Source organism: Felis catus, chromosome B3 (assembly GCF_018350175.1).
Source record: "Felis catus isolate Fca126 chromosome B3, F.catus_Fca126_mat1.0, whole genome shotgun sequence".
NCBI lineage: Eukaryota > Metazoa > Chordata > Mammalia > Carnivora > Felidae > Felis > Felis catus.
The window spans coordinates 148,044,263-148,116,351 of record NC_058373.1 but is presented as its reverse complement, the minus strand read 5'-3'; the positions used below and the strand labels follow the sequence as shown (position 1 = coordinate 148,116,351).

Genomic DNA, 72,089 nt, shown 5'->3' with positions numbered 1-72,089 from the left:
TGATGGCAGGGAAATGAGAACACCTTATTGTCCCTCCTGCATTGTGGATATTAACTCCTTTTCAATATTTTTTATTGTAATGTCTACCCTCCCATAGACTGCCTTCTAGCTCTGCAAATATTTGCTTGCCCCTTTTCTAGTATGGTGTAGTCCCCCTTGCCTGCTTTGTTCTCTGTGACTTTGCTTTTATATCGACTCAATCATTCTCAAGTGAATGTCATCACGTTTATCGTTCATGTTTTCTTTGAAGGCATTTAGGTTCAAGTGTTCTTCTTAATCCTTCATCCATTTTGAGATTTTTTTGTGTCGACGTATATGTATGAAGCAAGATTATGGCCAAATGTTATTATTTTGCATGTATATATCAGTACTATTTTTTAATTTTTACTTTGTTTTTGAGGGAGAGACACAGATCATGAGTAGGGAGACACAGACACAGAGGCAGAAACAGAATCTAGGCCCTGAACTGTCAGCAGGAGCCTGATGTGAGGCTCGAACCCACCAACCGTGAGATCATGACCTGAGTGGAAGTGGGATGCTTAACTTACCGAGCCACACAGGTGCCCCTAGTCAACACCATGTTTAAGAGACACTATCCTCCCCCCACTGTGCATTGTTGGAAATCTCGTGGAGGATTTGCTCACTGCATCTGCAAACATCTACTTCTGGGTTCCGTAATGAGCTCCACTGGCCTAAATGTCTCATTTGATGCCAGCAGCACACTGTTGTGGATAATGTACCTCTGCAATATCTTTAGAAAGAGAGAAGTGTGAAGTATCCAGGTTCTTTCGACGTCATGATTGTTTTGTTGCTTCCATGTGTTGTGTGCTTTCATATGAATTGTATATTTTTCAGGTTTCTTAAAAAACTCATTGGCATTTTTATTGACATAACAAGATAAACATAAAAATAACATAAAAAGATAAAGCAGACAGAAAATAGAGGCTATCACAAATACAGAAAACAAATCAATTACATAAAAATTTGTATTTGGAAAAGTAACTAAATTTGAAACAAATAGGTAGCCTGGGGAAATAGGGAAGACTCAAACAAATGCAATCAGAATTGAAAGAGGAGACATAACTGAACTAAAGACATGAAAAGGATCATTAAAGAAAAACTTAGGTATTTATAGGCCAGCAATTAGATCACCAAGAAGTAATTACACATTTCATGCCATAATGTAGTCCACCAAGACTGTTTCAGGGAAAAATACAAAATGAACAAAAGAAAAATTAGTAAGATTTCTCTATCTAAAACCTCACCCTCCAAGAAATCTGCATAGGAGTTTATGGCTTTATTAAAACTTCTAAGTATTTAAAGAGGAATTAATGCTAATATTTCTCAAACTATTACAAAACACTGATAAAAAACAGCACTCCCAAATGCATTTTGTGAGGACAGCATTGCTCTCACACCAAACCAAAGAAAGACACCACAAGAAGGGAAACTACAGGTCACTATCTCAAATGAACATACATGCAAAATTCCTTCACAAAATCTGAGCATACTGAATTCAACAGAACATTGAGAGGATCATACAACATAATCCCGGGTGATTCACTCCAGGGATGATGCAAGGATCCTTCAACATACACAGATGCATAAATGTGATGTCCTCCATTACCAGAGGGAATGATTGAATCAAAGCCATCATTAATTGATTCAAAAAAACATTAGACAAAATTCAACACATGTTCATCATTTAAAAAGAACCCAATTAAAAAGGAACTGAAGGAAATTACCTCCACATGATCATGGCCACTATGAAAAGCCCACACCTGACAGCATATTGAACGGTAAAATGCTGAAGGCTTTCCTGTCACATCAGGAGCCAGGCAATGATGGTCACCCCTAACATAAGCATTCCCCATGGTAATGTGAAGAATACATATGCCACCTCAAACTATGTCATCTTGTCACACTGCTTATTTGGGTGAAAGACACTTGAGAAATAGTCCAAGTACACTCAGACTCGCCATCGTCGCTTGATAGCAGGATATAAATATCCCTCCCATGTACCAAGAGGGAAGAACCATCGTTAGCACCAGAATAAGGAACACAGGGACAAGAAGGCTATGCAAACAAACCTACTTACTTGGTGACTAACATAATACCCCAAACTTAACTCTTGCCAAATCCAATGTTTTGTTGTCTGAAAATCACAAGTGCCACCTGCTTTGTCCTTTCTCTGGGTGTCATATCATTAGGAAGGCCATGCACTTACAAAATGAAATTCTCTCCTGTACATATGTCTTATGTCAATGAATCCTTACACTGGCTAAATCCCAGAAGAAAATAAGGGAAAAGCTTTCTTCTCCTAAAACTGGAAGATGTAACCAGAAAAAAATTGGGAATAAAAAAAATAAAAGACATTTAAATCAGTAAGGAGGAAGGAAAATTACTTGTTTGCAAGTGACATTGATCTCAAACATAACAAAACCCTAGAGATCCCACAAAAAATATTAGAACCAGTTTTTTGAAATGAGGAAAAGAGCAGGATGCAAAATGAACAAAGAAAATAAATAAAAATAAACCACCTTTGATTCTACACACCAGCATGAAAATACATGCAAAAAAAAAAATAACAAAATTATACAAGTGAAAATGGCACAGAATAAAGTATTTTGGGTTAAACTTCAAAAAGTATGTAAAATACTTGCAGAGTGAAAATGATCGATGTGGATGAAAGACCTGTAAAAATGCACACAGGACTGCAAATATACCTGTACTCACTGAATACAATTATTCATATTGTCACAGCACCGTCTACACAAACTAAACTACAAGTGCGTCCCTAACCCTGTTGTTCACTTTTAAAGAATCAAATCTAAGACTGGAGCTTCATATATATGTCAGAGCACATGCAAATGGGGTCCTCTCTATGGTGATAAAACCAGCCCATCCCGACTCTGCAGCTGGGAGAGGAGCCCAGCCCCGTGAGTCCCAGGTGTTCCCATTCTCTGATCAGGACAGAACAGACACCTCACCATGGAGTTTGTGCTGGGCTGGGTGTTCCTGGTTGCTCTTTTAAAAGGTAATTCATGGTGAACGAGAGACACTGAGGATGTGAGTGGATATGAGTGAGACCAGTAGATGTGTGACAGTTTCCTGACCAGATGTCTTGTGTCTGCAGGTGTCCAGTGGGACGTGCAGCTGGTGGAATCTGGAGGAGACCTGAAGCAGCCTGGAAGGTCCCTGAGACTCACCTGTGTAGCCTCTGGATTCACCTTCAGTAGCTATGGAATGAGCTGGGTTCGCCAGGCTCCAGGAAAGGGGCTGCGTGGATCGCATATATTTATGATGATGGAGACTCCATTAAGGGCCGATTCCCCATCTACAGACAACGCTAAGAACACGCTGTATCTGCAGATAAACAACCTGTGGGCCAAGAACAAGGCCACACATTACTGTGCAAGAGACAGGGTGAGAGGACCTTGCTGGGAGCCCAGACACAAACCTCCCTGCAGGAGGGGATCAGCACCACCAGGGAGCGCACACTATGCACAATTCTGCTTTGTGTTGCCAGGAGCAGGTGAAGATGGAGGTTACAGGCAGGTTTCCTCTCAGGGTCTGGGGCTTCCTGTCCACACAGCAGTTTCTCCAGGGAGCCTCTCTGGACACAGGATTCTGTGTTTACCTATTAGCTGTGTGAATTACATCATTGTTTTCCTAGGAAAACTACCCTACCATGCACAAAGACACAATTGTTTGCATTGCTTTCTCCTGTCCCTCAACATGAGTGAATTACAGATTTCCTGAGGCACAATAGCTGAACATTTACATGAGTCCCAGATGCACTCCTTGTGCAGCCAGGACCACAAGCTCCCACAGCTCCCCATTATCTTCACCCAGCCCTTGTCCCAATCGAACAACGTGACACTTCCTTCATGGCACGTTGCTACTCAGGACTTTAAATGAGCTACAGCTTTATTCAATTCCTCTAAACAAGAGATAAATCATCTCCATGTATTAGTCAGGATTCCCTCAAGCAACAGAACCCAAAGCACATTGGTTTCCATGACAAAATATGTTGAGAAGACCCATGATCTGCTGTCACAAATTGGGGAGCCAGGAAAACCAGTGGTATAATTCTCGCCTGATTCTGAGCTAGTGTCTAGTCTCAGAACCTGCAGAGCCTATGATGTAACTCTAAGAACAAGGGCAGGAGGAGACCAATGTTCCAGTTCAAACAAGCACATGGGAAGTAAAAATGAGGGAATTCTTCCTCCCTCTGCATCGGATTCTACTCAGAACTATGATGGAATGGGTGATGCCCAGGCAGAAAGAAACCATGGATGGAAATGCCAATCTCTTCTGGAAACTCATCACAGACATACACAGAAACAGTCGTGAATCTGGACACCCATGACGCAGTCAAGATGACACATAAAGTTAATCATGACAAGTCAACCTGCTGTAAATGTCGAGTTCAAAGCCTGAAGATTTAGAAGTCCATGCCATCATTGGGTTGGACCCTGGTGGGCATAGCAGTGCTTCTGTGGAGAAGGAGCCCCAAGGCCCATAGGAACTGCTGCGGTTTGAGGATCCCCTGGGTCATATCGGGTGAGACTGTTACCTTCCTGGAGTGCATCTGGGAGACACGGCATTGCCTCTCATGGGGCAGGAGAGCTGACAGGCACCATTGCACTGCCCTGGTCATTACCATAGGAGCCTCTGCTGAGAGCAGCGAACTGAATGCTCCCTTCTTGTTCTTCCTCACCATGAACTCCAAGCTCCTAGTGTTCATGCAACTGCCCTTCTGGGATAACCAGCTCCAACCACATCACTGCAAGGCACTGTCCCAGAGGATCAGTGGGGTCCCTGTCATACTGAGTTCAACAATTTGGTGTATTCAAACCCAGCTAGAGCTCCTTAGATAAAACATAAGAGTCCTGAGCTGCCAGGTGTGCCAATGGATTGGACAAAGGCAGGGTGAAGGCGGGGTTCTGAAGGAAGCCTGGGACCCATGTGTACAGATTGTTCTCTCTCTGTGAGGGCTTCCTAAACAGGGGTGGCTGGAAACTCCAACTGAAGGGACTAGAGAAGGTGCTGATGCCAATATTCCTCCCACCAATTATCATGGACAGAATTCAGTGAGCAGCACAACACCCCCCAGTAGATACTGAGCCACTGACACCAAGCCATACCCACCTTTCCTTCCTCAGGTGCTTCCTTACTAGGGAACGAGTTTCTAGAACCCAGACTACCATTGAATCCTTCCTTCCAAAGACCACCATATACCCCGACAGGCACCAAGTCTACTGACCATATAGTGAAGCATAGCTTCACCTCTAGGGAAATAGGAATTAGCCTCTTTTAATAAGGAGACCAGAGAAGCGGCAAGATGGCGGCTTAGGAGGACGCTGGGCTCACCGCGAGTCCTGCTGATCACTTAGATTCCACCTACACCTGCCTAAATAACCCAGAAAACCGCCAGAGGATTAGCAGAACAGAGTCGCTGGAGCCAAACGCAGACGAGAGGCCCATGGAAGAGGGTAGGAAGGGCGGCAAGGCGGTGCGCACTCCACAGACTGGCGGGAGGGAGCCGGGGCGGAGGGGCGGCTCGCCGGCCAAGCAGAGACCCCGAGTCTGGCTTGCAAAAGTGGAGGGGCCTGACGGACTGTGTTCCCACAACAAGCGCGACTTAGCGTCTGGGAGGTCATAAGTTAACAGCTCTGCTCGGAAAGCGGGAAGGCTGGAGGACAAAGGGAGGGAGAGCTGCTGAGCCCCCTGACAACAGAGCTCAGTTTGGTGGGGAACAAAGGCGCTCACCAGCGCCATCTCCCCCGCCCATCCCCCAGCCAAAATCCCAAAGAGAACCAGTTACTGCCAGGGAACTTGCTCCCTCCGCGCAAACACCCAACTCTGTGCTTATGCGGAGCCAAACCTCCGGCAGCGGATCTGACTCCCTCCCGCTGCCACAGGGCCCCTCCTGAAGAGGATCACCTAAGGAGAAGCGATCTAAGCCTGCCCCTCCTGCCCCTGTGCACCTTGCCTACCCACCCCAGCTAATACGCCAGATCCCCAGCATCACAAGCCTGGCAGTGTGCAAGTAGCCCAGACGGGCCACACCACCCCACAGTGAATCCCGTCCCTAGGAGAGGGGAAGAGAAGGCACACACCAGTCTGACTGTGGCCCCAGTGGTGGGCTGGGGGCAGACATCAGGTCTGACTGCGGCCCCACCCACCAATTCCAGTTATACACCACAACACAGGGGAAGTGCCCTGCAGGTCCTCACCACGCAAGGGACTATCCAAAATGACCAAACGGAAGAATTCCCCTCAGAAGAATCTCCAGGAAATAACAACAGCTAATGAACTGATCAAAAAGGATTTAAATAATATAACAGAAAGTGAATTTAGAATAATAGTCATAAAATTAATCGCTGGGCTTGAAAACAGTATACAGGACAGCAGAGAATCTCTTGCTACAGAGATCAAGGGACTAAGGAACAGTCACGAGGAGCTGAAAAACGCTTTAAAAGAAATGCATAACAAAATGGAAACCACCACAGCTCGGCTTGAAGAGGCAGAGGAGAGAATAGGTGAACTAGAAGATAAAGTTATGGAAAAAGAGGAAGCTGAGAAAAAGAGAGATAAAAAAAATCCAGGAGTATGAGGGGAAAATTAGAGAACTAAGTGATACACTAAAAAGAAATAATTTACGCATAATTGGTATCCCAGAGGAGGAAGAGAGAGGGAAAGGTGCTGAAGGGGTACTTGAAGAAATCATAGCTGAGAACTTCCCTGAACTGGGGAAGGAAAAAGGCATTGAAATCCAAGAGGCACAGAGAACTCCCTTCAGACGTAACTTGAATCGATCTTCTGCACGTCATATCATAGTGAAACTGGCAAAATACAAGGATAAAGAGAAAATTCTGAAAGCAACAAGGGGTAAACGTGCCCTCACATATAAAGGGAGACCTATAAGACTCGTGACTGATCTCTCTTTTGAAACGTGGCAGGCCAGAAAGAATTGGCACGAGATTTTCAGGGTGCTAGACAGAAAAAATATGCAGCCGAGAATCCTTTATCCAGCAACTCTGTCATTTAGAATAGAAGGAGAGATAAAGGTCTTCCCAAACAAACAAAAACTGAAGGAATTTGTCACCACTAAACCAGCCCTACAAGAGATCCTAAGGGGGACCCTGTGAGACAAAGTCCCAGAGACATCACTACAAGCATAAAACATACAGACATCACAATGACTCTAAACCCATATCTTTCTATAATAACACTGAATGTAAATGGATTAAATGCGCCAACCAAAAGACATAGGGTATCAGAATGGATAAAAAAACAAGACCCATCTATTTACTGTCTACAAGAGACTAATTTTAGACCTGAGGACACCTTTAGATTGAGAGTGAGGGGATGGAGAACTATTTATCATGCGACTGGAAGCCAAAAGAAAGCTGGAGTAGCCATACTTATATCAGACAAACTAGACTTTCAATTAAAGGCTGTAACAAGAGATGAAGAAGGACATTATATAATAGTTACAGGGTCTATCCATCAGGAAGAGCTAACAATTATAAATGTCTATGCGCCAAATACCGGAGCCCCCAAATATATAAAACAATTACTCATAAACATAAGCAACCTTATTGATAAGAATGTGGTAATTGCAGGGGACTTTAACACCCCACTTACAGAAATGGACAGATCATCTAGACACACGGTCAATAAAGAAACAAGGGCCCTGAATGAGACATTGGATCAGATGGACTTGACAGATATATTTAGAACTCTGCATCCCAAAGCAACAGAATATACTTTCTTCTTGAGTGCACATGGAACATTCTCCAAGATAGATCATATACTGGGTCACAAAACAGCCCTTCATAAGTTTACAAGAATTGAAATTATACCATGCATACTTTCAGACCACAATGCTATGAAGCTTGAAATCAACCACAGGAAAAAGTCTGGAAAACCTCCAAAGGCATGGAGGTTAAAGAACACCCTACTAACGAATGAGTGGGTCAACCAGGCAATTAGAGAAGAAATTAAAAAATATATGGAAACAAACGAAAATGAAACTACAACAATCCAAACGCTTTGGGACGCAGCGAAGGCAGTCCTGAGAGGAAAATACATTGCAATCCAGGCCTATCTCAAGAAACAAGAAAAATCCCAAATACAAAATCTAACAGCACACCTAAAGGAACTAGAAGCAGAACAGCAAAGGCAGCATAAACCCAGCAGAAGAAGAGAAATAATAAAGATCAGAGCAGAAATAAACAATATAGAATCTAAAAAAACTGTAGAGCAGATCAACGAAACCAAGAGTTGGTTTTTTGAAAAAATAAACAAAATTGACAAACGTCTAGCCAGGCTTCTCAAAAAGAAAAGGGAAATGACCCAAATAGATAAAATCATGAATGAAAATGGAATTATGACAACCAATCCCTCAGAGATACAAACAATTATCAGGGAATACTATGAAAAATTATATGCCAACAAATTGGACAACCTGGAAGAAATGGACAAATTCCTGAACACCCACACTCTTCCAAAACTCAACCAGGAGGAAATAGAAAGCTTGAACAGACCCATAACCAGCGAAGAAATTGAATCGGTTATCAGAAATCTCCCAACAAATAAGAGTCCAGGACCAGATGGCTTCCCAGGGGAGTTCTACCAGACGTTTAAAGCAGAGATAATACCTATTCTTCTCAAGCTATTCCAAGAAATAGAAAGGGAAGGAAAACTTCCAGACTCATTCTATGAAGCCAGTATTACTTTGATTCCTAAACCAGACAGAGACCCAGTAAAAAAAGAGAACTACAAGCCAATATCCCTGATGAATATGGATGCAAAAATTCTCAATAAGATACTAGCAAATCGAATTCAACGGCATATAAAAAGAATTATTCACCATGATCAAGTGGGATTCATTCCTGGGATGCAGGGCTGGTTCAACATTCGCAAATCAATCAACGTGATACATCACATTAACAAAAAAAAAGAGAAGAACCATATGATCCTGTCAATCAATGCAGAAAAGGCCTTTGACAAAATCCAGCACCCTTTCTTAATAAAAACCCTTGAGAAAGTCGGGATAGAAGGAACATACTTAAAGATCATAAAAGCCATTTATGAAAAGCCCACAGCTAACATCATCCTCAACGGGGAAAAACTGAGAGCTTTTTCCCTGAGATCAGGAACACGACAAGGATGCCCACTCTCACCGCTGCTGTTTAACATAGTGCTGGAAGTTCTAGCATCAGCAATCAGACAACAAAAGGAAATCAAAGGCATCAAAATTGGCAAAGATGAAGTCAAGCTTTCGCTTTTTGCAGATGATGTGATATTATACATGGAAAATCCGATAGACTCCACCAAAAGTCTACTAGAACTGATACAGGAATTCAGCAAAGTTGCAGGATACAAAATCAATGTACAGAAATCAGTTGCATTCTTATACACTAACAATGAAGCAACAGAAAGACAAATAAAGAAACTGATCCCATTCACAATTGCACCAAGAAGCATAAAATACCTAGGAATAAATCTAACCAAAGATGTAAAGGATCTGTATGCTGAAAACTATAGAAAGCTTATGAAGGAAATTGAAGAAGATTTAAAGAAATGGAAAGACATTCCCTGCTCATGGATTGGAAAAATAAATATTGTCAACATGTCAATACTACCCAAACCTATCTACACATTCAATGCAATCCCAATCAAAATTGCACCAGCATTCTTCTCGAAACTAGAACAAGCAATCCTAAAATTCATATGGAACCACAAAAGGCCCCGAATAGCCAAAGTAATTTTGAAGAAGACCAAAGCAGGAGGCATCACAATCCCAGACTTTAGCCTCTACTACAAAGCTGTCATCATCAAGACAGCATGGTATTGGCACAAAAACAGACACATAGACCAATGGAATAGAATAGAAACCCCAGAACTAGACCCATAAACGTATGGCCAACTCATCTTTGACAAAGCAGGAAAGAACATCCAATGGAAAAAAGACAGCCTCTTTAACAAATGGTGCTGGGAGAACTGGACAGCAACATGCAGAAGGTTGAAACTAGACCACTTTCTCACACCATTCACAAAAATAAACTCCAAATGGATAAAGGACCTAAATGTGAGACAGGAAACCATCAAAACCTTAGAGGAGAAAGCAGGAAAAGACCTCTCTGACCTCAGCCGTAGCAATCTCTTACTCGACACATCCCCAAAGGCAAGGGAATTAAAAGCAAAAGTGAATTACTGGGACCTTATGAAGATAAAAAGCTTCTGCACAGCAAAGGAAACAACCAACAAAACTAAAAGGCAACCAACGGAATGGGAAAAGATATTCGCAAATGACATATCGGACAAAGGGCTAGTATCCAAAATCTATAAAGAGCTCACCAAACTCCACACCCGAAAAACAAATAACCCAGTGAAGAAATGGGCAGAAAACATGGATAGACACTTCTCTAAAGAAGACATCCGGATGGCCAACAGGCACATGAAAAGATGTTCAGCGTCGCTCCTTATCAGGGAAATACAAATCAAAACCACACTCAGGTATCACCTCACGCCAGTCAGAGTGGCCAAAATGAACAAATCAGGAGACTATAGATGCTGGAGAGGATGTGGAGAAACGGGAACCCTCTTGCACTGTTGGTGGGAATGCAAATTGGTGCAGCCGCTCTGGAAAGCAGTGTGGAGGTTCCTCAGAAACTTAAAAATAGACCTACCCTATGACCCAGCAATAGCACTGCTAGGAATTTATCCAAGGGATACAGGAGTACTGATGCATAGGGCCACTTGTAACCCAATGTTCATAGCAGCACTCTCAACAATAGCCAAATTATGGAAAGAGCGTAAATGTCCATCAACTGATGAATGGATAAAGAAATTGTGGTTTATATACACAATGGAGTACTACGTGGCAATGAGAAAAAATGAAATATGGCCTTTTGTAGCAACGTGGATGAAACTGGAGAGTGTGATGCTAAGTGAAATAAGTCATACAGAGAAAGACAGATACCATATGGTTTCACTCTTATGTGGACCCTGAGAAATTAACAGGAACCCATGGGGGAGGGGAAGGAAAAAAAAAAACAGGTTAGAGTGGGAGAGAGCCAAAGCATAAGAGACTCTTAAAAACTGAGAACAAACTGAGGGTTGATGGGTGGTGGGAGGGAGGAGAGGGTGGGTGATGGGTATTGAGGAAGGCACCTTTTGGGATGAGCACTGGGTGTTGTATGGAAACCAATTTGTCAATAAATTTCATATTAAAAAAAAATAGAAGGCGAGATAAAAAGATTCCCATACAAACAAAAATTAAATGAGTTTGTGAGTTTGTGACTACTAAACAAGACCTGCAAGAAATTTTAAGGGGGAATCTCTGAGGGTAGAAAAGATGAAAATATATCTGTATAAATAAATACATAAATACCAAAATCAACAAAGATTAGAAAGACCAAAGAACACCACCATAAACTCCAACTCTACCAGCATCATAATAGCAATAAACTCATCTTTCAGTACTCACTCTAAACGTCAATGGACTCAATGCCCCAATCAAAACACATAGGGTAACAGAATGGAGAAGAAAACAAGATCCATCTATATGCTTTTTACAAGAGACCCACTTTAGACCTAAAGACGCCTCCAGATTGAAAATAAGGGGATGGAGAACCATCTATCATGCTAATGTTCAACAAAAGAAAGCCGGAGTAGTCATATTGATATCAGACAATCTAGACTTTAAAATAAAGACTGCATCAAGAGATGCAGAATGGCATTATATCCTTCATAATCAAAAGGTCTATCCACCAAGAAGACCTAACAATTGTAAACATTTATGCGCCAATTGTGAGAGCACCCAAATACATAAATCAATTAATCACAAACATAAAGAAACTCATCGATAAGAATACCATAATAGTAGGAGACTTCAACATTCCATTCACAACAATGAACTGATCACCTGATTAAAAATTCAACAAGAAAACAATGGCTTTCAATGACACACTGGACCAGAAGGACTTAACAAATATATTCAGAACATTTCATCCTAAAGCAACAGAATATGCACTCTTCTCCAGTGCACATGGAACTTTCTCCAGAACAGACCATATATGGGACACAAATCAGCCCTAAGTAAGTACAAAAAGATCGAGATCATACCATGCATATTTTCACACCACAATGCCATGAACTCAAAATCAACCACAAGAAAAAATCTGGAAAGGTAACAAATAATTAGAGACTGAAGAACCTACTAAAGAATGAATGGGCTAACCAAGCAGTTAAAGAAGAAATTAAAAAGTATATGGAAGTCAATGAAAATGATAACACCACAACGCAAAACTCTAGGATGCAGCAAAGGCGGTCATAAGAGGAAAGTATATAGCAATCCAGGCCTTCCTAAAGAAGGAAGAAAGATCTCAGATACACAACCTAACCTTATGACTAAAGAGCTGGAAAAGGAACAGCAAATAAAACCCAAAACCAGCAGAAAGCAGGAAATACTAAAGATTAGAGCAGAAATTAGTGCTATCGAAACCAAAACACAGTAGAACAAATCAATGAAACTAACAGCTGGTGCTTTGAAAGAATTAACAAAATTGATAAACTACTATCCAGTTTGATCAAAAAGAAAAAGGAAAGGACCCAACTAAATAAAATCAAGAATGACAGAGGAGAGATCACAACCAACACAACAGAAATAAAAACAGTAATATGAGAATGTTATGAGCAATTATATGCCAATAAAATGGGCAATCTGTAAGAAATGGACAAATTCCTAGAAACATATACACTACCAAAACTGAAACAGGAAGAAATAGAAAATTTGAACCGACCCATAACCAGTAAGGAAATCGAATTAGTAATCAAAAATCTGCCAAACGACAACAGTCCAGGACCAGATGGCTTTCTAGGGGAATTCTACCAAACATTTAAAGAAGAGTTAACACCTATTCTCCAAAAAAATAGAAATGGAAAGAAAACTTCCAAACTCTTTCTATGAAGCGAGCATTACCTCGATTCCAAAAACAGACACAGACAACACTTAAAAAGAGAACTATAGACCAATTTCCCTGATGAACATGGATGCAAAAATCCTCAACAAGATATTATCCAACCAGAAACAATAATACATTAAAAAATTCTTCACCACGACCAAGTGGGATTTATACCTGGGATGCAGGGCTGGCTCAATATCTGTAAAACAATTAATGTGATTCATCACATCGATAAAAACAGGACAGGAACCATATGATCCTCTCCATAGATGCAGAGAAAGCATTTGACAAAATAAAACATCCTTTCTTGATAAAAACCCTCAAGAAAGTAGGGATAGAAGGACCATACGTTGAGATCATAAAAGCCATCTATGAACGACCCAATGCTAATATCATCCTCAATGGGGAAAAACTGAGAGCTTTCTCCCTAAGGTCAGGAACAAGACAGGGATGTCCACTCTCACCACTGTTATTCAACATAGTATTGGAAGTCTTAGCCTCTGCACTCAGACAACACAAAGAAATAAAAGGCATCCAAACTGGCCAGGAGAAGGTCAAACTTTCACTCTTCACAGATGACATGATACTCTATATGGAAAACCCAGAAGACCCCACCAAAAAACTGCTAGAATTGATTCATGAATTCAGCAAAGTGGCAGGATATACAATCAATGCAGAGAAATGTGTTGCATTCCTATACACCAACAATGAAGCAACAGAAAGAGAAATCAAGGAATCTATGCCATTTACAGTAGCACCAAAAACCATAAAATACCCAGGAATAAATCTAACCAAAGAGGTGAAAAATCTTTACACTGAAAACTAGAGAAAGCTTATGAAAGAAACTGAAGAAGACAAAATATGGAAAAAGATTCCATGCTCCTGAATAGGAAGAACAAATATTGTTAAAATGCTGATAGTACCGAAAGCAATCTACATATTGAATGCAATCCCGATCAAAGTGACACCAGCATTCTTCACAGAGCTAGAAAAAATAATCCTAAAATTTGTCTGGAACCAGAAAAGCCGCCAAATAGCCAAAGAAATCTTGAAAAAGAAAACCAAAGCAGGAGGCATCACAATCCCAGACTTCAAGCTATACTTCAAAGCTGTAATCATCAAGACAGTATGGTACTGGCACAAGAACAGACACTCAGGGGCATCTGAGTGGATCAGGCTGTTAAGCATCCGACTTTGACTCAGGTCACCATCTGGCAGTTCGTGAGTTAGAGTCCCACATCAGGCTGTGTGCTGACAGCTCAGAGCCTGAACCCTGCTTGGAATTCTGTGTCTTCCTCTCTCTCTGACACTCCCCCGCTCATGCTCTGTCTCTGTCTCTGAAAAGTAATAAATAAATGTCAAAAAATATTTAAAAAAAACAAGAACAGACACTCAGATCAATGGAACAGTATACAAAATCCAGAAATGGACCCACAAATGTATGGCCAACTAATGTTTGACAAAGCAGGAAAGACTATCCAATGGAATAAAGACAGTGTCTTCAGCAAGTGGTGCTGGGAAAACTGGACAGTGACATGCAGAAGAATGAACAAGGACCACTTTCTTACACCATACACAAAAATAAACTCAAAATGGATGAAAGACCTCAATGTAAGTCAGGAAGCCATCAAAATCCTCAAGCAGAAAGCAGGCAAAAATATCTTTGATCTTGGCCACACCAACTTCCTAGTCAACACGTCCCTAGAGGCAAGGGGAAAAAAAGCAAAAATGAACTACTGGGACCTCATCAAAATCAAAAGTTTCTGCAGAGTGAAGGCAACAATCAGCAAAACTAAAATTCAACTGACAGAATGGGAGAAGATATTTGCAAATGACATCTCAGATAAAGTTAGTATCCAAAATCTATAAAGAATTTATCGAACTCAACACTCAAAACACAATCCAGTGATGAAATGGGCAAAAGGCATGAATAGACACTTCTCCAAAGAAGACATCCAGATGGCCAACCGACACATGAAAAAATGCTCCACATGACTCATCATCACGGAAATGCCAATCAAAACCCTAATGAGATACCACCTGACACCTGTCAGAAGGGCTAACATTAACAACTCAGGCAACAACAGACATTGGCGAGGATACAGAGAGAGGATCTCTTTTGCATTTTGGGGGGCACCCAAGCTGGTGCAGCCACTCTGGAAAACTGTATGGAGATTCCTCAAAAAACTAAAAATAGAACTCCTCTATGACCCAGCAATTGCACTACTAGGCATTTATCCACGGGACACAGGTGTTCTGTTTCAAAGGGACACATGCACCCCCATGTTTATAGCAGCACTATGAACAATAGGCAAAGTATGCAAACAGCCAAATGTCCACCGATGGATGCATGAATAAAGAAGAAGTGGTAAATATATATAATGGAGTATTACTCGGCAATCAAAAAGAGTGAAATCTTGCCATTTGCAACTATGTGGATGGAACTGGAGGGTATTATGCTAAGTGAAATGAGTCAGTCAGAGAAAGACAAAAATCATATGACTTCACTCATATGAGGACATTAAGAGACAAAACAGATGAACATAAGGCAAGGGAAACCAAAATAATATGAAAACATGGAGGGGACAGAGCATAAGAGACTCATAAATATGGAGAACAAACAGAGGGCTACTGGACGGGGGTTGTGGGAGGGGGGATGGGCTAAACTGGTAAGGGGCACTAAGGAATCTACTCCTGAAATCATTGTTGCACTGTATGCTAACTAATTTGGATGTTAATTTTTAAAACTAAAAATAAATACTAATTAATAATAAACAATTAAAATATTTTAAGAGAAAATAATGCATGATCATGCTGTTGAGGTAAATATTTCTTAAAGATTATGCCGAAGCCTCCATTAATAAAGATAAAAAATCCAAAACTGAAAAAAAAAAGAATTCTTCATATTGTCACACAGCCATCCACACAAACTAATATTGAAGTGCGTCCCCAACCCTGTCATTCACTTTTACAGAATCAAATCTAAGTCTGGAGCTTGATATATATGTCAGAGGACATGCAAATGAAGCCCTCTCTGTGCTGATAAAATCAGCCCAGCCCCAACCCTGCAGCTGGGAGACGAGCCCCAGCCCCAGGAGTCCCAGGTGTTCCCATTCTGTGATCAGCACAGAACACACAACCCTCACCATGGAGATTGTGCTGGGCTGGGTTTTCCTGGTTGCTCTTTTAAAAGGTAATTCATGGTGAACGAGGGACACTGAGTCTGTGAATGGATATGAGTGAAACAGTGGATGTGTCACAGTTTCCTGATCAAGATGTCTTGTGTCTGCAGGTGTCCAGTGTGACGAGCAGCTGGTGGAGTCTGGGGGAGACCTGGTGAAGCCTGGGGGGTCCCTGAGACTCACCTGTGTGGCCTCTGGATTCACCTTCAGTAGCTATGGAATGAGCTGGGTCCGCCAGGCTCCATGAAAGGGGCTTCAGTGGGTATCAGCAATTAGTTATAATGGAGGTAGCACAGGCTACGCAGACTCCATGAAGGGCCGATTCACCATCTCCAGAGACAACGCCAAGAACACGCTGTATCTGCAGATGAACAGCCTCAAGACCGAGGACACGGCCACATACTACTGTGCGAAAGACACAGTGAGGGGACCTCACTGGGAGCCCACACACAAACCTCCCTGCCGGAGGGGATCAGCACCAGCAGGGGGCGCAAACTATGCACAATTCTCCTTTGTGTTCCCAGGCGCAGGTGCAGATGGAGGTTACAGGCAGGTTTCCTCTAAGGGTCTTGGGCTTCCTCTCCACACAGCAGTTTCCCCAGGGAGCCTCCCTGGTTATATGCTTCTGTGTTTACCTATTAACTCTCTGGATTAGCAACTGGGTTGTCATAGGGAAACTAGACTAACATGCACAAAGACACAGTTGTTTGCACTTGCTTACTCCTGTCCTCAACAGGAGTGAATTACAGATTCCTGAGGCACAACAGCTGCACCTCTACAGGATTCCCAGATGCGCTCCCTGTGCAGCCAGGACCACAGGATCCCACAGCTCCTTATCCTCTACCAGCCCTTGTCCCAGTCAAACAACGTGACACTTTCTTCATAGCCCTTTGCTACTCAGGACTTTAAATGAGCTACAGCTTTATTCAATTACTCTAAAGGAGAGACAAACAATCTCCATGTATTAGTCAAGATTCCCCTGAAGAACAGAACCCAAAGGTCATTGGTTTCCATAACTAAATATGTTGAGAAGTCCCATGATCTACTGTCACAGCTGAAGACCCAGGAAAACCAGTGATGTAATTCTTGTCTGATTCTGACTAGTGTCTAGTCTCAGAACATGGAGAGCTGATGATGTAACTCTCAGAAAAAGGGCTGGAGGAGACCAATATTCCAGTTCAAACAAGCACATGGGAAGTAAAAATGAGGGAAATGGGGAAAATGAAGCTGGAAAGAAGAGGAAAATTAAAATATTGCATCACAAACATACACTTAGAGAAATCAGCAACTCCATAAACTGTAATAACATTCTTTTGAAAGGAGTCCCAAAAGAATAAGAGGGAGAAAAAGGCAGATACATTTTAGCTGAGTGAATATAGTGAAAATTTCCACAAGCTGGGGAAAGAAACAGACATCCACATCTAGGAGGCAAAGAGAACACCCATTAAAATAAAAAATAAAATAAAAAGCAGGCCAACACTGAGACATATCATAGGAAAATGGCAAAATATCCAGATAAAGAAAAACCATAAAGCATCAACACAAAAGAAGTTGCTAACTAACAAGGGAAGATTAAAAAAAACTATGGCAGATCTCTTACAGAAACCTTCATGCAAGGAGGGAGTGACATCATATCCTCAACATGCACATTTGAACATTATGCAGCTAAGAATACTTTCTCCATAAGGCAGTCATTCAGATACAAGGAGTGATAGAATTTCCCAGACAAATAAAACCAAAGGAGTTCAGGCCTCTAAATCAGCCCTGCGAGAAATTAAAGGGGACCCTTTGAGTGGGAAAGGAAGACTAAAAGTAACAAAGACTAGAAATAAACAGAGAAAATCTCCAGAAACAATGACTTTGGAGGTAACACTATGGCACTAAGTTTATACCTATCAATAATTACTGTGAATGTAAATGGACAAAATGCCCAATCAAAAGACATAGGATACCAGAATGGATAAAAACAAATACAAGATCATTCTACACACTGCACACGATTGACTCATTTTCAACCTAAAACACCTGGAGATTGAAAGTGAGGGGAGGGTGAACAATTTATCATACTAATGGACGTCAAAAGAAAGTTGTAGTACCACACACATATCACACTAACTAGTTTTCAAACCAAAGTTTGTTACAAGAGATCAGGAAGGCAGTATATCATCATAAAGGGGTCTATCCAACAAGAAGATCTGAAGCTTTAAATATTTATACCCCAAAAATGTAAGCATTGAAATGTATAACTCAATTACTAAGAAAGATAAAGAAACTCATTGATAATAGACAATAGCAGTAATAGAGAACGTTAACACTCCACTTACAACAATGGAAAGACAATCTAACCTGAAAATCAATAAGGAAACAATGGCTTTGAAAGACACATGGACTGAATGGACTTAACAGATATATTCACAACATTCCATTCTAAAGCACCAGAATACACATTCTTTCTGAGTGTGCATGGAACATTCTCCAGAGCAGATCACATACTATGTCACAAATCAGCCCTCTACAATTACAAAAAGACTGAGATCATTCCATGCGTATTTTCAAACCACAACACTCTGAAATTTGAAGTTGACCACAAGAAAAATTTGAGCAACACCGCCAATACATTAGGTTAAAGAACATTGTAGTAAAAGTGGAATGAGATTTTCAGGAAATTACAGAAGCAATAAAAAATAAATGTAGCAAAGGAAAATGAAAACATGCCAGTTCCAAACCATCTGGATGCAGCAAAGTTGATGGAAGAGTGAAATATATAGCAGTACAGGCCAAACTCAAGAAAGAAGAAAGGTCTCAAACACACAACCACTTTACAACTAAAGGAGCCAGAAAGAGAACAACAAAGGAACCCTAAAGCCAGCAGGAACAGGTAAACAAAAAAGACTAGAGCAGAAATAAATGATACAGAAAGAAAGTACAACAGTAGAACAGATGAATGAAACTATAAGTTGGTTTTTATAAGAATAAACAAAAATGATAAACCCATGGGCAGACTTGGCAAAAACAAAAGAGAAGGGACGAAAGTAAATATAATCAGAATTTGAGAGGAGACATCGAGACTGACACCACAGAAATACAACTATGAGAAAATAGTTTGGAGATTTATATGCCAACAAATTGGGCAATCTGGAAGAAATGGATAAATTCCCAGAATAATGTAAACTACCTAAACTGAAAAAGGAAGAAATAGAAAACGGGAACAGACTGATAATGAGCAAAGAAATTGAATCATTAATCAAAAATCTACTGACACACAAAAATCCAGGGCCAGATAGGTTCACAGGTGAATTCTACCAGATATTTAAGAAGAGTGTCAAATATTGTTTTTAAGTAGAATAGAATATTCCTGTCTTCACAAACTGTTCCAAATAATAGAAATGGAAAGAAAACTTCCAAATTCATTCTATAAGATCAGTATGATCATGGTTCCAAACCAGATTAAACCCACTAAAAATGAGACTTACAGGCCACTAGCCCTAATGAGCAAGAATGCAAAAACTGTCAAAAAAATACTTGCAGGGGCGCCTGGGTGGCTCAGTCGGGTAAGCGTCCGACTTTAGCTCAGGTCGTAATCTTGTGGTCTGTGAGTTCAAGCCCCGTGTCGGGCTCTGTGCTGACAGCTCAGAGCCTGGAGCCTGTTTCAGATTCTCTGTCTCCCTCTCTCTGACCCTCCCCCATTCATGCTCTGTCTCTCTCTGTCTCAAAAATAAAGAAACGTTAAAAAAAAAAAAGAAAGAGAATACTTGCAAATTGAATCCACCAATACATTAAAAGGATCCTTTAACGTGACCAGGTGGGATTTATTCCTTGGCTGTAAGGGTGGTTCAATAGTCACAAATAAATCAATGTAATACATACCATCAATCAGAGAAAGGATATGAATGATATGAACCTCTCAATAGATGCAAAAAAAATTGACATAGTACAGCATCCTTTCTTGATAAAACACTCAACAAGGGGTAGAGGAAACACACCTCAACATCATAAAGTCCGTACATGAAAACCCCACAGCTAATATCCTCAGTGGCGAAAAGAAACCTTTTTTTCTACTGTCAGGAACACAAGAGGGATGTCCACTCCCATCATTCTAGTTAACACAGCAGTGGAAGTCTTATCCTCAAAAACAGACAACAACAAAAAATAAACGCATTCCAGTTGGAAAAGAAGAAGTCAAACATTCCCTCTTCACAGATAACATGACACTATATATAAAAAACTCAAGACTCCACCAAAATATTGCAATAACTGATTCACAAATTCATCAAAGTCACAAGATACAGTACCAACATACTGAAATCTGCTGCATTTCTACACAGCAATAATGAAGAAACAGAAAGAAAAATTAAAAAAAAAAACTATCCATCCCATTTACAATTGCACCAAATATAATAGGATACCTAAAGAGTTAAAATATCTATACTCTGAAGACGCTAAAAACAGTGAAAGAAACTGAGGATGACACAAAGAAATGGAAACACCTTCAATGTTCATGGATTTAAGGAGCAAGGAGTGTTGAAATGTCTATGTTACACAAAGAAACGGGAGACTTAATGATTATGGATTTCATGCTATATTACAAAGCTGTACTTATCAAGACAGTAAGCTACAAGCACAAAAGAGACACATAGATCAAAAGAACAGAAGAGTAAACCCAATATGGACTCACAAAGGTATGGCCACCTCATCTTGGATGAAGTAGGAAAGACTATGTAATGGGAAAAAAAGCCTTGTCAACAAAGGGTGTTGGGATAACTGGACCAGAACATGCAGAAGAATGACACTGAACCACTTTCTTACTCCATACACAAAAATAAATCCAAATGGGTGAAAGACCTAAATGTGAGACAGGAGACCATCAAATCCTAGAGGAGAACAGGCAGCAACCTCCTGGACTTCGGACATAGCAACTTCTTACCAGACGTGTCTGGAGAGGCAAGGGAAACAACAGCAAACTTGAACTACTGGGACCTCATCAAAATAAAAACTTTCTGCACAGCTAAAGAAACAATCAACTAATCTAAAAGGCATTCTACAGAAATTAAAAAGGTATTTGCAAGCTACATATATGATAAAGGCTTACTATCCAAAATCTATAAAAAAAAAAAAAAACTTCTCAAACTCAACACCCAAAATACAAAGAATCCAGTGAAGTAATGGTCAGAAGACATGAGGAGATACTTTTCCAAACAAAGCATTCAGATGGCTAACCGACACATGAACATATGCTCAACATCACTCATCATCAGGGAATTACAAATCAAATCTACAATGAGAGATGCCCGCACACCTGTCAGAATGGCTACAATTAACAACGCAGGAAACAACAGATATTGATGAGGATGAGGAGAGAAGGGAACCCTTTTATACACTTTTTTTTTTCCTTTTATACTCTTGGTGGGAATGCAAAGTGCCTGGACCATTCCAGAAAACAGTTTAAAAACTAAAAATTAAACAACCTTACACTCCAGCAATTGCTCTACTAGGAATTCATCCAAAGCATACAAAACTTCTGATTTGAGGAAGCACATGCACCCCAATGTTTACAGCAGCATTAACTGTGACAGCCAAACTGAGGAAAGAGACCAAAGTCCACCATGTGATTAATCTGCTATATGTATAGAATGGCATATTACTCAGTCACAAAAAAGAATGAAATCTTACCATTTGCAAAGATGTTGATGCAGCTAGAGGGTATCATGTTAAGCAAAGTAAGTCAGTCAAAGATGACAAACACCATATGATTTCCTCATATGGGGAATTTAGATCTAGGGGAAGGGGAAAAAGAGCAAGAAATCATAAAAATAAACTGTAAGGTTAGAGACCAAACTGAGGGTTGCTGGAGGGCAGGTGTGTGGGGGATGGGATAATGGGTGTTGGGGATTAAGGAGGCCACGTGTTGTGATGAGTACTGGGTGTTAATGTAAGTGATGAACCAATAAATTCTACTACTGAAATTAATATTACACAATATGTTAACTAACAAATATTTAAATACAAACTTAAAAAATTTAAAAAGTGGAAAAAAGGAAGGGAGAATTGTTGTCACAAATTGTCATGAACATGGAATCTAAGGTAGTGAGTCTAACGTCTTGCATTTACTCATTATATCCCTAACTGATGGTGGACATAAATTAACATACTCATGAATTTTCACAGCAGTGCCAGGTGGGCTGGAATTCAAACCACAGCTGCCCTTCCCAACTCCACTGTGCCCACACATCATGGGCAGCTTGTCCAGACACCTGCACAAGAACCCAGGTTGGGCCTCAGCAGGGACCCATATCTGCAGAACTGGAAAGTGTGGACAGTTGACGCTTCCTGAGAAGCTCTGGGTTTCTTTCCCTGACTTGCTGTCTCAGCTCCCTTGTCTTCGTTTCCTGTCTCTTGAAGAGAACCATGCCCCCTGTTAGTGGTTCATGAAAGTGAGGGGCTAGATGTTCTATAAACATTCAATATGACAGATAACATACAAGGGGACAAAAAAAAAAAACCCATATGATGCAGCCTGTCTCGTGGCTCCTATCACCCAATGTGGTAGAGTACAAATAAACCGAAGTATTCATTTGGTCAAAAACTGCACAGCACGTTGGAAAAGTATTAAGAGATGAGAAGCCTGGAAGAATTCCACAAATGCAGATATGAGCTCCCCTTGGAAGGAAGAAGAAAAATTACAGTCCCAAACACGCAAGAGTGATATAATTTTAGGAAATGATACAAGAGCTTCAATGCATTCTATTCATGAAGTGTCTAAATTTGGCAATGCAAAAAATGGATTTTGAGGGTTTCACATAGAATTGCGAAGGAAAAATTGTGTCAAGAACTCGGTTGTGTGCACAGAGCTCAATGGCTCCTGAGACATATAGAAAGCCGGCTACCTAAAAAGGTAAATGTGTTTTTTGACCCCAGGAGCATATCTATCAAACCTGATGAGCAGTCTGGCCAAAGAGAAACAGAATGGCAACTCTTGTGAAATTTGAACTTCAATTTCAGCATGAGAACCTAATTTCCATATATTATGAAAAACCATGCCATGAAAATGATTTGCTAGAGTCTATAAATTTAAAAACAAACGACAAAACTCTAAGTCACCAGAGACCAAATAGAGAAGAAGTCAAGAGTTGAGAGAAACCAGAAAAAACAAGACTTTTAGTTACATTGTAAGTCAAGAAATCAGTGGGGTGCCTGGGTGGTTCAATCGGTTAAGTGTCTCACTTCAGCTCAGGTCTCCATATCACGATTTGAGGGTTTGAGCCCCGTTTTCAGGCCCTATGCTTACAGCTCAGAACCTGGAGCCTGCTTCAGGTTCTATGTCTCCCTCTCTCTCTGCTTTTCCCCGCTCACGTTCTGTCTCTCTCTCTCTCTCTATCAAGAATAAACACTTAAAAAAATATTAGTCATAAGCAATCAATCATCAAGAAAATGAAAACTATAGCTATGAACACAAGACCCATAAAAAGAAATGGTATCAATAGACTTTGTGAAAATCAAATACGCTTATCTGCCCACATGAATACCAATAGTAAGATAAGTTACAGAGTAAGAGACAACATTCACAAATTGCATAACCACCAAGGGACCTGCATCTTGAATATGCTAAGAACCCTCAACAGTCAATAGGAAGAAAGGAAACAAACCTCCATAAAACAAGCACAGCCTTGTGTAGTAGACATCCTATCCTTGAGGTTATAGACACATTAGGTACGGACTGGAGAAGACTCTTCACACCATCGACTGTCAGGGAAATTCAAATCAAGAACGCAATAGATGCCCTATACACACATCCCAATGGCTCCGGAATGAAAACAACACTGACAGCAACATCCAGGTGAGCATCCAGCATACGTGGGGCCTCAAACAATGCAGAAAGGATTGACAAACACCAGCTCTGGAAAACCGTTGGCTGTTGCTTATGAAATTATACATGGATGACATAAAAAGGAACCTGGAAATACCACTCCCAAGTATTTGTCCCTGAAGAATGAAATTCCATGCTCAGAAAATAAATGGTGTGTAAATATTTATAGCATCTTTCTTAGTGTTAGAAGCTCAGAATAAGGCAAAAGGCTTTCTACATATAAAGGAATAAACCAACTACGAAACTTCCATCAATGGGATGCTTTGCCAGAGAAATGGGACACTACTGATGCACACCTGAAACCAGGTGAAACTCAAAGACATGATGTGGAGGGAAGGGCGGTAGTCCCATAATTACAGAGGTGGTGTGACCTGGGACATTCACACAGCCAGACCATGGTGACACTGGTTTGGTTGGGCATTCCCTATGTCTTTCTTTCCCAAACCACATGATGACATACTCTGCTTCATTTGAGAGAACTCCTATGTTCAACCACCCTCTGATGTATGGAGTCTCCACATACTGAACCCTACAACCTCGGACTCCTCTGAATGGAGAGTTGTTGAGACCATAGTCTGATATGTGTTCTGACAGGAGCTGTTCCCTCCACTGTCCATGGCTCTGGCTCTCTCCTGCAGGTGACGGGGAGTAGGTTAGGAATCCTCCACTGAAACTATTGGTCTCCTGCACCTGACTCTCCCACAACATGAGGCCCAGACCTTCTTTCTCACCCTTAGCTGGAGATGAAGTCAGTTCTATAGGAACAGATTTACTCCTTGATTTAGAGGATTGCTCCATCTCCCCCTTACCCTGGGCAATACTCTGGGCAAAGGTCTGCAGCTGCAGGGCATGTCGGGGACAAACAGGATTCCAAACAGTTTGGAAACTGAGGGCTCTGTTTAGGGGTGGCTGGCAGCTTCACTGCCTTGTGGCTTGCTTGTCCTGGTGGCATGAGACTCCTGCCATACAAGTCAGGTCTGGGGTGATCAGGTTCCCAGCATCCCTACTGGACTGTGCCCAGGGCAGAGCTTCCTGCCTGGGAGTGGGGCTGCCAACAATGAATGAGTCACACATCTCAGTGCACCTGCTGGGGCTTGGCCTCAACAGCAAACAGCTTAGGGTCACTGACATCCTGTCCCTCTGGGAAAGATTCCTCTGAACAGGAGCTGGTCACCGGGAACCCTGTGTATTGGCTACAACACTCTGGAGGGGAGGTTGCAGCCACGCTCTGTGGCACATGCCTATAGTCCCAGTTACTTGCACTGGAGTTTCTACTTGCTGATCTGGGTGGGAAAGGAAAAGAACATACCTTAGTTCAAATATTCTAGGTATTCTTTCTGGTAGTATATTTTCTGCAATAAATGCTTCTTCATGGGATGTATGCCAACTTGGCCATTTGCAGGCACTACAAATACATTATTTGAGTTTTTCTTCAAATTCCAGTTAGTTAACATGCAATGTAATATTACTTTCAGGTGTAAAACATAGTGATTCAACATTGCAATACAGCACCCAGTGTTCGTTGTGAGCGCTCCCCTTAATCCACATCAACTACCTCCCCATCCCTCCACCCACCCTCCCCCCGGTAACCATCAGTTTTTTCCCTATAGTTAAGTACCTGTTTCGTGGTGCTTACGTGCTTCCATGGGTTAGGCCAACGACTCTTGATCTGGGCTCTTGTCTTGATCTCATCATTCCTGAGATCGAGCCCCACTTTGGTTTCTGCACTGACAGCATGACGTTTCCTTGGCATTCTCTTCCCATCTGCCTCTGCCCCACCTCCCATTCTCTCTCTAAATAAATAAGTGAACATTGAAAAAATTGCCTATTTCTTGGTTAGCCTCTTCTCTCTTATTTGTCCCTTTGCCCATTTGTTGTTTCTTAAATTCTACATATGGATGCAATCATATATTTGTCTTTCTCTGACTTATTTCAGTAAATATAATACTCTCTAGGCCCATCCCTGTCCTTACAAATAGCTAATGTCATTCCTTTTATGGCTGAGAAATATTCCAGTGTGCATGGACGGGGTTATGTAGATATACCATGTTTTCTATACCCATTCATCAATCAATGCATACTTGGGCTGGGTTGTTTCCATAGCTGGGCTGTTTGTGACATAGCTGCTATAAACATAGAGGTACAATTCCCTTCAATTAGTATTTTTGTATCCTTTGGGTAAATACCTAGTAGTGCATTTGTTCTATCGTAACATAGTTGTATTTTTAGCTTTCTAAGGACCCTCCATGCTGTTTTCCTTAGTGGCTGTGACAGTGTGCATTCCCACCAGCACCTCAAAAAGGATCCTCTTTCTCTGCATCATCACCAACACCCGTTGTTTCTTGTGCCATTGAGTTCAGGCTTTCTAACCAGTGTGAGTTGATATTTCATTGTAGTTTGGATTTATATTTCCCTGATGAGGAGTGATGTTGACCATCTTTTCATGTGTTTATTGACAATCTTTAGGTCACATTTGGAAAAATGCCTATTCATGTCTTCTGGCCATTTTTTAATAGGATTATTCAGTTCTGGAGTTGAATTTTATACCATATATAGAAAACCTGAGGGGTGCCTTGGTGGCGCAGTCGGTTAAGCGTTCGACTTCAGCCAGGTCACGATCTCGTGGTCCCGGAGTTCGAGCCCCGTGTCGGGCTCTGGGCTGATGGCTCAGAGCCTGGAGCCTGTTTCCGATTCTGTGTCTCCCTCTCTCTCTGCCCCTCCCCCGTTCATGCTCTGTCTCTCTCTGTCCCAAAAATAAAAATAAACATTGAAAAAAAAATTAAACAAAAAAGAAAAGAAAACCTGAAAGACACCGCCAAAAAAAACCCCGCTAGAACTGGTACAATAAACCTGTAAATTTGTATCATACAAAATCAACATATAGAAATGTTACATTTCTATGCACCAGTAATGAAGCAGGAGAAAGAGAAATCAAGGAATCAATCCCATTTAAAATTACACCAAAAACCATAATATACTAGAAATAAACCTAAGTAAAGAGGTAAAAGATCTGTACTCTGAAAAGTCTGGGACGATTATGGAAGAAATTGAAGAAAACACAAAGAAATGGAAAAAAACTCCATGCACATGGATTAAAAGAAAAATCATTGTGAAATGACAATACTATCCAAAGCAATCTATACATTCAATGCAAATAATTCAATTTCCTGTCAAATAATACCAGCATTTTTCACAGAGCTAGAACAAATAACTCTAAAATTATTATGGAACCACCAAAGACCCCAAATAACCAAAGATCTTGACAAAGAAAAAAACCTGGAGGCATCACAATTCTAGATATCAAACTATATTACAATGCTGTAGTCATCAAGACAGGATGATACTGGCAAAAAAAAAGCATAGATTAATGGAAAAGATTAGAAAACTCTTAAATGGACACATCACTATATGATCAACTAATCGTTGACAGAGCAGGAAAGACGATCAAATGGAAAAAGTCCTTTCAACAACTGGTGTTGGGAAAACTGGACAGCATCGTGAACTTGTAATGAACCTGGACCACTTTCTTACACTACACACAAAAATAAATACAAATTGAATGAAAGACCTAAATTTGAGACAGGAAACCATTAAAATCCTAGAGGAGAAAACAGGCACCAACCTCTTTGACCTTGGCCAGAACAAGTTCTTACTAGACATGTCCCCAGAGGCTTGGGAAACAATAGCAAAAATAAACTATTGGGATCTCATCAAGATAAAAAGCTTCTGCACAGCAAAGAACAAATCCAGAAAACTAAAAGGCAACTGACAAAATGGAGGGGAGATATTTGTATGACATCTCAGATAAAGGGTTAGTATCCAAAATCTATAAAGAACTTACCAAACTCAACACTCAAAAAACAAATAATCCAGTGAAGAAATGGGCAGAAGACATGAATACATATTTTTCCAAAGAAGACATCCAGATGGCAAAAAGACACGAATTAAGATGCTAAACAACACTCTTCATCAGTGAAATATAAATCAAAACCACAATGAGATACCAACTCACACCTATCACAATGACTAAAATTAACAATTCAGAAAACACAAAATGTCAGCAAGGATGCAGAGAAAGCGAAACCCTTTCACGCTGTTGATGGTAATGCAAACTGGCGCAGCCACTCTGGAAAACAGTGTGGAGATTCCTCAAAAAATTAAAAACGGAACTATCCTGTGATCAAGCAATTGCATTTATCCAAGGATACCAAAGGTATCCAAAGGATACCAAAGTGCTGATTCGAAGGGGCACATGCATCCCAATCTTTATGGCAGCCTTATCAACAAAAAACAAATTGTGGAACAGCCCAAATATTCATCAACACATGAATGCATAAAGAAGAGGTGGTAAACTTATACAATGCAGTATTACTTAGCCATCAAAAAGAATGACATCTTGCCAATTACAATAATGTGGATGGAACTACAGTGTATTATGCTAAATGGAACAAGTCAGTCAGAAAAAGTCAAATATCCTATGATTTCACACATTAGTGGAATAGAAGAAACACAACATACGGAAAGGAAAAATAAAATAAATCAAAACAGAGAGGGAGGAAACCAGAAGACACTCTTAAATACAGAGAACAAACTGAGGGGACGTGGGGGAGGTGGGCTAAATGGCATGTGGCCATTAAGGAGGGCACTGGGTGAAATGAGAACTGGGTGTTATATGTATGCGATGGTTCTCTAAATTCTACCCCTAAAATCAGTACTACACTGTATGTTAACAGATTGAATTTACATTAATATAATACAAGAAAATTATATATAGAGAGAGACTACCTCAAAATAGCAAGCTTCAGCACAGTGAAGGAAACAATCAACAAAACAAAAAAGCAACCTATGGAATGGAAGCAGATATCTGTAAATGACATATCCTCAGGGTTAGTTTCCAAAGCGTATAAGTTTTTTTAAATTGTTTTCAAATTATCAGTAGAGAGTGTGTCCATGCAGTTCAGCACACTGTTGTGTGAGAAGCAAAACTCATGTCTTCCACTTTTATATTGTGGTAAGATCTCACTGAACATGAGGCCCACACTCTTCACAAAATTTTAACCATACCTTACAGTATTGTTAACTACAGGGGTAATGATGTGGAGTCCCCTCTGGAACTTAATCATCTTGCATAACACAAAATCATAGCCCTTGAGATCTACTCCTCATTGACCCTCCCTGCCAGGCCCTGGAAACTGCCATTTCACTCTCCATTTCATTGTTATCAAAACCCAAATTCAGCTGCCTGTTGCTGGAAAGGTCAATGTTCAAAGTTATAGTTTTGGTGGTAAAGGAATTTGAGCTATATTCAGAAGGCCAGACACTGGGGAAAAGGCAAACTCTTGTCCAAACGCCAACTCTGAGGTTTCTCCCTGACCCAGGGCGTTTTAAAGCAGTAGAGGGTACTTAATCAAGCAAGGGAGTGCCACGGTCAATACCATCTTTTGATCATGGGCAGACTCCATGGTGCAAGCTGCCAAAGTAACCTCAACTCCCCTGCATCTCCAGCTGAAGAGGGAACCAAACTACATGGGAGGAGAGTGCCAGAGGCCAGGAAAGAACCACCATAAGGGATTAGAAGAGAAAACCCCCGGGGCTCACACATGGTCAGCAGTACTTTCTGTTCTCCCCAGCTGGCATAAGAAAATACTAAAATACAACCTTGTAGTTCACCAATCATCACTCAGAATACTGACAAATGTTTTCCTCAGTGAACTCAGAGGAACCTTCAAAGCAAACCCAAAAGGACCAAATGGCTTGCAACTAGTAGCCAAGGAGAATAAGACACATAAAACTACAAGGAGATTTTTTGCATCACCCATAAAGGTAAAATTGACAATGTTTACCTCCACATTACAAGGAAGCAAAAGCAGTGGTCTCTGTAATGAGGAAAAGGAGTCATCCAAAGAAAGTGACCCAGCAGTACCACAGGACATGGAATTGGTAGAGAAGTTCAGGGTGTTAAAACTGCATAGCCCATATGCAAGTAGCTGGAGGAAAGATTGAAGGTGTTGATTAGAGCCATGCCTCTGGGTCCAAATCCCTACCCATGTCCATGTGACCCCTCTTGACCATGGCCCACCTGCCCCTCCCACATCCACCCCAGCTTAACTGATGTGCAAGGTCACCCAATGCCACACCCTGGGACTGTTACCTAACCCCACAAGTGGCTCCCAGGTGCAGGGTGCTGGCCACCTGGCTCAGCAGTCTGTTCTGTCAGATGGCCTAGACCTGGCTTTGCTGAGGATCCTCCATTTATCCATTCTCACTGGCAGATGTCCCTGAGCAGGGGCATGAGGCTGGCAGAGAGCCAGGTCACCCTGAGGGAACCCCTGTTGCTGTTTGTGCTCTGGGCAGTGCTGGCTCCTGTGCATGGTTCTCAAGGGCATCCCTCATGGTGCTACATCTCCTCTGAGGTGGTAATTCCCAAGAAGGAGCCACACCACAGAAAGGGCATTCAGATGTCTGGCTGTCTGTCCTAAAGCCTGCGTTTTGGGGGCAAGAGACATGTTATGCACATGCAGCACAAGAAACTCTTTTGGTCCAGACTCTGCTGATGATGATTCAGGATGCTCAGGGAGCCTTGCAGGTGGACTACCCTTTCATGCCTCCAGACTGTTACTACCTTGGCGACCTGGAGAAGATTCCTCTTTCCATGGTCACAATTGACACAGGCTATGGCAGCCTAGAAGATATCATGAAGTTGGATTAACTTGCCTATGAAATGAGAGACCCCTCAGTGATTTCCAATGGTTTGAACACTTTGTTTCTCAGAGAGTCGCAACATCTGTGCAATGGGACCTACATATAACCTAGGATATAAGGAGGACAGGGCACCCCCGTTCCTCAAGGAAATGACAGTGAAGCCCCAAGGATCTCTAGTAATTTCTGTTCATCCCACCACGGAATTTTCAAAGGGCTTGCTCTCAGTTTCAAAACAATGTATAGTGTGTTAAACACGTGGAAAAGAGTGACCAATTCCTCCTAAGCCTAGTTAGCTTAATTGAGTCAATATTTCATGGTATTGATGTAAGTTATTGGTTTCATGGTCATTTATAGTGACAGACATCAAGCTCACATGGGCAATTATGTGTTGCATCAGAGTCCTTTTTTCTCTTCAATAGTAGGAGTCAAAGTATTTTTGATTTCTTAAAACACATTCACCCTTAATGTGATTTGAGATGGGCCCCATGAGGTTCATGGCAGTCCAGTTGTATACTCTATATGCCATCCACCAATGGGTTATATGCCATCATTCTGGGTTATTTAGGCAGACATTATTTACTCTTGTCTGTCATAGCAACACATCAGATTGCAAGAAATTGTGGCTTGTGCATTGACAATGATGAGTGTGCTTGCCAAAAAGGTCCAACTGCATTAGGACCCAATTAACTGGTATAATGGAAGCTTTCAGTAACTGTTCCTTCATTCATATGCAGCACATAATGAATTGTGGAACAGCCAAGTGCATGTTCAACACTGAAATGGTGCATTTAAATAAAAGCCTGACCCACTATCATTATGGAAACTACATAGTGGATCCAGGAAAGCAGTGTGACTGCGGCTCATTCAACCAGTGCTACAGCAATCTAGGCTGTATGCGTGATTGTATCTGAACCCCTGGGGGCAAATGTAATACAGGCAGACGCTATACAGACTGCGCCAACTCCGCTGCTTGGACACCCTGCAGACCAATCCAAAATATACGTGATCTTCCAGAGTCCTGCCATGGGGTGTCCTCGGCGTACCCTGATGACTTCCATATGCAAGATGGAACCGCGTACACTGAAGAGGGCGGCTGCTATCATGGAAACTGCACTGACCACACTATTCACTGCCAAGAAAGCTTTGGCAGAAATTCTGGAACAGGTGAAGATGTCTGATATAACATAAATCACAAAGGCAGCCGACATGGACACTGCAGAAGACCCCGGGGAATTCAACGCTGAACCTGTTCCCATACAGGCGTGCTGTGTGGAAGGCTGCAGTGTAGGAATGTCACACATCTCCCTCAGCTGCAAGATCATGTTGGATTCCATCTGTCTGAGATCCTGGGTTCTGATATTTGGGGCTGGATTCACATCGTAGCACAGGAACAACCCAGATTGGTCATGTGAGAACTGGTACTTCCTGTGCTTCTGGTAAGTTCTGTCAGGATACCTACTGCACTGGCAGTGGGGCTCAGCTGAATTATGACTGTATCCCAGAGAAATGCAGTCACAGAGGGATGTGCAACCATAACAGGAACTGCCACTGCCACATAGGCTGGGATCCTCCATGATGCACGGACAAGGCACTGGTGGGAGCACAGACTGTGGACCCCTCCAAGAAGAATTCAGTGAGCAAAGTCATGAATCCATGGTATATCTCAGAGTGTTTTTTGGTCACATTTATGTCATAAGCGCTGCATGCCTCTTTGGTGTTGCCATAAATATCAGAAGTATAAACACAGAGAAAGTTAAGGAAGAGATTTTTGGAGAAGACAATCCATAATTCACCCTCCAGACCCCTGAAGAACTATAGACAATGCACCTGGTGCATCTGTAAAAATACAGTAATGAGGCGGCACAGCTGACATCCCCGTTTCCAAGGGTCCTTCAGAGACACAGGGGTCCTCAGGCACATCACAGCTCTGACACCAGGTCTCTCATGGGTCACCGACCAGCACTCTGAAATAAAACTTGAAAACTGCATGCTTGTAGCCTTTATGTAGTTTTTAAGCCAGTAAGAGCCCAAACTGAGCCTTAGTTTCTGGGAAGAGAACCTGAGTTGGCAGCTGTGTCTTGAGAAGAAGTGTCTGGTTCCAGAATTAAGAGAAGTTGACACAAGGACTTTTATGGGCAAATTCATGAGTTGTCTCCAAAACCGTGCTTTGTGCACTGAACATTTTCTCATTCTCCAGGTAATCTGTCTTCCCCCAGTCCCAACATGTGTTCAGGATAATAGAGGGCTACCAACACCCATACTACCTGTCCCAAACTGGGGTGTCTGTGGGCTGTGAGGGAAAGGGATGGGCATTAGGTTCCACCTAGCGCAAGCTGTGCCTCCCTGGAGACAAAATTTCCAAATGTGGGAGACTGAGACCATGAGGCTGAAAGGAGCACCCCATAAATCAATCAGAAAGGTAGGCACAAGTGCCTATGGATGACTCTGGCATCTAGAGGGAGCTCGGTGAATGTGAATCCCTACTCTCTTTATCTTGCCTACTTTTCAGTGAGTTTAACTGTAGATAAGAATCCGCCTAGGATACCCACTTTGGTTTTCCAAGCACCTTCTAGAATAACACAGAGGTGAGCCTCTGAAAGTTAGCGAATTCAGCCCCATCCGCTCCCAAGAAATCCTGTACTTGCTACCCTGTTTTCTATGTCCTGATCATTGCAAATGTGGGATGGAGGCCTGCCCTTCCCTGGGTCCTGTGCCCTCTTGTTGTGGGCTCTGTAAGTCATAAATCCTGTGCTTCCATTTCCTTTGTTGGGGGTGCACTGAAACCCCACCTTCAGTCACAAGGGGCCCACACATCTCATGTACCCCAAGCGAGAGCTCAGATGCTTAGGGAGCTGCCTGTCACCCACTGTGACTTGCTGTTGCCACTTCCTTCAGCAGGTCACAGTCTACATGTTCTTAATTCAGTCCAGAAGCTGAGGTCCCACAATACATTTATCCCCAAGGATGGGATTGGAGCCTAGCTGATGCCCCCCTGCAATGCCTTAGACATAAGAATGGCTCACTCATTCCTCACCCTCACGTCTCAGCTGCTGTGGGAAGGAGATGGTGCTTGCTGGTGGTCTGTAGCTTTGATTTGGGCTTATGCCAAGTGCTGCCAGAAACCCTCACCCTAAATTATCAGTGCCATAAAAGGTCAGACTCCCTGCAGAGACCAACAAGCAGGCACCAGTCGGGGGTTGCAGGGTGTGTATTTCCTACTTATCTCCAAAGGAGGTGGGCACCGAGAACAGTGTTCCTAGATTAGTGTCGAAGAAGACGCCAGCTGCTTGGTCCACTGTGTTGCGGCCAGCACCGTGGTGTTGTGCTTGATTAGCCAGCCCTAGCTAGTGATGGAGGCAAATCTACAAGAAGCATCATGGCACCCAGGGTGGAGGACTTGGCCAAGGCAAGCTCCCCCTAGTGGCTGCAATCCTCACTGCTGTCGCCAATGGCTCCCCACTTGTCAGGTATTGAGTGGACACCTCAGTGTGGGAGGCCACAGAACATGACTCTGGGAAGAGCTAACTTCTACCCCAGATTTTCCCTGTCACGATCCACTACCCCTACATGTCCAAGGACCAGCGTGAGAGACAGAAATGGTGACAGGCACTATACCATCATGGAAATTCAAGGCTTCCTAGAATCATTTGTCCAAAGGGAGGGAGACAAGGACATTGATTGGCTTTTGTGGGTCTTTGTCATTGGCTCCGAGCTGTTGCTTACAGCAGTTGACATGCTGCTGCGGACTGGATTGATCCCAGACCGCCCAAGTCATCATTCACTGAAAAACTCAAGGTATCCACAGCGTGTTTACAGAGACCCCGTAGAGGAGCCTCCAGGCTTTTCATTCTATCAAAAGACCATGAAAAGCACACCAAGGCACAGGGAAGGGGACACAGACAAAACAAAAAGGGGGAAGGCTCTGAGGAAGACGCTCCCCAAGCCCCCAGAGCCCACAGAGGTAGGAAGAAAGAAGCTCTGATTCCTGGGACCTGGATTTTTATGGCATGGCAGCACAGGCCCTTGGGAGAGGTCAAGCCCAGGTGACGCCATCCAACTCTAAGATAGAATGGGGACAATTCAAAGAGTGTGGGGTTTTTGTTTTTTGTTTTTGCCTTGTGTCATGAGCCCAAGATCCCTTGACCATTTCCAACCTGGAGTAGAGACCCTTGACAACACAATCTAAGGAGTTCTTCATGAAGGACCACTCTGACCTTAAGTCTGTGCCATTACATTCACAGTGGGGGAACAGGACGACATAGGTTCCTGGCCACGTGACAAGAACCTGATCTCAGGACCCACTGTGGAGACTTCCAGCGGAGGAGGGCCCGCGTCCACGCTGACCAGAACTGGTTTCGTCAGGACCTGCTGTGGAGGATTCAAGAGGACTAGGGCCCATGTCCAAACCCAGAAGAACCTGGTCTCCACAGGACCCTCTGCGGAGGATTCGGGAGGACTAGGGCCTGTGTCCATGCTGACAAGAACCCGGTCTCCACAGGACCCACTGAGGAGGGTTCGGGAAGACGAGGGCCCGCATCCCAACCGACAAGAACCCAGTCTCCTCAGGACCCGCTGTGGAGGCTTCGGGTGGACGAGTGCCCACGTCCACACTGAGAAGAACCCGGTCTCCTCAGGACCCACTGTGGAGGCTTCAGGTGGACGAGTGCCCACGTCCACACTGAGAAGAACCCGGTCTCCTCAGGACCCACTGTGGAGGCTTCAGGTGGACGAGTGCCCACGTCCACACTGAGAAGATCCCGGTCTCCTCAGGACCCTCTGTGGAGGATTCAGAGGGATGTGACCCCGCGTCCACACTGACAAGAACCCGGTCCTCTCAGGACACACTGTAGAAAATTCAGGGGGACATAGCCCCGCGTCCACACGGACAAGAACCCGGTGTCCTCACGACCCACTGTGGAGACGTCAGGTGGACAAGTGCCCACGTCCACACTGAGAAGAACCCAGTCTCCTCAGGACCCTCTGTGGAGGATTCAGGGGGACATGGCCCCGTGTCCACACGGACAAGAACCCGGTCTCCTCAGGACCCGCTGTGGAGGCTTCAGGTGGACGAGTGCCCACGTCCACACTGAGAAGAACCCGGTCTCCTCAGGACCCTCTGTGGAGGATTCAGAGTGACGTGGCCCCGCATCCACACGGACAAGAACCCGGATTCGTCAGGACCCACTGTGGAGACTTCGGGTGGACGAGTGCCCATGTCCACACAGACAAGAACCCGGTTTCCTCAGGACCCGCGGTGGAGGATTCGGGAGGACCTGGGCCTGCGTCCACACAGACGAGAACCCAGGCTCCTCAGGACCCGCTGTGGAGACTTCGGGGAGATGAGGGCCCGTGTCCACACCGACAAGAACGTGGATTCGTCAGGACCCGCTGTGGAGACTTCGGGAAGATGAGGGCCCGCGTCCAAACCGACAAGAACCCGGTCTCCACAGGACCTTCTGTGGAGACTTCGGGGGGATGAAGGCCCTTGTCCACACCGACAAGAACCCGGTTTCGTCAGGACCGCCTACAGATTGCTTCAGAGTCCTAACCCTCCCCCTATCATGACCTGTCTCCGTCTCTCTTTTTCAACAATAAATAATAAATGTTAAAAAAAAGAAAAGAGCAAGATGGTTCCTGAGTAGCCTTTTCTGGATGGCTTCTGTCACTGAGGATGTTTTCTGCATTCACCCATGTTGTGACATGTATCAGTCCTTCCTTTTTACATTCTGATTAAATGTACATAACATTTACCACGTAAGTCACTTTAAGCACACAGTTGTCTGGTATTTACTGCATACACACTGTTGTACATCCATCTCCATAAAGTTGTCAAGTTCCCCAAGGGGAAACTCTGTAGCTTTTAAGCCCTAACTCCCCAGTCTCTTTACCTCTTGGCCCCTACAGCCACATTATATTTGGTGACCCTGAGTTTGACTTCTCTGGACACCTCACATAAGTGGAACCATATGGCATTTGTCCTTCTGTCACTGGCATAGTTCACTCAGCGTAATAATGGCAAGGTTCAATCCATCTTGTAGCGGGTGCCAGAATTCCTGTCCTTTGGAAGGCTGAGCCATATTCCATTGTGTATAGACCACCTTTTATTTACTCATCTGTCAATAATCACTTGGGATGCTTTCATCTTTTGGCTGTTGCGAAGAAGCTGCTATGAGTACAGGAACATGAATATGTGCCTTGCTTTCAATTTCAGGGTGTATATGTGCACAGGTGGAGTTCTGTGTTCATTTTCTGAAGAACCACTATACTATTCTCTACAGATGCACCATTTTACTTTATTCCCTTATTACAGAATAATATTGTTTTTTTTTGTTAATCCATTCACTCACCGATAGCCATTTTCATTCTTTCTACCAATTGGCTATTGTGAACAGTGCTGTTATGTATGTTTGCGCACATGCCATTTTTAACAACTATTTTTTTCAATCCTTTAGGGGTGTATATACATCTAGGAGTAGAATTTTTGAGCCATATGTTAATTCTATGCTTTTATATTTTGGAGGAAATGCCAAACTATTTTACACATAGTCTCCACCACTTTACAAAACCAAGGTTGAAGGATTCCAATTTCTCAACAACTTAACTACCATTTGTTATTGTAGTTGTATTGATTATAGCAATTTTGTTGCATGTACAATTGTATCTACCTATGGTTTAAATCTTTATTTCCATAAGGATAAATGATATTTAACATCTTTTCTTGTGCTATTCACAATTTGTATGATCTCCCTGGGGAAAGGTATATCCAAGTCCTTTGTCCATATTAAAAATTGGGTTGTCTTTTTGTTGATGAGTTGTGGAAACTCTGTATATATTCTGTATAACAGACTCTTACCAGACAAATACTGTGCAAATATTTTCTTCCATTATATGCATTGTCTTTTCACACTTGGTATAGCATCTTCTGCTGTACAAAGGTTTCTAATGTTGACAAAACTCAAATTATCTATTTTTTCTTTCCTTGTTTGTGCTTTGGTGTCAACTCTAAGAGCATAGCTAACCCCAATGGTCATGAAGATTTATCTCAATTTCTTTCTTCTAGAGTTTATAATTTTACTTCTTACATTTAAACTGTTGATCCACTTTCAGTTGATGTTTGTATGTGGTATGAGGTATGGACCCAATCTCATTCCACTGCACATAGATAGCCAGCTGTCAAGCACCCTTGGTTGAAAAGACCATTGTTTCCTCCATGTCACGTTGTCTGCCCTTGTCAGAATTCAGTTGACCATAGAGGAAGGGACTTATTTCTGGTTCTCGATTAAATCCCACTGATCTGTATGTATATCTTTATTTTTATAATGTTTATTTATTTTTGACAGAGAGAACCCTTGAGGACCTGAGAGAGAGGTGAGACAGGAAACTAATTGTTGTGCAGGACAGGACAACAACAGGACAACCTGTTGTGCAGGTCTATCCAGTGCTTTGGATAGACCTGAGAATGATGCATTTCGTTGACCTGTGGTTACTGAGTTGTCCTGTAACTTGATTATGTTCATCTAAACTCATAGCATCTTATAATAAATATGGTCATTTACCGTATTTCAGTTACTTCTGTAAATATCTCATTACCTTGATTATCAGATAAAATTTTCTAAAATTATTTCTATAAATACTTATGCTTTCACACTCTGTATTGTGTTCCTTCTTAGCTGGGTGGTTGTCTGATGACCGTATAGAGTGGATAGATAGGATGGACCAGTTGTGTACGGGGGACAGATTTAGTTCAGTTCATGAAGGTGACAGTTTCTAATGCAACACTGTGGGGTCAAGGGGCTGAGATGGGGTGCAAAATAATAACATCATGGGAATGAACTCAAGGCAATGGTGGAGAGAATCTGTCATGTTTTACGTATGCAGCTTTTTCCTCAATGTGAATTATTATGAGGAGACCTTCCAACCTAGCAAACTGTTGTTAAATCCACAGGAAATGAATGGAAGAGTCCAGAAGGAGGCTGGCAGGTGGTGGATGCAGGGATGGAGCCTGGTGGGCAGAAGCCTGGTGGTTGAGCAAGGGCCTGGAAGGAGCTGTAAATGTTAGGCCAGAGGGACGATGGTCCAGATCCAGGACAGAGCTCTTGTCCCTGCACATCCCAGAGCTCAGGACATCCTGGGAAGGGAGACCCTGGGAACAAATGGGAGTGGAAGCCCAAGCCCCAGAGTGAGGAGGAATCTACAAGGAGGCCTGTGCTACCCTATGTGGAAGCTGTAGTTATTCAGAAAATATTGAAGTCATAATTATTTATTCTATATATCTAAAGTTGGTGTCAAAATATTATTTTCCATATTAAAATATGATTTTTTAAAATTATTGTCAATAGTGGGGAATTTCATTCAAATACTTTCATAATGATATGAATCCTCTATAATGACTTTAATATAACATAAAAGTATCTATTATCTATCTATCATCTACCCTCTACCATCCATCACCTATCCACTTATCATCTGTCTACTATCTAGCATTCTGATCTCTATTTGAAGTCTATTCAGCTAACTCAGCATTTATCCTCTTGGCACATGCCTTCAGGACTATGAACACATTTTCTACAATTTCTTTAGACTCCGGAGTTTTAGATTCCAATGATGTCCAGGTCAGCCAATCCATTTTCATTAATGTGGTTGTTTTAGTGCCATTAACAGTGCCATTAACTTCTTACCTCAGATACTGATGGTAGCTGTGCCATACCAGTGAAGAGTCCCCCACTTTTCTGTGAAATCTGTGCCTCCTCCCTGAGTTAACAGCCCCTTGTGTTGGATGGGGATTTCTCAGGAGATGGAGACACCAGCCATGCATGGGAATCATATCTGCAGGTGACAGAAAGGTGTCCATGTCTTGGTGTCTATGCACTTAAAGATGTCGGCACTGCTTCCAAGCTTTGCAGATGACTGAGGAAGCAAACCCCATCAGCAGAGAACCATCAAGATCAGAAGTCTCCAGGTGTGCCCATGCTTTGCAGGTAGTTGTCAGGTGAGGTTAATACATCAGTGTGGAAACTAAAAGAAATATAATCCTGGGAACAAGTGTCCTTTGCTTGTTATATTTACACCAGACTGGACATCAATATAGATTTTTCCTATGCAGTTATGTGTGTAATGACTTAAAACTGAATGTATTTAAAGACTTGATTTGGAAAGTTTTCTGGAGAAAATGTAGATCCCTTTAAATATCTTTCGGACAGGGGCGCCTGGGTGGCGCAGTCGGTTAAGCGTCCGACTTCAGCCAGGTCACGATCTCGCGGTCCGTGAGTTCGAGCCCCGCGTCAGGCTCTGGGCTGATGGCTCGGAGCCTGGAGCCTGTTTCCGATTCTGTATCTCCCTCTCTCTCTGCCCCTCCCCCGTTCATGCTCTGTCTCTCTCTGTCCCAAAAATAAATAAACGTGAAAAAATAAATAAATAAATAAATATCTTTCGGACAGATAGAGTATAGTGAATTGTGATCCACTCAATTGTTCATTATTTGATCAGAAAGGTGAGGCCATCTCTTGAACTGCCTCCAACACAATTCATAGACCAAGTGCTGTCTTTACAGAGGACCAATAAGCCTGTGGATCCACAAAGAGATGCCCACGGGTGGACCTGGAAGGACCGGGGAGCCTGACTCAATTTTTGTCCACTTATAAGGACATGCTCCCTCCCACACAGGCAAACTTCTCAAGATCTAGGGTAAACTCCACTCTCAGGGTGTTGGAGCCCACAGCTCTCTCCTCAGACAGGGCTGAGGTCTCTGGGAAAGGCAGAGCTGTATTTGAGAAACAGAAGAGACTCTAGGGCCTTTTCTGTGCCTGTTGAGAGGTCCCAAAGGTGAGGGTTTCAGATGTCAGATGTGGGATGATTGTGACTGCTGGTGACTGGCCCAGGCTGAGTCTCCTTGTCCCCAGGGGTCCTGTCTCAGGTGCAGCTGCAGGGGCTGTGCCCAACTGGTGAGTGCCTTGTACACCCTGCACCTCACTGGCAGCATCTTGGGATTCTCCATCTCAACCAGTAATTTCTGGTGAAATTGGATCCACTGACCCCAGCGGAGTGGATGCAGTGGATGATTCAGATACTATCATATATTGTACACCATATACTAGATGAAGCTCAGACCACAAGAGCCATATGTCCATCTGGTAGGCAGTTATGAAGACAGGGGGGAGGAAGGATAAAGCAGGTGCTGGCCCCACCCTTGGAGGTTCCCCCAGGATTATCAGCCACACAACCAGAGCCACCTCCAAGGGTGAACAGGACAGGATAGGCCTAACCACAAAGCTGGCTCAAAAACAACAAAGGGACTTCTGAGAGCTGACCACAGGCCCAGAAGTTGCAACTTGCCCTTAGGATACCTAAAAGTCACCAGGGGACATTCAAGACACCAAGGGCTACTGAGATTTCCTGGGCACTCAGGTTACCGGGGTGATCTGAGGACACCAGGGTCGCTCAAGTATGGATGGAGCAGTCAGATCTCCATGGGGTGCTCAGGTCACCAGTTGCCACTCAGGACTCCAAGGGCCACCCAGGATCTCAGAATTCATATCCAGAACCAGTACTGTTTCAGGGTCAGTTTTTCTGTGAAGCATCTTTCTCATCATGCCCTGCAAACTTCATCCTGACCAGTAATCAGTACACACTGTTTCCTTAACCATTTACAAACACAGATGTCTTTTAACATTTAGAGTGAACAGTCATAGAGTAGTGCCGACCTTGACAGAGACCAAGCTTGGGGATAAATCAACTCATATACAGACTTCACAAGTACACGGGCCACCATTTAAAATATATATAAGTGATTTTCAAACAGAGGAGACTGACTCATTCAAGTGATCTAAATTTAATATATTTGAGCAGCTCCTCTCTCCTTTGATTTTCCTTACGGTTTCCTTTGATGCCCATGAAGAGAGACCATGAGTAAAGACCCTTGTGGTTGTCAAAACCCCACAGCGTCTTCATCAACTCCACGACTTTCTCTCAAGGATTCTCAGTATGAATCCATTCCTGTGAGCGAAAAGAGTAGTTTCTACACTTCATTCCTTTTGTTCTCCATCCAGTTCAGGAAGCCAGAGACAACTAGTGGGGAGTCATACTGAGTCAAGTCTTACAAAACAGTCAGCCAGGGGTCCATTCTACTTAACTAGTTTAGGAATCTTCCACTGGATCCACCTGTCTCTGCACCTGCCTCTCCCCAGAACATGAGGCCCAGACCTTCCTCACACTCAGCTGGACATGAAGTCAACTGTACTGGAGCAGATTAAGAGCTCGGTTTGGTGAGTTATTTTCACTATAGTTTTCCATAGTAGCTACACTATGTTGCACTCCCATCAAGTGAATTCTAGAATTGCCTGTTCTCCACATCCTCAGCAACACTTGAGATGTTCTCGTTGTGTTTGCCTTATTTTATAATAGTCTTGCTATCAGTTGTGAGGTGATATCTCAGTGGATTGGGGGTGGAATTCTCTGATGATTAGTGATGATGAACATCAAGTCATATGCTAACTGGACATTTGTTCAACCTTAATAGAGAAATAGATATTTACATAGTTGACCCAAATTTTAATCAGGTGATGTGTTTATTATAATTATAATTGTGATATTTGCTATTGACTTTAAGGAGTCCCTCCTGTATTTTGGATATTAACTCCTTTTCAATATTTTTAATGTAATGTCTCCCATTCATAGACTGCCTTCTCACTCTGCTACTATATTCTTTGCCCCCTTTCTAGTTTGATGTAGTCCCCCTTGTCTGCCTTGGTTCTTTGTGATTTTGTTTTTGTATCAAATAAATCATTGTCAAGCGAATGTCATGATATTTGTCCTGTGTGTTTTCTTCAAAGGCATTTTGGGTCAGGAGTTCTGCTTAATCTTTAATCCATTTTGAGATTGTTTTTGTGTCGATGTATATGTATGATGCAAATTATTGCCAAATGTCATTATTTTGCATGTATATATCAATACCATTTTTTTAATGTTTCTTTTATTTTTGAGGGAGAGAGACAGATCATGAGCAGGGGAGTCACAGAGATAGAGGCAGAAACAGAATCCAGGCTCTGAACTGTCACCAGAGAGCCTGATGTGGGGCTCAAACCCACAAACCTTGACATCAGCATGTGACTGGAAGTTAGATGCTTAACCGACTGAGCCACCCAGGCTCCCCTTGTCAACACCATGTTTAAGAGACACTATCGTTTACACACTATGCATTGTTGTAAATCTCATGGAGGATTTGTGGAGTGCATCTGCACAATTCTACTTCTGGGCTCCGTAATGAGCTCCACAAGTCTATATGTCTCATTTCATACCAGCAGTACACTGTTGTAGTTAATTTACCTCTGCAATATATTTAAAAGGAAGAAGTGTGATGTCTCCAGATTCTCTTGTCTTCGTGATTGTTTTTGTTACCTCCATGTGTTACGTGGTTCCCTATGAATTAGTATATTTTTCAGATTCCTTTAAAAAAAGTCACTGGTATTTTCATTGAGATAAAAACATAAACATAAAATTAACATAAAAAGATAAAGCAGAGAAAAGATATAGACTATCACAAATACAGAAAACAAATCAACTTCATTAAAATTTGATTTTGGAAAGACAAGTGAAATTTAAAACACGAAGTTAGCCTAGGGAAATAGGTAAGACTCAAACAAATGCAATCAGAATTGAAAAAGGAGACATAACTAAAAACATGAAAAGGATCATAAATGAAAAACTTAGATATTTATAGGTCAACAATTAGATCACCAAGAACAAATTACACATTTTCTAGCATTATATAATCCACCAAGACTCTTTCATGCAAAATACAAGAGGAACAAAACAAAAATTAGTAAGAAGATATCCTAAATATAAAACTTTCACCCTCCAAAACAAACAAGGTGTTATTAAAATTCTACAATATTTAAAGAATAATTAATGCCAATACTTCTCAAACTATTACAAATCACTGATGAAAAAGACCACTCCCAAATGTACTTTATGAGGACACCCTTACGCTCACAACAAAGCCAGAGAAACACACCACAAGAAGGGAAACTACAGGCCAGTGTCTCAGATACACATACATGCAAAATTCCTTGGTTAAGTCTGAGCCTACTGAATTCAACAGCACACTGAAAGGATCATACATGATAATCCAGTGGGATGCATCCCTGGGATGCAAGTATCCTTCAACATACACAAATGCAAAAACGTGATGTCCTCCATTACCAGATGGAATTATTGAATCAAAGCCATCCTTAATTTATTCATAAAATCATTAGACAGTTTTTTCATGAACAAAAGCACATGTTCATCATTTAAAGTAACTCAATTAAAAAGGAGAAGGAAATTACCTCCACATGATCATGGCCACTATGAAAGCCCACCTCTGACAGCATATTGAACAGTAAAATACTAAAACCATTCCTGCCATATCAGGAGCCGGGCAATGATGGTCATCCTCAACAGAGGTATTCCACATGATAACGTGAAGAATAACTATGCTGCCTCAAACCATATCATCGTGTCACAGTCCTTATTTGGATGAAAGTCACGGGAGAAACAGCCAGTCCAAGGACACTCAGACCCTCCTTTGTCCCTTGACAGCAGGATATAAATCTCCCTTGGGAAACTCCCTTCCCTGTACCAGGAGGGGAGAACCATCCTTAGCACCAGAATAAGGAACACAGGGACAAGAAGGATGTGCAAAGAAACCTAGTTATTTGTTGACTAATTAAATACCCGAAAACCACACCTTTGCATTGACTCTTGCCAAATCCAGTTTTGTTGTCTGAAAGTCACAAGTGCCACCTGCTTTGTTAATTGTCTGGGTGTCATATTATTAGGAAGCCCAGGCACTTGCAAAATGAAATTTATTCCCCCATTTATACCAGTCTTATTTCAATTGAATCCTTAGACAGGATGAAAGCCCAGAAGAAAAGAAGGGAAAAGCATTCTTCTACAACTGGAAGAAGTACCCACAAACTTTGGAAATAAAAATAAATAAAATACATTTAAATCAGTAAGGAGGAAGGAAAATTACTTCTTTGCAGATGGCATGATTTTAGGGGTAACAACCCCTAGAGATACCACAAAAAAATATTAGAACCAGTTTTTAAAACTAAGGAAAAGTGCAGGATGCAAAATGAACAAAAATAAATAAATAAAAAAAATAAACCACCTGTGATTCTACACACCAGCATGGAAATACATGCAACACAAATAACAAAATTATACAAGTGAAAATGGCACACAATAAAGTATTTGGAATTAAGCATCAAAAAGGATGTAAAATAATGCATTCTGATAATGACCTATGTTGATTAAAGACCTGTAAAAATGCACAAGGGCCTGCAAATATAACTGTGCTCACATATTAGAATTCTTCATATTGTCACAGCACCATCCACACAAACTAATATAGAAGTGTATCCCTAATGGTCGTTCACTTCTAAAGAATCAAATCTAAGTGTGGAGTTTGATATATATGTCAGAGGACATGCAAATAGGGCCCTCTCTGTGATGATAAAACCAGGCTAGCACCAACCCTGCAGCTGGGAGTGGAGCCCCAGCCCCAGGAGTACCAGGTGTTCCCATTCTGTGATCAGCACAGAACACAGAAACCTCACCATGGAGTTTGTGCTGGGCTGGGTTCTCCTGGTTGCTCTTTTGAAAGGTAATTCATGGTGAACGGGAGACACTGAGTATGTGAGTGGATATGAGTGAGAACCAGTGGATGTGTGACAGTTTCCTGACCAACATGTCTTGTGTTTGTAGGTGTCCAGTGTGACGTGCAGCTGGTGGAGTCTGGAGGAGATCTGGTGAAGCCTGGGGGGTCCCTGAGACTCACATGTGTAGCCTCTGGATTCACCTTCAGTAGCTATGAAGTGAGCTGGGTCCGCCAGGCTCCAGGGAAGGGGCTGCAGTGGGTCGCATATATTTATGATGATGGAAGTAGCACATACTACGCAGACTCAGTGAAGGGCCGATTCACCATCTCCAGAGACAACGCCAAGAACATGCTGTATCTTCAGATGAACAACCTGAAGACCGAGGACACGGCCACATATTACTGTGCAAGAGACACGGTGAGGGGACCTCACTGGGAGCCCAGACACAAACCTCCCTGATGGAGGGGATCAGCACCACCAGGGGGCGCACACTATGCACAACTCTGGTTTGTGTTCCCAAGAGCAGGTGTAGATGGACTTTCCTGTCAGGTTTCCTGTCAGGGTATGGGACTTCCTCTCCACACAGCAGTTTCTCCAGTGGGCCTCTCTGGACACAGGATTCTGTACTTTCCTGTTCATTCCTTGACTTAAAAACTTTGCTGTAATAGGAAAACTACACTAGCATGCACAAAAGACACAGTTGTTTGCACTTGCTTACTCGTCCCTCAATATGAATGAATTAGGAATTTCTTGAGACACAACAGCTGACCATTAGAGGAGTCCCAGATGCACTCCCTGTGCAGCCAGGACCACAGGATCCCACAGCTCCTCCTTATCCTCACCCAGCCCTTGTCCCAATCAAACAACGTGACACTTCCCTCCTGGCTCTTGCTTCTCAGCACTTTAAAAGAGCCACAGCTTTATTCAATTCCTCTTAAGAAGAGATAATTCATCTCAGTGCATTAGTCAGGATTCTCCCGAGGCACAGAGCCCAAAGCACATTGGTTTACATGACTAAATACATTGATAAGCCCCACGTTCCACTCTCACATGCTGGAGACATAGGAAAACCAGCGGTGCAATTCTTAACTACTGTCTAGTCTCAGAACGTGGAGAGCTGATGATGTAACTCTCAGAACAAGGGTCGGAGGAGACCACTGTTCCAGTTCAAACAAGCACATGGGAAGTAAAAATGGAATTCTTCCTCCCTCTGCATCGGATTCTACTCAGAACCTTAATGGAATGGGTGATGCCCAGGCAGACAGAAACCATGGATAGAAATTCCAGTCTCTTCTGGAACACATCACAGATACCCACAGAAACAGTGGGGAGACTGGGCACCTATGATGAAGTCAAGATGACACATAAAGTTAATCATGAGAAGTCAACCTCCTTTAAATGGAGAACTCAAAGACTGAAGATTTAGAAGTCCATGCCATCACTGGAGTGGGGCCTGGTGGGCATAGAAGTGCTCCTGGGGAGAAGAAGCCCTGAGGCCCATAGGGAGTGCTGCAGTTTGAGGATCCCTGGGTAACATCGGCGGTGACAGTTACCTTCTTGGAATGCATTTGGGAGATGGGGCATTACCTCTCATGGGGCAGGAGAGCTGACAGGCATCATTGCACTGCCCTGGTTATTAGCATAGGAGCCTCTGCTGAGAGCAGCTAAATGGACGCTGCCTTCTTGTTGTTCTTCACCATGAACTCCAAGCGCTAGTGTTCATGCAACTGACCTTCTGGGACAACTAGCTCCAGCCAAAGCATAGTGAGACTCTCTCCCAGAGGATCAGTGAGGTCCCTGTCATATTGAGTTCATAAAAAATGGTGTATTCAAACCCAGCTAGAGCTCCTGATATAAAACATAAGAGGCCTAAGCTGCCAGGTGGGGCAATGCTTTGGATACAGACAAGGTGAAGGCAGGGTTCTGAAGGAAGCCTGGGACCCACAAGTACAGATTGTTCTCTTTGTGTGAAGGCTTCCTGAACAGGGGAGGCTGGGAACTCCAACTCCAGGAACTAGAGAGGGAGATAATGCCAATATTTCCTCCCACCAATCAGCATGGACAGAATTCAGTGAGCAGCTCAGCACCTCCCAGTAGAAACTGAGCCACTGACACCAAGCTATACCCCCCTTTACTTCCTTAGATGCTTCCTTACTAGGGAAAGAGTGCCTGGAACCCAGACCAGCATTGCACCCCTCTTTCCAAACACCACCATATACCCGCACAGGCACCAAGTCTACTGACCATATAGTGAGGCATAGCTTCACCTATAGGGGAGATATGAATTAGCCTCTTTTATTAAGCACACCAAACTCACCTAGTTAAAACTCAACACTATGGACAAAGTTGAAAAACTCCCCACTGGAGGCAAGGAGAAACTCTGCAGAGGACTGACCTGAGGGACAGAGCAGACAATACATGACAACACAGTACACATGGCACATGCAAGAAATGCTCCCAGAAATGTCAGGTCCTCAACAGTATGTAACACTTCTCAATAAAGACACTACTCTAGAAGCAGAAAACATAACAGGATTTTCCTAAAACACTTAAGAAAGTGGCGTCATAGACATACACCATGATGGAGGAATTCATTCTAAAAGAGAAAATGATAAAAGGACATTGCCAGGGATAAAATTAAAACACATATAAATAGTATGCCTCAAACAGAATTTAAAACCTATCATAAGGAAACAGAACTTTTAAAAACTATCATAAGGATACTAGCTGTACTTGCGGAAAGCCTAGAAGACATGAGGATACCCTGACTACAGATAGAAAAGACTTAAAACACAGTCAGGCTGAAATTTTTAAAATGTTGTAACTGATCTGTGAAAATGATTGGATATAATGAACTCAAGGCAGAAAGAATCAGATGAATGAGTAAGTGACATAGAAGATAAAATTATGTGAGAAATGAAGCAGGAAAGAAGAGGAAAATTAACATATTGCATCACAAACATATACTTAGGGAATCAGCAATTCCATAAAGTGTAATAAAATTGTTTTCAATGGAGTCCCAGAAGAAAAGAGGAAGAAAAAAAGGGAGAAGTTTTATCTGAGTGCATTATAATGCAAAATTTCTACTAAATAGTGAAGGAATCAGACGTCCACAACTATGAGTCACAGAGAACTCCCATTAAAATAAAATAAAAAAATCAGGCCAACTCTGAGACATAAGATAGTAAAATTCACAAAATACACAAATAAAAAAAATCCTGTAAGCATGAAGACAGAAGAGTTCACTAAAGAATATGGGAAGATAAAAAAAGATTATGGCAGAACTGTCCACAGAAAACTGTAGGAAAGAAGGGAGTGGCATGATATCTTCAAATGCTCAAATGAAAATTGGGCAGTCACTGGGGGACAAGACAAGATGGCGGAACAGCATGGAAGATTTTGTGTGTCTTGCATCCATGAAATACAGCCAGACCAACACTAAACCATCCTACACACCTAGAAAACTGATTGAGGATTAACACAACAATCTGCACAACCTGAACCACAGAATTCAGCAACTACATGGCGTGAAGAGGTGGCCTTGGAGAGGGGGAAGCCACAGCAAGGGAGGTGCTTTTGCAGGTGGAGAGAAGACGGAGACTGGGGGGTGGGGGAGAATACAGGAAAAGCACCCCTCCCCAAAATCAGCTGGACAGAACGTGGAAAATTGGAAACAGCTACAGAGACTAAACTAAAAAGGGAGAAAGGAGAAAGGAGAGTATGTAAATTCCACTAAGACTATAAACAAGGGGACAGCAAAGGCTGCAACTCCACAGCTCGATACCTGGAGGTGCTCTGGTGGGAAGGGAGAATCCCAGGAACAGAGTGGGGTTCACGAGGTTCTTGAGCCACACAGGGAAAAGTGGTTCCACTGCTGGTAGGACATTCTGTAGAGACTGTGGAAGCCATCTGGTCCCAGAAGACCCCAGAAAATGGCCACATTTGCTGGTGCTGGAACAAGGTCGTTTAGGGTGAAGCCTGGTGCCAGACGTGTGGTGTGATTTTCCATATTCCCTGAAACGCTGCTGCTACACTCTCTCACGAACTTTTTCTTGGGCAGGTTGGCACCTGGCCACAGTCTCAGGGCACTGGCAGCAGCAGGGTTTAGCAAACATTCCTGCGTGAAGCCGATATTTGGCCACTGCTCATTCGGCCATTGCCCTGTGAGACCCTCCCACAGAGGGGCAGAACAGGTCAATCCACAGTCCTTTGGGAGTAAGGGGCTGGGGAAACCACCACATCTGAGACAAAACATGGGAGAGAGGTGTGGCCTGGGACCTGGACACGGAATGTGAAGGAGCAGGGAGTGGAAGACAGCTGAAGACAGAGGAAGGGTGTGCGATTGCTGATCCGGGAAAACAGATTGGGTAGCTGGGTGGCGCCATTTTCACCTCTCCTGTGCAGGCGCATAGGCACCTACAAGAACCGCAACAATCCACCCCAGGATGCTAGAAGCGCCATCTAGTGGATAGTGGAGCCATTACACTGAGCCCCTCCCAACTGGGCCAACTGGGCTCTTCAGGAACACAAGCCTCACTGCCATCTTAGTTTATGGACTATAAAGCGCTACATCTAGGGTATAACAAAGTAATTTCAGTCCTACTCCAATCTGTTAGCAGGTTCATCTACTCAATTTTCTTTCTTTTCCTTCTTCTTGAATGCAGAAAGAGAAAAAATTCATTTTTATAAACAATTTTTATTAAAATATTATTCTCTTATTTTATTACTATATATTTTACATTTGTGTAATTTTTTTTCAAATTGTATTCTACTTCCATGATTTTATTTTAGTCTACTTCAGTGTATTCCCCTTTTCAAATTTCAAAACAGTTTTCTTTTAATTTTTTTATTTTTTTCTCTTCTTCATTTCTGTAGTTTTTCTTGAATGCAGAAAGAGAAAAACTTCATTTTACTTCAATTTCTATTAAAAATATTTTTATTCAAATTTCCTACTATATTGTATGCTTTTTGTAAATTTTTTCAAGTTCTATTTTACTACCATCATTTTGTTTTAGTCTACTACAATGTATTCACTTTCTTGAATTTTCAAACGATTTCCTTTTTCTCCTTTTTTTTAAAATCTTTTTTCTCTTTTTCATTTCCTTTCTTTTTTCTTGAATACAGAAAAAGAAAAAAATCACATTTATTTTTAATTTTTATTAAAAATATCTTTCTTTCCTTTTTTCTAGTATATTTTTTAATTTTGTGTAAATTTTTTTCAAACTCTATTTTACTTCCATCATCTCATTTTAGTCTACTTCAGTGTATTCATTGTTTCAAATTATCAAATGATGTCCTTTTTTTTTCTCCCCTCCCTTTTTCTCTCATATATGTCAAAACACTTTCAACACCAAAACCAAAAAACACATAGGATCTAGCAATATAGCATCATCTATTCGATTTGTGTGTGTGTGTGTGTGTGTGTGTTTAATTTTTAATTTTAATATTTTGTAATTGTATCTTTTTTTCAATTTTGCGACCTCATTAATTCCTTTTCTCCCTTCAAAATGACAAAACAAAGGAATTCACCCCCCAAAAAAAGATCAAGAACAAACGACGGCCAGGGATTTAACCAACACAGATACAAGCAAGATGTCAGAACCACAATTAGGATCAAAATAATAAGAATACTAGCTGGAGTAAAAAATAGATTAGAATCACTTTCTATAGAGATACAAGAAGTAAAAAATAGCGAGAATGAAATTTAAAATGCTATAACTGAGGTGCAATCACAGATGGATGCAACGGTGGCACGGATGGATGAGGCAGAATAGGCAATCAGCGATATAGAGGACAAAGTTATAGAGAATAATGAAGCAGAAAAAAACAGGGAGATTAAGGCAAAAGAGCACGATTTAAGAATTAGAGAAATCAGTGACTCCTTAAAAAGGAAAAACATGAGAATCATAGGGGTCCCAGAAGTGGAATAGAGAAATACGGGTGGAAGGGTTAGGTGAGTAAATCTTAGAGGAAAAATTTCCTAACTTGGGCAAAGACACAGACATCAAAATCCATGAAGCACAGAGTACTCCATTAGATTCAACAAAAACTGACCATCAACAAGGTACATCATAGTCAAATTGACAAAGTACTCAGGCAAAGAGAATCATAAAACCAACAGGGAAACAAAGTCCCTAACCAGCAAGGGAAGACAGATCAGGTTTGCAGCAGACCTATCCACAGAAAGTTGGCAGGACAGAAAGGACTGGTGGGATATATCCAATGTGCTGAATCAGAAAAATATGCAGCCACGAATTCTGTATCTAGCAAGGCTGTCATTCAAAATAGAAGGAGAGATAAAAAGATCCCCATACAAACAAAAATTAAAGGAGATTGTGAGCACTAAACCAGGTCTTCAGGAAATTTTAAGGGAGACTCTCTGAGAGGAGATAAGATGAAAATATAAATAAATAAATAAATAAATAAATAAATAAATAAATAAATAAATAAATAGATAGATAGATAGATAGATAGATAAATAAATACCAAAAGTAACAAAGATTAGAAAGACCAGAGAACACCACCAGAAACTCCAACTCTACAAGCATCATAATGGCAATAGACTCATATATTTCAGTATTCACTCTAAGTGTCATTGGACTCAATTCTCCAATCAAAATACATAGGGTAATGGAATGGATAAGAAAACAAGATCCATCTATATGCTTTTCATAAGAGACGCATTTTAGACCTAAAGACACCTCCGTATTTAAATAAGGGGAATGAGAGCCATCTATCATGCTAATGGTCAACAAAAGAAAGCCGGAGTAGCCATACTGATATCACACAATCTATACTTTAAAATAAAGACTGTATCAAAAAATGCAGAAGGGCATTATATCGTTCATAATCAAGGGGTCTATCCACCAAGAAGACCTAACAACTGTAAACATTTATGAGCCAAATGTGAGAGCACCCAAATATATAAATCAATTAATCACAAACATAAATAAACTCATCGATAAGAATACCATAATAGTAGGAGACTTCAACACCCCACTCACAGCAATGGACAGATGATCTAATAAAAAAATCCACAAGAAAACAATAGCATTGAATGACACACTCGACCAGATGGACTTAACAGATATATTCAGAACATTTCATCCTAAAGAAACAGAATATGCATTCTTCTCCAGTGCCCATGGAACGTTCTCCAGAATAGACCATATACTTGGGCACAAACCAGCCAAAGTAAGCACAAAAAGATTGAGATCCTACCATACATAATTTCAGACCACAATTGCCATGAACTCGAAATCAACCACAAGAAAAAATTTGGAAAGGTAACAAAGACTTGGAGACTGAAGAACATCCTACTAAAGAATGAAAGGGCTAACCAAACAGTTAAAGAGGAAATTGAAAAGTATATGGAAGTCAATGAAAAACATAACACCACAACGCAAACCTCTAGGATGCAGCAAAGGCAGCCATAAGAAGAAAGATATAGCACTCTGTTCCTTCCTAAAGAAAGAAGAAAGATCTCAGATACACAACCTAACCTTACACCTTAAGAAGCTGGAAGAGAACAGCAAATAAAACCCAAAACCAGCAGAAGACAGGGAATAATAAAGATTAGAGCAGAAATTAATCTTATCGAAACCAAAGAAAAAAACAGTACAACAGATCAATGAAACTAAAAGCTGGTTCTTTGAAAGAATTAAAAAAATTGATAAACCACTATCCAGATTGATCAAAAAGAAAAAGGAAAGGACCCAAATAAATAAAATCAAGAATGACAGAGGAGACATCACAACGAACACAACAGAAATAAAAACAGTAATAAGAAAATATTATGAACAGTTATATGCCAATAGAATGGACAATCTGGAAGAAAGGGGCGAATTCCTAGAAACATATACACTACCAAAACTGAAATAGGAAGAAATAGAAAATTTGAACCGACCCATAACCAGTAAGGAAATCAAATTAGTAACCAAAAATCTGCCAAAAGACAACAGTCCAGTACCAGATAGCTTTCCAGGGAAATTCTACCAAACATTTAAGGAAGAGTTAACACCTATTCTCTTGAAACTGTTCCAAAAAATAGAAATGGAAAGAAAACTTCAAAACTCTTTCTATGAAGCCATCATTACCTTGATTCCAAAACCAGACAGAGACCTCACTTAAAAGGAGAACTAGAGACCAATTTCCCTGATGAACATGGATGCAAAAATCCTCAACAAGATATTATCCAACCAGAAACAATAATACATTTAAAAAATTAATGACCACGACCAAGTGGGATTTATACCTGGGATGCAGGGCTGGCTCAATATCTGTAAAACAATTAACGTGATTCATCACATCGGTAAAAGAAAGGACAGGAACCATATGATCCTCTCCATAGACGCAGAGAAAGCATTTGACAAAATACAACATCCTTTCTTGATAAAAACCCTCAAGAAAGTAGGGATAGAAGGACCATACCTCGAGATCATAAAAGCCATCTATGAACGACCCAATGCTAATATCATCCTCAATGGGGAAAAACTGAGAGCTTTCTCCCTAAGGTCAGGAACAAGACAGGGATGTCCACTCTTGCCACTGTTATTCAACAGATTATTGGAAGTCTTAGCATCTGCAAGCAGACAACACAAAGAAACAAAAGGCATACAAATCAGCCAGGAAGGGGTCAAACTTTCACTCTTCACAGATGACACGATACTCTATATGGAAAACCCAAAAGACTCCACCAAAAAACTGCTAGAATTGATTCATAACTTCAGCAAAGTGGCAGGATACAAAATCAACGCAGAGAAATCAGTTGAATTCCTATATACCCACAATGAAGTGACAGAAAAGAAAACAAGGAATCTATCCCATTTACAGTAGCACCAAAAACCATAAAATACCTAGGAATAAATCTAACCAAAGAGACGAAACTCTATACACTAAAAATGATAGAAACCTTATGAAAGAAATTGAAGATGGCAAAATATGGAAAAAGATTCCACGCTCCTGGATAGGAAGAACAAATATTGTTAAAACGCCGATAGTACCCAAAACAATGTACATAATCAATGCAATCCCGATCGAAGTGACACCAGCATTCTTCACAGAGCTAGACAAATAATCCTAAAATTTGTATGGAACAGAAAAGACCCCGAATAGCCAAAGTGATCTTGAAAAACAAAACCAAAGCAGGAGACATCATAATCCCAGGCTTCAAGCTATACTACAAAGCTGTAATGATCAAGACAGTATGGTACTGGCACAAGCACAGACATTCAGGGGCGTCTGGGTGGATCAGTCAGTTAAGCGTCTGACTTTGACTCAGGTCAGGATCTTGTGGCCCATGAGTTTGAGTCCCGCAACGGGCTATGTGCTGACAGCTCAGAGCCTGGAGCCTATTGGAATTCTCTGCCTCCCTCTCTCTCTCCCCTCCCCCGCTCATGCTCTTTGTCTCTCAAAAGTAATAAATAAACGCCAAAAATTTTAAAAACAAAAACAAGAACAGACACTCAGATCAATGGAACAGATTAAAAAACCCAGAAGTGGACCCACAAACATATGGCCAACTAATCTTTGACAAAGCAGGAAAGAATACCAATGGAATAAAGAAAGTTTCTTCAGCAAGTGGTGCTGGGAAAACTGGACAGCGACATGCAGAAGAATGAACCTGAACCACTTTCCTACACCATTCACAAAATACACTCAAAATGGATGAAAGACCTCAATTAAATCAGGAAACCATCAAAATCCTCGAGGAGAAAACAGGCAAAAACATCCTTGATCTTGGCCACAGCAATTTGCTACTCAACACGTCCCCAGAAGCAAGGGAAATAAAAGCAAAAATGAACGACTGGGACCTCATCAAAATAAAAAGCTTCTGCACAGTGAAGGCAAACAATCAGCAAAATTAAAATTCAACTGACAGAATGGGAGAAGATATTTTCAAATGGCATCTCAGATAACGGGTTAGTATCCAAAATCTATAAAATCCAAAGGGTTAGTATCCAACACCCAAAACACAAAAAATCCAGTGAAGAAACGGGCAAAAGACATGAATAGACACATCTCCAAAGAAGACATCCAGATGGCCAACCAACACATGAAAAAATGCTCCACATCACTCATCATCACGGAAATGCAAATCAAAACCCTAATGAGATACCACCTGACACCTGTCAGAATGGCTAACATTAACAACTCAGGCAACAACAGATGTTGGCAAGGATGCAGAGAGAGGATCTCTTTTGCATTGTTGGTGGGAATGCAAGCTGGTGCAGCCACTCTGGAAAGCTGTATGGAGGTTTGTCAAAAAACTAAAATATAAGTACCTTATGACTCAGCAATTGCACCACTAGGCATTTATACACGGGACACAGGTGATCTGTTTCGAAGGGACACATGCACCCCCATGTTTATAGCAGCACTATCAACAATAGTCAAAATACGAAAAGAGCCCAAATGTCCATCAATGGATGAATGGATAAAGAAGATATGGTATATATATACATACAATGGAGTCTTACTAGGCAATCAAAAAGAATGAAATCTTTCCATTTGCAACTACGTGGGTGGAACTGGAGGGTATTATGCTAAGTGAAATTAGTCAGAGAAAGACAAAAATCATATGACATCACTCATATGAGGACTTTAAGAGACAAAACAGATAAACATAATGGATGGGAAACAAAAATAATATAAAAGCATGGAGGGGACAGAGTATAAGAGACTCATATATGGAGAACAAACAGAGGGTTGCTGGAAGGATTTTGGGAGGGGGATGGGCTAAACTGGTAAGGGGGAACTAAGGAATCCAATCCTGAAATCATTGTTGCAATATATGCTAATTTGGATATAAATTTTAATTAATAAAACTAAATAAATAAATAATAAAAATAATATATATATATAAAGAAAATACTGAGTGATCATGACGTTGAGGTAAAAATTTCTTAAACGTTATGCCGAAACCTCAATAAAGGTAAAACTCCAAAACTGAAAAAATGAAAAAGAATTCTTCATATTGTCACTGCACCATTCACACAAACTAATGTAGAAGTGCGTCCTTAACCCTGTCGTTCACTTTTAAAGAATCAAGTCTAAGTGTGGAGTTTGATATATATGTCAGAGGACATGCAAATAGGGCCCTCTCCATAATGATAAACCCAGCCCAGCCCCGACACTGCAGCTGGGAGAGGAGCCCCAGTCCTGGGAGTCCCAGGTGTTCCCATTCTGTGATCAGGACGGAACACAGACACCTAACCATGGAGTTTGTTCTGGGCTGGGTTTTCCTGGTTGCTCTTTTAAAAGGTAATTTATGGTGAACGGGAGACACTGAGTATGTGAGTGGATATGAGTGAGAACCTGTGGATGTGTGACAGTTTCCTGACCAACATGTCTTGTGTCTGTAGGTGTCCAGTGTGACGTGCAGCTGGTGGAGTCTGGGGGAGACCTGGTGAAGCCTGGGGGGACCCTGAGACTCACCTGTGTAGCCTCTGGATTCACCTTCAGTGGCTATTGGATGAGCTGGGTCCGCCAGGCTCCAGGGAAGGGGCTGCAGTGGGTCGCAGAAATTAGTGGTAGTGGAGGTAGCACAAACTATGCAGACTCCATGAAGGGCCAATTCACCATCTCCAGAGACAACTCCAAGAACACGCTGTATCTGCAGAAGAACAACCTGAAGACCGAGTACAAGACCATGTATTACTGTGTAAGAGACATGGTGAGGGGACCTCACTGGGAGCCCAGATACAAACCTCCCTGCAGGAGGGGATCAGCACCACCAGGGGGATGCACAATATGCACAATTCTGCTTTGAGTGCCCAAGAGCAGGTGCAGATGGAGGTTATAGGCAGGTTTCCTGTCAGGGTCTGGGGCTTCCTCTCCACACAGCAGTTTCCCCAGGGAGTCTCCCTGGTTATATGATTCTGTGTTTACCTATTAACGTCTGAATTAGCAACTGCGTTGTCATAGGAAAACTACACTGGCATGCACAAAGACACAGTGGTTTGCCCTTGCTTACTCTGGTCCAAGAACATGAGTGAATTACACATTTCCTGAGGCACAACAGCTGAACCTTTACAGGATTCCCAGATGCACTCCCTGTGCAGCCAGGACCACAGGATCCCACAGCTCCTCCTTATCCTCACCCAGTCCTGGACCCAGTCAAACAACGTCACACTTCCCTCCTGGCACTTGCAACTCAGGACTTTAAGTGAGCTACAGCTTTATTCAATTCCTCTAAACGAGAGATAAATAATCTCCATGTATTAGTCAGGATTCCCTTGAGCAAAAGAACCCAAAGCACATTAGTTTACATGACAAAAGAGGTTGAGAAGTCCCATGATCTACTGTCACAAGCTGAAGACCCAGGAAAACCAGTGATGTAATTCTTGTCTGATTCTGAACTAGTGTCTAATCTCAGAACGTGGAGAGCTGATGATGTAACTCTCAGAACAAGGGCCAGAGGAGACCAATATTCCAGTTCAAACAAGCACATGGGAAGTAAAAATGAGGGAATTCTTCCTCCATCTGCATCAGATTCTATTCACAACCTTAATGGAATGGGTGGTGCCCAGGCAGAAAGAAACCATGGATGGAAATCCCATTCTCTTCTGGAACACATCACAGACATCCACAGAAACAGTGGTGAATCTGGGCACCCATGACGCAGTCAAGATAACCTATAAAGTTAATCATGAAAAGTCAACTTCCTGTAAACGTGGAGCTCAAAGACTGAAGATTTAAGTCGATTCCATCATTGGGGTGGAGCCTGGTGGGCATAGCAGTGCTCCTGTGAAGGAGAGGAGAGGCCCATAAGGGGAACTGTAGTCTGAGTATCCCCTGGGTCACATCGGGAGAGACAATTCCCTTCTTGGAGTGCGTTTGGGAGATGGGGCATTGCCTCTCATAGGACAGGAGAGCTGACAGGCACCATTAAAATTCCCTGATCATTAGCATAGGAGCCTCTTCTGAGAGCAGCTAACTGGACACTGCCTTCTTGTTGTTCTTCACCATGAACTCCAAGCCCCTAGTGTTCATGCAACTGATCTTCTGGGGTAAACCAGCTCTGCGGTAAACCAGGCAGAGCACATCAATACCCTCTCCCAGAGGATCATTGGGGTCCCTGACATATTGAGTTCACATAATGTGCAGTTTTCAAACCCAGCTAGAGCTCCTAAGATAAAATGTAAGAGCCCTGTGCCACGAGGGCTGTGCCACCCTGTGCCACCCTGTGCCACCAGATGGGCCCATGGCTTGGACACAGACAGGGTGAAAGCAATTCTGACAGAAGCCTGGGACCCACAAGTGTTCTCTCTGTGTGAGGGCTTCCTGAACAGGGGAGACTGGGAACTCCAACTCCAGGGACTAGAGAGGGAGCTGACGCCAATATTTCCTCCCACCAATCAACATTGACAGATTTCACTCAGCAGCACAGCATCCCCAGTGGAAGCTGAGCCACTAACACCAAGCTCCACCTACTCCTGCTCCCATCAAGTGCTTGCTTACCAGGAAAGAGTGCCTGGCAACCAGAACACCACTGCACCCCTCCCTCCAAAGACCACTGTATACACCCACAGGCACCAAGTAAACTGACCATATAGTGAGGAATAGCTTCACCTCTAGGGGAGATAGGAATTAGCCTCTTTTAACAAGCAGACCAAACTCACCTAGTTAAAACTCACAACACTGGGGACAAGGTCCAAAATTCCCCACTGGAGGCAAGGAGAAACTCTGCAGAGGACTGTCCTGAGGGACAGAGCAGCCAAAACATGACAGCACAGTGCCATGGAACATAAAACAAATGCTTCATGAAGTGTCAGGCCCTGGACAGTATGTGAACACTTCTCAATAAAGATACTACCCTAGAAGCAGAAAAAATAACAGGATTTTCTAAAACATTTAAGAAGGCAGAGACATAGACAACAACATGATTGTGGAATTCATCCTAAAAGAAAAAACGATAAAAGGTCATTGTGAGGGATATAATTAAAACACATATAAATAATATGTTTCAAACAGAATTTCTAAAAACTCTTATAATGAAACAGGATTTTAAAAAGTATCATAAGGATACCAGCTGTGCTTGAGGAAAATATATGAGACATGAGGGATACCCTTACTGCAAACAGAAAAGACCTAAAACCTAGTCAGCATGAAATTTTAAATGTTGTAACCGAGATGTGAAACTGATTGGATATAATGACCTCAAGGCTGAAAGAAGCAGATGAATGAGGAAGGCACATAGAAGATAAAATTATGGGGGAAATGAAGCTGGAAGGAAGAGGAAAATTAAAATATTGCATCACAAACTTAGGGAAACCAGCAACTCCATAAACTGTAATAACATTCTTTTGAAAGGAGTCCCAAAAGAAGTGGAGAAAAAGAGGGATACGTTTTATCTGAGTGAATTATAGAGAAAATTTCCACAAGCTGGGGAAGGAAACAGACGTCCACATCTAGGAGGCAGAGAGAACACCCATTAAATTAAAAAAAAAAAAAAAAAAAAAACAGGCCAACTCTGAGACATATCGTAGGAAGAATGGCAAAAAATTCAGATAAAGAAAAACCTTAAAAGCAGCAACACAAAAGAAGTCGCTAACTAACAAGGGAAGATTAAAAACACAATGGCAGTTGTCTCCACAGACACCTTCATGCAAGTAGGGAGTGGCATCATATCCTCAACATGTGCAATTGAAAATTACACAGCCAAGAATAGTTTCTCCAGTAAGGCAGTCATTCAGATACAAGGAGTGATAGAATTTCCCAGACAAACAAAAACCAAAGAAGTTCATGGCCTCTAAATCAGCCCTGTGAGAAATTAAAGGGGACTCTTTGAGTGGGAAGGAAGACTAAAAGTAACAAAGACTAGGAATAAACAGAGAAAATCTCCGGAAACAATCACTCTAGAGGTAATACAATGGCACTAAGTTTATATGTATCAATAATCACTGTGAATGTAAAAGGGCAACATGCTCCAATCAAAAGACATAGGATATCAGAATGGATAAAAACAAATACAAGATCCTCCTATACACTGCATGCAATTGACTCATTTTCAACTTATAATACCTATAGACTGAAAATGAGGGGAGGTAGAACAATTTATCATGCTAATGGACATCAAAAGAAAGTTCCAGTACCATACTCATATCACACTACATAGATTTCAAACCAAAGTTCATTACAAGAGATCAGGAAGGCAGTATATCATCATAAAGGAGTATATCCAACAAGAAGATGTAAAGCTTTAAATATTTATACCCAAAAAATGTAAGCACTGAAATATATAAATAAGTTAATATGAAACATAAACTCATTTTAATAGACAATAGTAATAATAGAGAATGTTAACACTCCACTTACAGCAAGGGACAGACAATCTGAGCTGAAAATCAATAAGGAAACAATGGCTTTCAAAGACACACAGACTGAATGGACTTAACAGATATATTCAGAACATTCCATCCTAAAGCACCAGAATACAGATTCTTTTTGAGTGCGCATTGAATATTCTCCAGAACAGATCACATAATCTGCCACAAATCAGCCCTCTACAAGTACAAAAAGACTGAGATCATTCCATGCGTATTTTCAAACCACAACACTATGAAACTTGAAGTCAACCACAAAAACATTTGGGCAACACCACCAATACATTAGGTTAAAGAACATTGTGTAAAAGCTGAATGAGATTTTCAGGAAATTACAGAAGCAATACAAAATACATAGAAGCAAATGAAAATGAAAACATTCCAGTTACAAACCATCTGGATGCAGCAAACTTGATGGAAGGGTGAAATGTGTAGCAGTAGAGGCCAAGCTCAAGAAAGAAGAAAAGTTCAAACACACAACCCCTTTACAACTAAAGGAGCTAGAAAAAGGCCAGCCAATGAACCCTAAAGCCAGCAGGAACAGGTAAACAAAAAGATTAGAGCAGAAATAAATGATATAGAAACAAAGAAAAACAGTAGAACAGGTGAATGAAACTATAAGTTGGTTTTTGTAAGAATAAATAAAAATGATAAACCCAAGAGCAGACTTAGCAAAAACAAAAGAGAAAGGACAAAATAAATATATTTAGAATATGAGAGGAGACATCGCGACTAACACCACAGAAATACAACTATGAGAAAATAGTTTGGAAATTTATATGCCAACAAATTGGGCAATCTGGAAGAAAGGGATAAATTCCCAGAATAATGTAAACTACCTAATATGAAAGAGGAGGAAGTTGAATACGTGAACAGACTGATAATGAGCAAAGAAATGGAATCATTAATCAAAAATCTACTGACACACAAAATTCCAGGACCAGATAAGTTCACAGGTGAATTCTACCAGATATTTAAGAAGAGTGTCAAATATTCTATTTAAGTAGAATAGAATATTCCCATCTTAACAACTGTTCCAAATAATAGAAATGGAAAGAAGACTTCCAAATTCATTCTATAAGATCAGTATGACCATGGTTTCAAACCAGATTAAACCCCACTAAAAATGAGACTGAAGGTCACTAGCCCTACTGAGCATGGATGCAACAATTGTCAAGAAAATACTTGCAAATGAATCCAACAATACATTAAAAGGATCCTTTAACGTGACCAGGTGGGATTTATTCCTTGGCTGGAAGGGTGGTTCAATAGTCAGAAATAAGTCAATGTAATATATACCATCAATCAGAGAAAGAATATGAACGATATGACCCTCTCAATAGATGCAAAAAAAAATTTGACAAAGTACAGCATCCTTTCTTGATAACACCCTCAACAAGGGATACAGAAAACACACCTCGACATCATACAGTCCATACATGAAAATGCCACAGCTAATATCCTCAGTAGGTAAAAAAAAAAAAAAAGAAAAAAAAAACTTTTCCACTACTGTCAGGAATATAAGAGGGATACCCACTCCCATCAGTCTACTTAACATAGCACTGCAAGTCTTATCCTCAAAAACAGACAACAAAAAAATAAAGGTATTCAAGTTGGAAAGGAAGAAGTCAAACTTGCCCTCTTCACAGGTGACATACACTCTATATAGAAAACTCAAGACTCCACCAAAATATTGCAAGAACTCATACACAAAATCAGCAAAGTCACAAAATACAATATCAACATAGTGAAATCTACTGCATTTCTACACAGCAATAATGAAGAAACAGAAAGATAAATCAAAAAACAATCTATCCCGTTTACAACTGCACCAAAAATAATAGGATATCTAAAGAGTAAAAATATATATACTCTGAAAACTATAAAAACAGTGAAAGAAACTGAGGATGACACAAAGAAATGGAAACACCTTCAATGTTCATGGATTTAAGGAGCAAGGAGTGTTGAAATGTCTATGCTACACAAAGAAATGGGAGACTTCATGATTGTGGATTTCATGCTATATTACAAAACTGTACTTATCAAGACAGTAAGCTACAAGCACAAAAGAGACACATAGATCAAAAGAACAGAATAGTAAACCCAGATATGGACTCACAAATGTATGGCCACCTCATCTTGGATGAAGTAGGAAAGACTATGTAATGGGAAAAAAAGACAGTCTTGTCAACAAAGGGTGTTGGGAAAACTGGACCAGAACATGCAGAAGAATGAAACTGAACCACTTTCTTACTCTATACACAAAAATAAATCTAAATGGGTGAAAGACTTAAATGTGAGACAGGAGACCATCAAATCCTAGAGGAGAACATAGGCAGCAACCTCCTGGACATCGGATATAGCAACTTCTTACTAGACGTGTCTCGAGAGGCAAGGGAAATAAAAGCAAACTTGAACTACTGGGACCTCATCAAAATGAAAAGCTTCTGGGCAGCTAAAGAAACAATCTAAAAGGCATTCTACAGAATTTAAAATGGTAATTGCAAACCACATATCTGATACATGCTTACTATCCAAACTCTATAAAAAAAACTTCTCATACTCAACACCCAAAATAAAAAAAATCCAGTGAAGAAATGGTCAGAAGACATAAGGAGACACATTTCCAAACAAAGCATTCAGATGGCTAACCAACACACGAACATATGTTCAACATCACTCATCATCAGGGAATTACAAATCAAAACTAGAATGAGAGACGACCGCACACATGTCAGAATGGCTACAATTAACAACTCAGGAAACAACAGGTATTGATGAGGAAGAGGAGAAACGGGAACCCTTTTATACTCTTGGTGGGAATGCAAAGTGCCCGGATCATTCCAGAAACAGTTTAAAAACTAAAAATGAAACTACCTTCCAATCCAGTAATTGCTCTACTAGGAATTCACCCAAAGGATACAAAAATTCTGATTTGAGGACACACGTGCACCCCAATGTTTACAGCAGCATTAACTATGACAGCCAAACTCATGAAAGAGACCAAAAGTCCCCCAAGTGATGAATCCGCTATATGTATAGAATGGAATATTACACAGTCAGAAAAAAATGAAATCTTGCCATTTGCAATGATGTTGATGCAGCTGGAGGCTATCATGCTAAGTGAAGTAAGCCAGTCAAAGAAATACAAACACCATATGATTTCCTCATATGGGGAATTTCAGAAACACAACAGATGATCATAGGGGAAGGGAAAAAAGAGCAAGAAATCATAAAAAACTCTAAGGTTAGAGAATAAACAGGGTTGCTGAAGGGCAGGTGTGTGGGGGATGGGATAATGGGTGATGGGGATTAACTAGGCCATACGTTGTGATGAGTACTGGGTGTCAGTGTAAGTGATGAATCAATAAATTCTACTACTGAAATTAATATCACACAATATTTTAACTAACAAAAATTTAAACACATACTTAAAAATTAAAAATATGGGAAAAAAAGAAGGGATAATTATTGTCACAAGTTCTCATGAACATGGAATTTAAGGTAGTGAGTCTAACGTCTTGCATTTACCCATTTTATCCCTAAGGTAGTGGACATTAATTAATGTATGCATGAATTTTCACAGCGGTGCCAGGTGGGCTGGAATTCAAACCACAGCTGACCTTCTCAACTCCACTGTGCCCACACATCATGGAAGCTTGTCCAGACACCTGCACAAGAACCCAGGTTGGGCCTCAGCAGGGACCTACATCTGCAGAACTAGAAAGAGTGGAAACTTAAAACTTCCTGAGAAGCTCTGGGTTTCCTCCCCTGACTTGCTATCTCAGCTCCCTTGTCTTCCTTTCCTGTCTCTTTTCAAAGAACCATGTACCCTGTTAGTGGTGCATGAAAGTGAGGGGCTACATGTTCTATAAACATTCAATATGATAGATCACATACAAGAGGACAAAATAAAGCCCATATGGTGCAGCCTGTCTTGCAGCTCCTATCACCTAGTGTGGCAGAGTACAAGTAAACCTAAGTATCCGTTTGGTAACAAACTGCACAGCACATTGGAAAAGGATTAAGAGATGAGAAGCCTGGAAGAATTCCACAAATGCAGATATGAGCTCCCCTTGGAAGGAAAAAGAAAAATTATAGTCCCAAACATGCAAGAGTAAAATAATTTTAGGAAATGATACAAGAGTTTCAATGTGTTCTATTCATGAAGTGTCTGAATAGTGTCTGAAAGTGACAATGCAAAAAATGGATTTTCAGGGTTTCACATAGAATTTCAAAGGAAAAATCCTGTGTCAAGAACTCAGTTGTTTGCACAGAGCTCAATGGCTCCTGATACATGTAGAAATCCCACCACCTGAAAAGGTAAACGTGTTTTTTGACCCAGGAGCACATCTATCAAATCTGAGAAAGAACGAAATATGGCCCTTTGTAGCAACGTGGATGGAACTGGAGAGAGTGATGCTAAGTGAAATAAGCCATACAGAGAAAGACAGATACCATATGTTTTCACACTTATGTGGATCCTGAGAAACTTAACAGAAACCCATGGAGGAGGGGAAGGAAAAAAAAAAGAGTTAGAGTGGGAGAGAGCCAAAGCATAAGAGACTCTTAAAAACTGAGAATAACCTGAGGGTTGATGGGGGGTAGGAGGGAGGGGAGGGTGGGTGATGGGTATTGAGGAGGGCACCTTTTGGGATGAGTACTGGGTGTTGTATGGAAACCAATTTGACAATAAATTTCATATATTGAAAAAAAAATCTGATGAGCAGTCTGGCCACAGACACAGCATAGCAACTCTTGTGAAATTTGAACTTCAATTTCAGCATGAGAACATAATTTCCATATATTATGAAAAAAACATGCCATGAAAATGAGTTGCTAGAGTGTATAAATTGAAAAACAAACAACAAAACACTAAGTCACCACAGACCAATTAGGGAACAAGTCAACATTGAGAGAAACCAGACAAAAACAAGACTTTTAGTTACATTCTAAGTTAAGAAATAAGTGGGGTGCCTGGGTGGTCCAGTCGGTTAAGTGTCTCACTTCAGCTCAGGTCTTGATGTCACGGTTTGTGAGTTTGAGCCCTGTTGTCAGGCTGTATGCTGACAGCTCAGAACCTGGAGCCTGCTTCAGATTCTGTGTCTCCTCTCTCTCTCTCTCTCTGCTTTTCTCCACTCACGTACTGTCTCTACTCTCAATCAAGAATAAACATTTACAAAAATATTAGTCACAAGCAATCAATCATCAAGAAAATGAAAATTATAGCTAAGAACACAAGACCCATAAAAAGAAATGGTATAAATAGACTTTGTGAAAATCAAATATGTTTATCTGCCCAGGTGACAATCAATAGTAAGATAGGTTACAGAGTAAGAGACAATATTCAAAAATTGTATAACCACCAAAGGACCTGCATCTTGAATATGATAAGAACCATTAACAGTCAATAGGAAGAAAGGAAACAAACCTCGAAAAAACAAGCACGACCTTGTGTAGTAGACCTCCTATGCTTGAGGTTATAGACACGTTAGGTACGGACTGGAGAAGACTCTTCACACCATCGACTGTCAGGGAAATTCAAATCAAGAATGCAATAGATGCCCTATACACATATCCCGATGGCTCAGGTATGAACAACTCTGACAACAACATCTAGGTGAGCATCCAGCATACGTGGGCCCTCAAACAATGCAGGTAGGAATGAAAAATAAACACCAGTTCTGGAAAACCCGTTGGCTGTTGCTGATGAAATTATACATGGATGACATAAAAAGGAACATGGAAATACCACTCGCGAGTATTTGGCCCTGAAGAATGAAATCCCATGCTCAGAAAATAAATGGTGTGTAAATATTTATAGCATCTTTATTAGTGTTAGAAGCTAATAATATGGCAAAAGTTTTTTCTAAATATAAAGGAATAAACCAACTATGAAACTTCCATCAATGGGATGCTTTGCCAGAGAACTGTGACACTACTGACGCACACCTGAAACCAGGTGCAACTCAAAGACATGATGTGGAGGGAAGGGCGGTAGTCCCATAATTACAGAGGTGGTGTGGCCTGGGACATTCACACAGCCAGACCACGGTGACAGTGATTTGGTTGGGCATTCCTTATCTCTTTCCCAAACCACATGATGAGATACTCTGCTTCATTTGAGAGAACTCCTATGTTCAACCACCCTCTGATGTATGGAGTCTCCACAGACTGAACTCTACAACCTCGGACTCCTCTGAATTGAGACTTGTTGAGGCCATAATCTGATATGTGTTATGACAGGAGCTGTTCCCTTCACTGTCCGTGTCTCTGGCTCTCTCCTGAAGGTGAGCAGGAGTAGGTTAGGAATCCTCCACTGAAACCATCTGTCTCCTGCACCTGACTCTCCAACAACATGAGGCCCAGACCTTCCTCACACTAAGCTGCAAATGAAATCAGTTGCACCAGAACAGATTTGCACCTTGCTTTAGTGGATTACTCCAGCTCCCCCTTTACCTGGGCAAAACTCTTGGAAAAGATCTGCAGTGTCTGGGACAAACAGGATTCCAAACAGTTTGGAAACTGAGGGCTCAGCTTATGGGTGGGTGACACCTTCAATTCTTTGAGGCTTGCCTGTCCTTGTGGCATGAGACCCCTGCCATACAAGTCAGGTCTGGGGTAACCAGGCTCCCAGCATCCCTAGTGGACTGTGCCCAGGGAAGAGTTTCCATCCTGGGAGTGGGGCTGCAAACAATGAGTGAGGTGCAGCATACAAAATCAACATAAAGAAATTTGTTACATTTTGATACGACAATAACGAAGCAGGGGAAAGAGAAATCAAGGAATCGGTCCCATGTACAATTACACCAAAAACCACAAGATACCTTGAAATAAACATAACTAAAGAGTTAAAAGATTTTCACTCTGAAAAATCTGGGACATTTATGGAAGAAATTGAAGAAGACACAAAGAAATGGAAAAATATTCCAAGCACATGGATTAAAAGAAAAAACATTGTTAAAAAGTTGATACTACCCAAAGCAATCTAGACATTCAATGCAAGTAATTCAATGCAAATATCCGTGTCTAATAATGCCAGCATTCTTCACAGAGCTAGAACCAATAATTCTAAAATTATCATGGTATGGGAGCCTGGGTGGTTCAGTTGGTTAAGCGTCTGACTTCAGCTCAGGTCATGATCTCACAGTCCGTGAGTTGGAGCCCCGCATTGGACTCCATGCTGACAGCTCAGAGCCTGAAGCCTGCTTCAGATTCTGTGTCTCCCCCTCTCTCTCTCTGCCCCTCCCCTGCTCATGTTCTCTTTCTCTGTCTCAAAAATAAATAAAAACATTTCAAAAATAAAATTATCATGAAACCACAAAAGACCCTGAATCCACAAAGCAATACCAAAAAAGAAAAAAAACCTGGAGGCATCACAATTTAGATTTCAGGCTATATTACAATGCTATAGTCATCAAGACAGTATAGTACCTGCATAAAAATACACACATAGATTAACATAACAGATTGGAAAACCCAGAAATCGACCCATAACTATATGGTTAACTAATCTTCGACAGAGCAGGAAATAGTATCAAATGGAAAAATGACAGTCTATTCAACAAATGGTGTTGAGAAAACTGGACAGCAACATGGAACTGTAATGAAACTGGACCACTTTATTACAATATACACAAAAATAAATTCAAAATGGATGAAAGACCTGAATGTGAAAAGGGAAACCATCAAAATCCTAGAGGAGAAGAAAGGTACAAACTTCTTTGACCTTGGCCAGAGCAATTTCTTACTAGACATGTCCCCAAAGGCACGGGAAACAATAGCAAAAATGAACTCTTGGGATTTCATCAAGATAAACAGGTTCTACACAGCAAAGAATCAATAAACAAAACTAAAAGGCAACTGACAAATGGGAGTAGATATTTGAAAATGACATATCAGATAAAGAGTTAGTTTTCAAAATATATAAAGAACTTATCAAACTCAACACTCAAAAAAACAAATAATCCACCACGGATAAAGAAAATGTGGTATATATACACAACGGAGTATGGCTCGGCAATCAAAAAGAATGAAATCTTGCCATTTGCAACTATGTGGATGGAACGGGAGGGTATTATGCTAAGTGAAATGAGTCAGTCAGAGAAAGACAAAAATCATATGACTTTACTCATTTAAGGTCTTTAAGAGACAAATCAGATGAACATAAGGGAAGGAAAACAAAAATAATATAAAAACAGGGAGGGGGACAAAACAGAAGAGACTCATAAATATGGAGAAAAAATTGAGGGTTACTGGAGGGGTTGTGGGAGGGAATGGGCTAAATGGGAAAGGGGCACTAAGGAATCTACTCCTGAAATCCTTGTTGCACTATATTCTAACTAATTTGGATATAAATTTTAAAAAATAAAAACCAAACATGTTAATGACAAAAAAGGAGAAGAAAATTACCTCCACATGAATAGGGCCCCTATGAAAGCCCACCTCTGACAGCATATTGAACAGTAAAATACGAAAACCATTCCTGCCACATCAGGAGCCAGGCAATGATGATCACCCCCAACATAAGTATTCCACATGATAATGTGAAGAATAAACATGCTGCCTCAAACCATATCATCGTGTCACACTGCTGATTTGGATGAAAGCCACGTGAGAAACAGCCAGTCCAAGGACACTCAAGACTGTCCTTTGTCCCTTGACAGCAGGAAATAAATCTCCCTTGGGAAAACTCCCTTCCCTGTGCCAGGAGAGGAGAAACATCCTTAGCACCAGAATACGGAACACAGGGAAAGGAAGGATGTGCAAACAAACCTAGTTACTTGTTGACAAATTAAATACCTCAAACCCACACCTTTGCCTTAACTCTTGCCAAATCCAAAGTTTTGTTGTCTGAAAGTCACAAGTGCCACCTGCTTTGTTCATTCTCTGGGTATCATATCATTAGGAAGGCCGTGCACTTGCAAAATGAAATTTAACATCCCCTTTAGATCAGCCTTATTTCAATTGAATCGTTACACGGGAGTCTAGGATAGACTTATCCTACAACTAGAAGAAGTACCCACAAACTTTGGCAATAAAAAGAAATAAAAGACATTTAAATCAGTAAGGAGGAAAGAAAATTACTTGTTTGCAGATGACATGATCTTAAACATAACAAAAGCCTAGAGATACCACAAAAAATATTAGAACTAATTTTTAAAAATGAGGAAAAGGGCAGGATACAAAAAGAAAAAAAAAATAAATGAATAAAAAATAAACCACCTGTGATTCTACACACCAGCATTGAAATATATGCAAAACAAATAACAAAATAATACAATTGAAAATGGCACAGAATAAAGTATTTTGGATTAAACTTCAAAAAGTATGTAAAACACTTGTAGAGTGAAAATGATCTATGTTGATGAAAGACCTGTAAAAATGCACACAGGACTGCAAATATACCTGGGCTCACTGATTAGAATTCTTCGTATTGTCACAGCACCATCTACACAAACTAAACTACAAGTGCATCCCTAACCCTGTCGTTCACTTTTAAAGAATCAAATTTTTTTTATATGAAATTTATTGACAAATTGGTTTCCATACAACACCCAGTGCTCATCCCAAAAGGTGCCCTCCTCAATACCCATCACCCACCCTCTCCTCCCTCCCACCCCCCATCAACCCTCAGTTTTTTCTCAGTTTTTAAGAGTCTCTTATGCTTTGGCTCTCTCCCACTCTAACCTGTTTTTTTTTTTCCCTTCCCCTCCCCCATGGGTTCCTGTTAAGTTTCTCAGGATCCACATAAGAGTGAAACCATATGGTATCTGTCGTTCTCTGTATGGCTTATTTCACTTAGCATCACACTCTCCAGTTCCATCCACGTTGCTACAAAAGGCCATTTTTCATTTTTTCTCATTGCCACGTAATATTCCATTGTGTATATAAACCACACTTCTCTAAAGAAGACATCCGGATGGCCAACAGGCACATGAAAAGATGTTCAGCATCGCTCCTTATCAGGGAAATACAAATCAAAACCACACTCAAGTATCACCTCACGCCAGTCAGAGTGGCCAAAATGAACAAATCAGGAGACTATAGATGCTGGAGAGGATGTGGAGAAACGGGAACCCTCTTGCCCTGTTAGTGGGAATGCAAATTGGTGCAGCCGCTCTGGAAAGCAGTGTGGAGGTTCCTCAGAAACTTAAAAATAGACCTACCCTATGACCCAGCAATAGCACTGCTAGGAATTTATCCAAGGGATACAGGAGTACTGATGCATAGGGCCACTTGTACCCCAATGTTAATAGCAGCACTCTCAACAATAGCCAGATTATGGAAAGAGCCTAAATATCCATCAACTGATGAATGGATAAAGAATCAAATTTAAGTCTGGAGTGTGATATATATGTCAGAGCATATGCAAATGAAGCCCTCTCTGTGCTGATAAAACCAGCCCAGTCCTGACACTAGCTGGGAGAGAAGCCCCAACCCCGGGTGTCCCAGGTGCTCCCATTCTGTGATCAGCACAGAACACAGACACCACACCATGGAGTTTGTGCTTGGCTGGGTTTTCCTTGTTGCTCTTTTAAAAGGTAATTCACGGTGAACGAGAGACACAGAGTATGTGAGTGGATATGAGTGAGAACCAATGGATGTGTGACAGTTTCCTGACAAACATGTCTTGTGTCTGCAGGTGTCCAGTGTGATGTGCAGCTGGTGGAATCTGGGGGAGACCTGGTGAAGCCTGGGGGGTCCCTGAGACTCACCTGTGTAGCCTCTGGATTCACCTTCAGTAGCTACCACATGAACTGGGTCCGCCGGGCTCCAGGGAAGGGGCTGCAGTGGGTCGCATATATTAGTAGTAGTGGAGGTAGCATATACTACGCAGACTCCGTGAAGGGCCGATTCACCATCTCCAGAGACAACGCCAAGAACACGCTGTATCTGCAGATGAACATCCTGAAGACCGAGGACACGGCCACATATTACTGTGCGAGTGACACAGTGAGGGGACTTCACTGGGAGCCCAGACACAAACCTTCCTGCAGGAGGGGAACAGCACCACCAGGGGGTGAACACTATGCACAATTTTGCTTTGTGTTCCCAGGAGCAGGTGCAGTTGGAGGATACAGGCAGGTTTCCTGTCAAGGTCTTGGGGCTTCCTCTACACACAGCAGTTTCCCCAGGGAGCCTCCCTGGACACAGGATTCTGTGATTACCTATTAACTCTGAATTAGCAACTGTGTGGTCATAGGAAAACTACCCTAACATGCACAAAAGACACAGTTCTTTGCATTGCTTACTCCTGTCTCTCTCTGTGAGTGAATTGCAGATTTCCTGACGCACAACAGCTGAACCTTTACAGGAGTCCCAGATGCACTCACTGTGCAGCCAGGACCACAGGATCCCACAGCTCCCCATCATCTTCACCCAGCATTTTC

The 72,089-nt window shown here is 41.5% G+C and overlaps 1 pseudogene and 3 gene segments (V, D, J or C); all 4 read left to right on the top strand.

Moving 5' to 3' along the window:
• The first annotated feature begins 2,991 nt into the window (after positions 1 to 2,991).
• Positions 2,992 to 3,655, top strand: LOC123386274 (annotated as a pseudogene).
• Positions 3,656 to 16,061: 12,406 nt separating this feature from the next.
• LOC123386273 lies at positions 16,062 to 57,540 on the top strand. The segment is given in 3 exon segments: positions 16,062 to 16,176; positions 56,734 to 57,044; positions 57,433 to 57,540. Coding segments are annotated over 3 exon segments (465 nt in total).
• LOC111559020 lies at positions 45,230 to 45,829 on the top strand. The segment is given in 2 exon segments: positions 45,230 to 45,375; positions 45,477 to 45,829. Coding segments are annotated over 2 exon segments (399 nt in total).
• A 13,561-nt stretch (positions 57,541 to 71,101) lies between the features above and the next one.
• On the top strand, positions 71,102 to 71,874 carry LOC123386272. The segment is given in 2 exon segments: positions 71,102 to 71,240; positions 71,342 to 71,874. Coding segments are annotated over 2 exon segments (579 nt in total).
• The last annotated feature ends 215 nt before the right edge of the window (positions 71,875 to 72,089 follow it).